Source organism: Dermacentor andersoni, chromosome 3 (assembly GCF_023375885.2).
Source record: "Dermacentor andersoni chromosome 3, qqDerAnde1_hic_scaffold, whole genome shotgun sequence".
NCBI classification, from domain to species: domain Eukaryota; kingdom Metazoa; phylum Arthropoda; class Arachnida; order Ixodida; family Ixodidae; genus Dermacentor; species Dermacentor andersoni.
The window spans coordinates 54,827,375-54,899,463 of record NC_092816.1 but is presented as its reverse complement, the minus strand read 5'-3'; the positions used below and the strand labels follow the sequence as shown (position 1 = coordinate 54,899,463).

Below are 72,089 nucleotides of genomic sequence, written 5' to 3'. Positions count from 1 at the left end.
CATTGTCCTCAATTTCAAGCACAAAGACAGTCTTTGTCCAACACATTGAGGAAACTAGACGATCGTTCACTGAGTGAACAGATAATATTAGAGCCCCGTCCCGACCGATCATCGGCTCAGAAGGCAGTGAAGGCACTTTTGTGTTTTCTCAGAACTTCTGGTTTGCTCGAGCGACTTTAACTGAAGTGCTGTCCGTACACGTACCTACACCTTCTCTCTCCCTTCTTTCTCTTCCCCTTCTCCCATCCCCCAGTGTAGGGTAGCCAACCAGACTATTGACTGGTTAACATCCCTGCCTTCCAGTATTCTTCTCTCTCTCTCTCTCTGCTCCACTACGCAAGTTCTCAAGCTTTATGTCTATACCACGCCCGCGAGGATGAAAATCTAGCGTACTTTTCTTCCAATATTATATTTATTTGGGTGCACTTGACATTCTGAAATATTCGGAATGTATTCGAAAAAATATTCACATTTACGAATAATGACTATTCGATTCGGAGACCAACTGGACAAGGACATTGTTCGGATTCCTTATTTGAAAGCTTCTAATATTCGCACACTCGATCCTATCCCTGGACAAGCATCACACATTGCCTTTGTATTCGTGACAATGCTGCGTATAGATGTGCTCGAGCTCTGCACCCGCCTGGTCTAGTGTTTGCATCACGGCACAGCTTGTGATCGATTCAGTGCATAAACATAAGAAGTGCATAAATTTCTTCGGTTGGGAAGCCTTTCCAACGACATGTGTGATAAAATACACACGTTTAGGCCGGTTTCGGCCGTCCAGTTTAAGGTTGTAACCTCTGCCGTGCATAAACAAACACGCTGCATGAACTTACACGTCGAACAGGATGAAAATAAGCAGAACTGAACACATCGTCGTTGCGTTAGGTGCGTGGCAACTAATTTAGCGCTTCGCTAAGGCTTAGCTTCACACCGATTCCGAAATGTACGTTAGATCTGCATAACTTTCGTTCCTACTCTCATTTACCACTTGTCAGAAGCATTCATGACTCAACGCAAAAAGCGGCTCCGTCTGAAATTACGACAAAGAATGCAACAAATAGAAGTTTAAAATTTCTGTCTCTTAGTTCCTTTGCCTTCATCGCATTTTTCGCCAAGCATTTGACAACACTTAAGATTACTACTCACTAGGGTTACTACTATGCTATAAAGGGTTACACCGACGGCGGCTTCCATTTGCTCGTCTCCGCAACCATCGCCTCCCTGCCCCAGCGAAGCGCTGTATTGATACCATTTGTGCGTGGCCCGCTTCTCGGGTGATGATGTTCCTCCCCTCCCTCATCTGTCTCTCTCTCTCTCTGCCAACTCCTTTCTCCATTCTTTTCCCGGCTGCTTTTTTTTTTCCACGCTCGGCCGCACGCGCTTTCAATTCGGCAAAGGCCTCGAAAAAGCGTCCGCTGCGCCTTGCCCAAAGACGCGTGCTCCGCCCGACCTGCTGCCCTCTCCCTCTCCCTCTCTCTCTCTCGCCCTTGTCGCCTTCGTTCTCGCATTCGGGCGTTAGTGTGTTTGCGCTGGGCGCCCCTGCCGCCCCGCTACCTCGAAACCGGACGCACAGCAGAGCTCTGAATGGACCGGGCAGGCATCATTCCCGTACACAGCCGCCGCCACCGCGCTTAATACACGACCGAATGCTGCGCCCGGGATGCAACCGCAGAGAGAGAGAGAGAGAGAGAAAAACGCACACGCGCGCGCTTCTTACAAACCGAACCAAAGCTCTAATCTTCCTTGTCTCTTTCTTTTCGTTCTTTCCCTCGCTCTCTTTCTCATTCTCTCTGCTCTTTTGTTAACATCCACGCAGGTCGGAGAGTAGCCGTAGCATCGTGCGCGCCCTTTAATAGAATAGAAACGGCGCGCCAACTCGTGAGGTGCCGAATCGCGGCGGTCCACACACTTACGCGGGAAACATGCGCGGTGCAAAAGGCGTGTGCCCGTATGTGTGGTGCGCTGGTACGCGGCAGATGCAAGGCCCATAGGAAAACGCGTTCGCTTTACATGTGCCAGCAAGGTGTATACTATACTACATATACCCCACGCGTCGCGCGATTTTTTTTTTTTTTTTCGTCGGCTTTCTGGAGGTTTGTGGGGTCGACAGAATTTCCTCGTGCGGAGCTATTAAAGGGCTCTGCGGAACAGTTTTGGCAAGGCCGGCCACGCGGCTTTGTATTGCCCACGCAGTATCACGTTGAACGCTACACGTCTGCCAGGTACATAGGGTAACGTTGTTGCGAAAGTTCTTCTGTACGACTCTTATCCTTGTGCTCGAAATCCTCTTCGTACAAGGCTGCGACTGAAAAGACTTGCAACAGCAAGGCTTTCGACCTTTACAACGTGACCTGGACGTACCGATGCGAAGAAGACAGTAAAAGCAGAACGGATATTTTAACGCCCTATGTGAAACAATGCCCCTTGCAATTAAGTCTCGATACTTCATGAAGCAGGTTACTCAAGGCGTATATCCACGTCGTGAGCTAACTATAATGATGAGGTGCTTCGTCAGCAGGCCGCCTATCTGTTCAACAGCCTGAAGGAGGAGCTTTAGTCGCAGAATAGATATTTTGAGTTTTCTTCGAAATGCCCCGTTGATAAACATGGCATACTCCAGTATACATGTATGTCATATGTAAAAAAAAAAAAAACATTTAGGCCCCGAACCACTTATTTTAGGCAGATAGTCGAGCTATGTATGTACTAGGTGTATTGTGTGCTTGAGCATGCATGCGCGCGCGAGCGCGCGTGTGTGTGTGTGTGTGCATGTGTGTTTGTGTGCTGGACAATTTAGCGCCTTTTCCCGCCTCTTATTGCTTTGTTTTGTTTTTCCGAGACTAGACTTATGACACACGAGTGGCTTCAGACAAGACGACACGTACCAGTGCAAGGAATAGTTATAACTTACTGTCGCGAGAACAATTATTCGTAATTACACATTCGGGATGCACAAATAACACATGAGGGGCTTCAGACGATCTCTCACGACCACGGTGTTACTCACGACGCATCGTAAATATTAAGCTGCTATCGCAAGTAAAAATAAATTCCGTCTGCCTGTAGATTTGTGATTGGCTCTTTTGACACTCCTGTTAGCTTGTGTACCTTACTTTGCGAAAAAAACTTCCGGGACTGATCTCTTTTTTCTCATTTCAAAGATTTTCGTGTAAACTAACGAGACAGAGTTGCCTGCCGTAACCCACTGAATGTGCTTGCTGGCGCATTTCGTTTCACGTTACACGAGTGATGCGATGGACACTTATTCTGAGCAGAGAGTTAACATTAAGCTATGCTAGTGAAAACCCCTCGTGAGACAAGCAACATGATTTAGCAAGTATACGGTGAGTAAGCATTCTAGAGGACCCACGTCACTGAATTGCAGCAAAAGGTTTCGGGAGGACAGAAGAGATTCGGCGCAAGACGATCCCAGAGCCGGACAATGTCACACATACCTTTGCCAAGGTGAAACGTGTGAAACAGTTAGGGCGCGAGAATCGCCGTTTTACTGCGCGCACGATAGGAGATGATCAGAAATTAAAAAGACATGTGTGTCACACGATCTCACACAACGATTTGGGAAAACAGAAACTGAATTCGAAAAAGCATGGCTCACACACACACACACAATGTCAGACAAACAAAAAGGAACCGGACGAGGGAACAAGAAGTGATCCCACATTTGTGTTAAGCATCACTGCCGGAGATGAAAGTCGGTGGTACCGGCATGGCCCTCAAGCGAAGCGACAGAATGCCGAATGATGAGGTCACCGTTAACTTCCCTCTAATAAAATGAGATCACGTACGTCAAAAACGAACACAATGCTGATGTAATTTTTCGGATGCTAGAGGCTTCCTGCGCCACAGCGAAGGTCAAGCAACAAACCGAAACTTCTACACTGGCGCGCTCAAAACATTTGCACCGTGCAGTTTGGTGGCACTGTCGTGATCCGTCCTCATTGCAACGGTTGTTCTTGTCGTCGCACGACAGCACGACTATGCCTACACTGTACTGTATCAGTCCAGGAATTCCTGGCCAGACACCATCTTCCGAACACATGCTCTAACACATTGCATACACCCTAACTGTCACTCTGTGATTTCTCTCTCTCTTTTTTCCTTTTTCTTTTCGTATGATATCGCCGCGGAAAGGGAAGCGTCATCAAGACGTGGCAGCAATCGAAACATGTTGTGACTAATGTGCAGAAAACCATTCGGCATGAAGTCTTCTCATGTTCGCTTCCACGAACTCCAGAAACGGTGCGAGCTATGCGTAGATAGCCTAGGGGTCTACACTTAGAAGACCTAGAGCCATTTGTTCGTAAGTTATTTTTTTTTTCTGCGAGCTCACTCCTGAAGTTTCTCTGGAAACACTTGTGCCTTAGATATAAATATCTATATCAGTTATTACCAACAAAGACGTTAACAATTCTATCTGCTTCCATGTAATTCGACGAGCACACACTTCTCTGGGGATATATATAGCCGACAAATAGTGTGCCGCAAGTCCAAAGGCTGTCTATAGGCACACAATAAATATTTTAACGTCCTTATGGGTGTATAAAAGGAGTCTGGTTCGTACCATGACTAACACCCTTATCATTAAGGAACAAGATTGAATATTTAATAGAGAGCAAATGAAGCTTTCTGTTTTTTGGCGACTTTTTGTGGCAAGTAAACATGACTACAGCTGCAACATGTCCCACGAAAACTGCATGAAATAACCTTTATTAGCTGCCACTGTCAAACTCTCTTGGGTGATATCTAAGTTAGCGCCACGGCAGAATTATTACACAGCTTTCAACTACGTCGCTTTGTCATCGTAGATCGAGTACAAATCTCGCTATCATGTACAATAAACGTATTGTAGTCATATATATATATATATATATATATATATATATATATATATATATATATACTATTAAAATAGTACTATATATAGAATATAGTACTATTTTGTATTCTGTGTAATATCGCCTGTTTACATGCTCATCACAGTCTACATCAGGGCCGCTTGTGAGTGTTTATGACTTTGTTTACAAACTCATTGTAGTGCGACTTGCCTTGGCCTTTTATATTTATATGTTCGTGGGCGTATAGGACTGTGTTCTGCGTATTTCTGGCCCTATGACGTGGTTTTGTTCGCATATTTTTCTTGCTATACACACACACACACACACACACACACACACACACACACACACACACACACACACACACACACACACACACACACACACACACACACACAACACACACACACACACACACACACACACACACATATATATATATATATATATATATATATATATATATATATATATATATTGTTTCTGCTATGCGAATAGGAGTACCCGTCACCATTATAGGGTGACTACATCTTTCTTTTATTTTCATTTGAATAAAGAAAAAAAAATATGTGTGCACTCCATCACCTCAACAAAGAAGATTAACTGCGTATACTTTCCGCAAACTGTCTTAAGTATATCTCTAGTGGGTCGACAGCATGGCTGCTGCAGGAGTCCAAGCTAGTCTGAATGTAATCGAATACGAATATTCGAGGAAAGCGACCTTCGCATATTGAATCGAATACTATATATTATCTCATTTCTAAGAAAGGTATAAAGACTGCCTGGAGGACTCTTGGTTTTAAAAAAAACATCGCTTATTTGCATATCTGTTTACCAGAATTTTCGGCGCAACAAAAGAAGAGGGACGATAAAAAGCAACCTAAACAGGCGCGTTTGTCTACGCTGCTTATGTCGTACCTAGTCATTTCTGCGCCACAGTTATGGTAAATAATCACGCACCGACTAGCCCAGTAAAGTGTTTCGTTGAAGTAATTTTCATCGTTTGATACATACATGTAATGCCAGTCACAACTAAGCGTTCAGTCAGCTTGCAAATGACGAACTGCTTTCAGCTTTCTGGTACAACATCGGCCTGCATCTAACAAGAGGATAGCACACCAACAGACGCACGCGAACTGTTGTGGTCATCGAAGAAGGTTGGCTTATAATACTACAGCACCGCCGATTGCTTAAACGGGATGAAAACACGGTGAGAATGGGAAAATAATTATTTGCTCTGCCTAAATTGAGACAGTAAGTCCTATAGGCTGCCTATAAGCCAGTCAATCTTATAGAATGTGCGGCGTACCTAAATTATTCGGTTGATGTTACCTGACTCGCTCATATGGGGAGGAGCTGCAGAGGCGAATTCACAAAGCTCTTCGTTCGTAATTGATCTTTGCTATCGGCTGGCAGCCTTCGCTAATAAAACGCCCAGCATTAAGGACTGTCTGGAATGCGCCGTTACGACAATTCTAGCGTGCGAAATTTCTGCGAATACGGGCTCTGGTGCATTTGTGCAGCAACCGCGGATCTCTTTAAGCAGAATTGCTCGAAACAGTCCCTACTTGCAACCACCTTTCTTCAACGATAGTACGGCGGCTAGCTGGGCGAGTCGGTAGATCTGCGTCACTATAACTTACAGCGCACACAGACAAGGACGAGAGGTGAGGCTCCAATAAAGCGCTCTTACGCCGCATATTCGAGCGGAAACGAATATTCGGCAATTTCGAACAGAGAGTTCTCGAATCATACACGAATCGAACAGTCACAACTATTCAATTCGTATTCGACATTTTGGATATCCCATAATTAATTTCAGTGCCGCTTCAGCGTTGCAATTCACCAACTGCTCACCTTTGTACGTATAAATTGCCAGCAGGATAAACTTGGTTAATACGAATTATCGGATAAACTGGACAATTCAGAGACGTCTACTTAACTATTACCGCTTTAGGGCGCAGTTCGCCAACTTCTCACCTTTGAACGCATACATTGCCTCTGTTAATACGAATAATTGGATAAACCGCACAGTCCAGAGAGGCTTACCTAATTCTTATCGCTTTAGCGAGCGTCCGTAAACATAAACTTCACACAGCATGAACAGATTTCCAAGACGCCTTCATGCTCGTTCTAAAGCGGATCTTGTATATTTAAGTTGTCCTATTTCCATATATTTCACCGCATTCGCAATGCCCAGATTCACCATTTTTTACATCAGTATTTTACCGCATTTTCCGCATCTTGTTACTCCGCTGTTGAAACTTCGTTTGGGCTGTGCTGAATCATTTGGAAACGCACACATATTTATCAGCGTGTTCCGACTGTGCCTACATAAATGAGTGTGAGAGAATAAAAGAATGTGATGGAGCTTGTCGAAAGGATGATAAAAAATATGCGTCATGAAAATTTTATTGAGAACGATGGCGCAATGCGCAGATTGAGAGGTAAATGTCAGATAAAGCAGACGACATCGCGGTAATAACCGCTCGCTTTTATTAGATTATCAAATCCACAGCTGGGATTTTAACGAAAGCAGTCAGAAGTTTCAGCGAAAAAGCAACATTTGCTGTGACTCACACGGATATTACTGTAGTCAGCGTTGCCAGCAACATCCTCTTCATAGCTAATGAACGTTCTATGTAAAAAGCCACTTAATTAGAAGGCTACATCTGTACGTTTGCTCGTGTTCTAGCACGCTTATTTCAACAGAATGATAGCGATGGTAACGTATATCTATTTCATTATAGCAGGCGAAACGTCCGAGTATAATATCTGAGGTCAGTTAAGTGGCATAAGCACTCAGATGTGGTCAAATATTTAGCATATGCTAGCACGTAATTTCTGTCACGTCGGGATTTTATACAGTATTCTGACAGACATCCGAATCAGAACACGAAAGGCTTGAAAGTGGGCGTCGGCTAGTATTTCTGTTTTTATACACGTCTTCCTTGTGCAACAAATTCTGGCGAGTCCAGAAGCCTTTACGCGCTGGAATTGCTCGCTACTTTCGCCTGTCTATCGCCTTGAAATTGCGCAGTTCGCTTTGGCGGTTGTTTACAAATATGTGTGCCATTTTACTGGTCAGTGTGCCCGCTTTAGCCAGAAAAGCTCTGAATATTTGTGCAAAACCGCCGCGGTCGCATGTGCTCTGTCGCCACCAACAAACAAATCGGAATTAACGCGCGCGGACGATTTATTAAGCCAGAACCCAAAGCATGACCGCGGAAATACTTGCAAAGCATGCGTAGATGGAATACGAATGTGGCGCTACTACTATACTCACCGTCAGCGGCCGAAACCGCCGGACACAGGTGTTACGGCCACGGCTCGACGACGTAGCACGCGTCGCGCGCTCCGGCAGCAGGTGAACAACATCCACGCCACGGGTAACGCATCACCACACACACGCACACACACACCTCTTTGCACCGCTCGCCGCCGCACCACCAGAGAGAAGCACAAAACGGGCCTCACGGGACGCGAAAAAATCGCGCACCGACCATACGCGCGACGAGCATCAGCACATGGATGGCCGGTGGCACGCACGCTGCACAAACACACACCGGCAACCGCAGTATGTACGCCGAGATCGCGTCACTCACTCGCTTACAGACGGACAGCCGCGCCGCCTCCCGAGCAACTCGGCATCTTCTCTGGTTAGAAAGCAACACAGTCGTCCCCGTGGTCTGTCAGAAGCCGGCCGAAGGTGGTTGGTGTTTCGATGTCGCGTACGTTCCGTCATGCGTTGCCACGGCGCGCACCGCGAGCAGAAGTCGTTTCTCGCTTCGCGAGAGCGACCAAGAGCCGCACCATAACAATAACCGCACGACCACGCGCTGTATATCGGCGGCTGGCCGAACAAGCAGACGCGGCAGCAGCTAGCAGCCGGCGGCGGCACGCTGTGCGTCGTCTGCACGGCCTGACCCGAGCGCGTCGTTGGCCGCCCATTGGTCACCGAACCGCTGAGGAGGAACGCGAGGAAGAGTAAGAGACGGAACCGGAGGAGTTAGAGGGTTTAGGAGAGGAGAGGCTGAGTTTCCAGCAGAAAGAAGAGTGCGCGAGGCAGAGAGTAGCAGAGAGCTTAAAGAGAATACGCGGTGGTTGCCAGACGGCGCATGTTCTCCCGCCGGTTTTGTTCTTACCTTTTCCGGACGCGCGCTATTTCGTTTCGCGTTGCCTGTTGCGAAGCGTTTTCGCGCCGCCTCGGCTCAGCAGCTGACAGGTTTCGAGGCGTTCGCTTGTCTGTTTCTTGCCAGCACCGTTCGCTGCTTTATCCCTTTGTTTTCGACGCGGAAGCGGAGAAAATTGCCCCAACGTATGATTCGCGAAAAGTAGCACGTACGCGCATCCGTGTGCGAAGGTAAGAGATTCGCGCCTCTAGTTCGGAACCCAATATTTGCTTCAACTAGCAAAACTGCGCTAATCCCCTCTCCTCTGGAGTCTACACACCACATCACTAATAGCACTGCAACGGGGACAACCAAGAACAGTCAACGTAAAGATGGCAGTTGCAAGGTCGTGAATTTGGCTCTCGACATGGGCGTATACTGTGTATACTGTTAGGGCACTGATTCTGGGTTCGTGGTTTGCGTCCCTCAGAGGGCCTCTTGCCGTTGCATTAAGCTGACTAAATGGACCCACGCCGTCGTCCGTATCTGTCGCCGAGTTGCTAGCTGGTCAGGAGACGAGGTCGGTAGGTTGAAGGAAACTGGTTTACTTCAAATATTTACGACTGCCTTCATGGTTATAGTAGCACACTATAACAGCAGTCTAGATACATGACTGAGTCGACGCGCACAACATGTCTGCGCACTTTACATATCGGAGCAAATTCGAGGCACACTGAAGTCTTTTTTTTTATGTGATTATTCTCCGTATATCCCTAGACGAGAGAAATCGATCAGCTTTTCCCGGCCAGTCAGAGGCGTCAACTGGTCAACACCTCGCCGGACTCCGCCCCTGATGTTGAGCCTTCACACCCGCATATGACGTCATCACGAGGCAATCGGGGGAGGAGGAGTCGACGTCGTTTTCGCGGACGTGGCCGAACATTCGCTCCTTGCAGCAATTAGCTGGCTCTACGTAACGGTCAGTTTGGGCTGCTAACAGCGATTGAAGTTTCACAGGAACATCGCCAGGTAACAGCCGCTTGGCAAACGTGTATAGCCTTCGGCAGGCGAGTCGCTGACAGCGACGTCGAGTTGCTTGGACAGAGGCTCTTGACGGCTTGGCAAAGCTCACGCACTGTCCAGTTGGAATGCTAAGCTTGCCAGCAGTCCCACGATCCCTGCGTCCCATCTAACAATACCAAGCTGGAGGTTAGATAAAGGCAGAAAAATTGACATCGGTTCGGTTGGTGTTGCCATCCGCTAGAACGTAGCCGGATGCAAAAAAATGGCACTTCCTGCTCTATAGGCACCGAAGCCTGGACCATGGCGCCTAACCAGTGCAGTTACTCGACCAACTGAGCTCAGTAGCCGTTGTCGACGTGATGTATAATTAGTTCAGAACTTCTGGTTCATCGTGCAGCTTCGTGCTACGTTCAGAAGGAAGCCCAACATTCCTTTATGCAATAGTGCACACGAGCACAGTGATAAATAGGTGTTCCGCGATACATTCGAACGCTTTTGTTAAAGTAGTGCTTGGGGCCTCGGAAATCGTTCGTGATACAGGTCACTTCGTTGTAAAGGCTGCGCACCACACAGCTCACGGTACAACCGGGACAGAATTACTATTTCGTTATGCAGGTCATTTCGTTGTAGAGGCATTCGTTGTAAAAGCGTTTGACTATGCAAGGTAGGATTAAGGTTAGAGCAAGAGGTGGCAGCGTTCTTCAGTAGAAGGAATAGGCATGGCGCGTGACGTGACACGTTTGTCTTGCACGTAAAAAAAGAAGGAAGCTGCGTCGCAATCCTTCCTCAATCGATTCCTGTTGATGGTTAAAAGCATCACGCAAGCCCCCTTTAATCGCCTTTAGCTGCCCATCGGCGTATATGCTTCTTCATACTTCTTCAAACCATGTGCCATGGCAGTTTCCTTTTTTCTTGTCTAAACGGGCCCGTTTTGCTATTCTAATATATGGCCGTCCCAATTTCTACCCCAAGCTGTCTAAGCATTCGCAACTCGCTAAAAACGAGAGCGTCGAGGGAGTGGTGGAGAAAGTTTCACGTTTACGCTCGCAGCATTCACGCTTGTCCGTTTCTGCGAAGTTTCGACGCGCTCAATATCGCGCGTTAATGAGCTCTTACTCCCACTTCATCCAGTAGAGCAGTGCCACTGCTCAACTGAAGTGGTGACTGAACATCATTAAAGCTCTTCTGCGATCCTTACGAAGAGGATCGCAGAGGATGTTTTGCGATCGAAGAGGATGTTTTGCGTGCAGTTTTGCACTGTGCTAAACCTCCCGTGAGGTGTTGCGAAAATGCCTGTGAACGTTAGAAGACTGTTTTCTACGGTTACAGTCCAGGCTATGCGGACAGTCACATATCTGTTCTTTTAAATGCGAATCATATTTTGGCCAGCATTTGCCACTTTGACAGTATCTACTATCTAGCCGCCTACGGCTTGCTGCTTTCATGGTCGTCTTCTTTATGTCGTTTCCGTTACTTGGTACGTACCAAAATTGGCCTAGTATGACAAAAGTGTATGACGAACATAAATGATCGGTCATGACATGAATATAATGACATGTGTGTCATGTAGTTCGTGAAACAGCCGCCTACGTCTTAGTGCCGTCATGGTCGTTTCGCTAACTTGGAATGTACCACAAATGGCACAGTATGACAAGAGTGTACGACTAACATTAATGATAGGCCATGACATGAATGTCATTACGTGTGTGTCATGCAGGTCATGAAAGGGCCGCCTACGTCTTGGTGCTTTCGGTAACTCGGTATGCGTACCAAAATTGGCATAATATGACAAGAGTGCATGACGAACAAAAATAATAAGTCATGACATGCGTGTCATGTAGGTCATGAAACAGCCGCCTACGTCTTGGTGCTCTCATGGTCGAAATTCGTTAACTTGGTAGGCTCCCCGCACACTGCTTCGCATAACATCGATCTCCACAAGGTGTGGCATCTGCCGGCTTTTTCTTACTTTTTCATTTTTAATTGCATTTTATTGCCGCGCGCTTGGTAGCGAAGAGCTAAATGGCTGAAAGGCCTCATTTCGCCTATCATCATCATACCAGTCAACAATGGGCAGAAACTGGTGACATACTGTATTTCTGCCTACTTCTCAAATAAATAAATAAATAAATAAATAACTAAATAAATAAATAAATAAATAAAAGAACCGCCGGTCAGCCAGGCGAAACACTAGGGTTTACGTACGGGCCAGTTTTGATTGCTCGCACGGCAAAACTTCCGCACCGAATTCGACCTCTCCCTTCTTCCGTACCCTGTAAGAAAACACCTTTACAATAACAAATAAATAAATAAATAAATAAATAAATAAATAAATAAATAAATAAATAAATAAATAACTCTGCACTTCTGTGGGCCTCAGAGTGGAAACTGGAATTGACTGATTGCGAAATTACGGCTTGCCAAGCGACTTAACGATCGACTCTCATACAACGTTGTCGATCTTTACGTCCATGAAAAATACAAACCGGCACTAAGTTTGCTATGACATCCACCTTCACAGAGTGAAATGGCTCATGATCAGTTTTGTAGTTGTTTCTGTGTTCATCGATTACATTTCGTTTTCCTGACAACTACAGCGTTGCTATGTGTGTTTCATTTATGTACTAATGTGTATAGAACATTCCGGCACGGCCTGCTGACCTTATGACTCTCCCCTACAATATATATATATATATATATATATATATATATATATATATATATATATATATATATAATGATTGCATTTTAATCGCTTTCATATTAAATAAAGTTGTGTAGGAACATTACTGCACAGTTGTAACTACTCTAGTCTAGACGCGTCATTGCCTTTAACGCAGAAGTACTTTCAGTAACGCTTTCGGAGAGGAGACAAATAGACATAATTTTTAACTAACACATAGTCCGCGTCGTTTCTGATGAAGGTTAGAGGTTGAAGTCGAGGCCCGTACACGAACGCGGACAGGGTTCATCCCTGTAAACAAGCGTGGTTCTGTGCAGCAACGAAAATGGCCTTCGATTGGTATACACTCTATTTCACTACTTTATACTACACTGTCGTCCAGTGACGCTCTGCAAATGGTCAAGTCATATCCTATTCCCCAAAGCTTGCTCCATCGAATAGCATCGCGTAGCCATTTCTTTATATTGCGTGAAACGACCACGTAGGTATAAGCAATAACCGCGCGCGCTCCAGCATAGCTCGATCAGCCGTCTCGCCAAGTTTCGCCAATACTCGCGCGCATATAGACAGAGACCGACAGGGTGATGCCAGAAGACCACGTGGTCACGCGTCTTGCCGTACACTGAGAGCCATTCAAAAATGTATAAAGTGTTCTACAGCTGAAGAGCATCGTTGGGTCATTTCACCCAACCTAGCAATCCCGCCTTCGCCACCTTCAGTCCCTTCACTGAACGTATCGCGCAAGCGAAACAAATAAAAGAAAGAAAATGGCGAACGAAAGTCGTAAGCAAATCGTCGGCGTGACTAACCACTTGAAACACAACCCCCACCAGCGGCTGCGATCAGTCTCCCATTCGAATCGCGATCGGCCAAGCAAGCCTCCACCTCGTCTCGACTCTCTTTGTTTGTACGAAAACCGGCTCTGTCCGAAACGACCGGGCGAAAGTTATACAAAAGCCACCGATTAAGATCAGAGATCAAAAATAAAAGAAGAAGAAGAAAGGGCAGGAACCGGTGGCTTATATAGAGCGAGAGACAGCACAAGATGCGCTCAGCAGAGCTCAAAACGAGTCCTTTGTCTTTCCGTTCCGCTGCTACGGTCCAGCACCCCGGGAGTCGACATTGACCCCTTATTCGCTTTGCGCAGTCGCCTTTGCTACGGAAACGTCAGAAGAGGTGAAAAAAAGAGACGCCCACATAATGGCTGTAATCCCGGAGGCCAGTCCCCATCCACCATCACACCATGTTCTTCCGTGGCAGAGCTGCCATCGCTCTTCAAATGGACAGCGCGAACAGTGGCGTGTAGTTACATTGGCTGCGTTCTCCCTTCGCTCCTAGATGCTTCAACTTCGACGAGAGATAAAAATAACGACGAGGCAGCGAAAGAATGATGCCTGGAGGACGGAAAAGGAGACCAGACTCGCAGAAGACAAACACACTTTGGGGTTTTCTCCTTTTTCTTTCTCTTTTTTTTGCTTTGAGCGTTCATCCAGGAGTTCGAAAAGACGTTCCATCCGTCGTGTATGTGTGTCTGTACGCTCATTTTTCGTCACAATGATTTGAAACGAGCGATATCGCAGCACGGTTCCGCTGCAGTCGCGAGCTATGAACGGCCGAAACGGGTGAGAGAATGTAACGTATTTCGGGCCTTTCGAATGGTCAGACGGGTTCACGAAAATGCAGCTTCCACAGTTTAGCCGTTTTCTGACCTCGACGGTTGATCCGAAATCAAATGCGCGTCTCCGGAGATCTTATTGCGACCTCTGCTATAGTTCACATTTCAGAACACGAGCTCTCAGGCGAAGCGCAAGGAAAAGAAGGGCGAACATAATAGCTCTGACTAACAACCGTACAAGCTTGTTGTTCCTTGCATTGAAATTTTAACAGCGTAGCTGTTCCAAGTCGAGCCTACGCCGTCCGTTGTCCAGTGTCACGCAAGGGGGCAGGGCGTGCGTCGGGGGAAGGAGAGGGGTATAGGAGCCGGGGTTTCGCCGGTGCGCGCCCTTTCGCTCCACGGATTCCGCTCGGCGCGACCGGCAGCGGGAGCTCGCAAGAGTGCGGCAGTGCCGAAGTCGCGTAAATCCCGAGCTTCGAGAGCGAGAAGCGCAAGCCAAGCGCCAGCAGAGGCAAGTTAACCCCCAACTTCGAAAGTAGGATGCCGTGCAGAGACGTCGACGCAGAGAGACTCCTCCCACATGGAGGGTGCCGACGGACGGTTCAAGAGAGAATTCCTCGACCGTGAGTGCGGCCACAGCTGCAAGGTGTGTGTCAGACTGTGGCTTGTTCACGACCTCACCCAACCGAAGAGCGTGCGCAACCCGGAACCGAAGCTCGGATCTAGCAAAACGACGAGACAACGAGACAAAAAGACTTTCATGAAAATCGCGCTAGACACGAGTTCAAGCTTGAGAAAACGACCACCAGCTTCGCTGTTTTGACAGCTTTACCTGCGTGGAACTGGCTTTACTTTTACTGCCGCAATAATTCGTTTTAAAAAAGCGAAGAAAGAGGAAAAAATGTTAAAGGGGATCGGAAACATGCGCACGGCAGAACTATCGCGACAGATACAAGATATATGTTATTGCGATAGCGATTATACGGACACTCCAGGCGAACTGTCACCGTCGGCGTCGCCGTGCGGCTCCCAATATACTTAGGTATATGCATGCCGTATGTTTATAGATGCCGCGTATATGGCGTGTATGAATGCTATATACTATTCAACCACCAAGTTTGCTCAAACCAGGTCTTCCGTTCTTGATTAGATTTTTCCTCCGAAATTTTTTTTGAAAATGACGGCCCGCGAAACAAAAGTCATGAAACATAACATTCACTGCGCACGGCCTGTTTCATAACTCTTATTTGACTATTAAATATTAAATGTGCAAAGCATTATCACGGCTCAAAATGACGGTGGTGTAACTTGGCTGGCGCGGCTCTTTACGGGCAGCGTAGTGGTGCCCGTGCGATGCCATTATAGGCCATACACGGGGTGGTAAAGCTTTGCCATTTGTTGGGCGTGTTGGTAAACTGACTTGGAAAGCATATTTAGCGCCACCGAAGAAGGGAGATGACAGCGATAGCACATTGTGGTGTCGTCTCCCTTCTGTCCTTGTTCGCTGGCGTTATATATGCTTTCCAAGTGGTAAAGCTTTTAATTGTGCCAGAACTGTTGGCGCAACCACGTATGTCGCGCCCTCGTTAGTTGAACCCCCGCATAGTTATAACACTGTCCGAGTAGTTCAATTAAGCGTGACGCTAAACCGTTGCTATCGCAGTCAGTGCTTCACGTTTCGCGTGAAGTTGCTAATTTTTTTTTTCACACGATGTAAATGTTTGATGCAGGCACAACCATTCGGCGCCAGTATAGCAGATGTTCTTTTGTTGTTTGATTTAGCTGCACAATTTTTTTTTAATCACCCAGTGCAGATAGCACGATTTTAACACTTCAAGTAACTTACAGCGAGGCGGACATTACTTCTGCGAGAAATCAAAATGCTTAATTAAATAGTTAATCCAGTTGCACTAATTACCATTCTAATTAAGTTCCGGCACATATTCCAACTTACGAATTGTAGCCGGTGAGCTCGCAGGGCGTATCCACTTCGAATGAATTCTCAGGAAACGGATCAGTTTCGAAATATTCATTTTCGATGTGTGCGACGGAATACCTTGGCGTTACAGGTTACAGGTACGTTTATGCTACAATGCATAAAAGCGCGTTTCTCTTTAAAAAGTAAGCGGAACGGCAGAAAATTTTTTAGCGCAAGTTTGACAGCTCATATCCGGAAAGTGGCGCCATCCTCTTAATTCGTTCCAAGTCGATATGACTCCCAAACTCACTCGCTACAATTCGTTAATTGCGATGTGTGCCCCAAGTTAATCAGTAAAAAGATATTTGATGAAATTTTGCTAATTAGTTAACTCGTGAAAGTCATGTCCGCCTCATCGAGTAATTTAGTTCAAGAGTTAGAATCGCGCTATCTGTAGGCGAATTTTAAAAATCTGGTGCCGCACAAAAAGAAAAAAAAAAAGGTCACCATATATAACTGTAATACGGTGGCTTTACATGAAAACTAGAGGAATGACATACGCTAAACATGGTGCAAGTTGTCATTATATATACGAGACACGTGGTGGAGCCCAATTTCACGGAGAGAGCTGGTGCACTACGTCGCGTTTAGGTGTCCCTATGTGCACGCCCACTTGACGTTGGAACGGCGCGCGACAGCACTATAGGTAGGAAAGGCGGAGGCACAGAGCTGCGTCTTCACTGTAAACTGTACTGCGTGCGCTACTTGAATTGAAATGTGAGCTTTTCTTTTTGTGTTCGCTCGGATTCAGTGATGCGTTCTGTACATCTAGGATTCGATTTCGTTTCAGCAGATTTCAAAGTCTACGTTGTGCACGGTGTGCTTCAATCTGTTGTCTTTCCTTTCTCCACGCTGCTTTTGCACAGCCCGCTTCCAGGCGATAGCTTTTGCGAATCCTGAAATACCGACTGAAAAAAAAAAAAAAGAAAGAAAACACTGGTAGAGCGCTCGATGAGTCGCACCAACATCGTTGACGTCGATCAGTGCTTCTGGAAGGACCACCATCGACCACCGCAGGGCACCCTGCGTCGCATTTCTACACAAGAGCGACTTGGCGTTGGCTATTAGAAGGTGCCAAAAAGTGAGACGACCTTTGGAATCCCGCGTGACAGAGTACGTGCACGAGGAAGTGAAGGAACTCGAGAACCGAGAAGCCAGCAGCTGGCAGAATATTTTATAACGATGTGCGAGGTTCGTTAACCCCAACAGCCAGAGCCACGTACGTACACGTTCTCCTTGGTAAATTTGCACTGCGTGCTAAATGTTACCGCTTGTAATGAACAATCGAAGCCTCGGTTTGCGAAGCCGCGTTTGGTACTCCAAAGAAATGAGAGGGCTTATGGGAAACGTTGCACCGGAAGAAACTGGATTAATTTTGCCGACCTGGAGTCGCTCCCAAAGCATCTCTACGATGACCTGTGGATCATGCGGCCCGCGCCGCAGGGCGGGCAGTATATACTGCAGGGTCAATTTCGAGTGGCACAAAATTAGTCCGCCATAGTTAGTCGATAAAAATCCAGTGTGTCAGAAAAGATTAGCCTCTGTCAAAAAAAATAAAAATAAAGTAAAGCCAGTTCCAGGCAGTGAAAGCTGTCAAAACAGCGAAGCTGGTGGTCGCTTTCCCAAGTTTGAACTCGTGTTTAGCGCGATTTTCATGAAAGTAATTTGTCTCGTTTTCGTCGTTTTGCCATATTCGAGCTTCGGTTCCGGATTGCGCACACTCTTCAGTTGCGTGAGGTCGTGATCCAACCCCAGTCTATCACACACCTCGCAGATGTGGCCGCACTCACGGTCGAGTATAATTCTCTCTTGAACCGTCCATCGGCACCCTCCGTGTGGGAGAGATCTCTCTGCGTCGACGTCTCAGATCTACTGGGCCTGCCACTCTCGAAGTTGTGGGTTAGCTTGCCTCTGCTGGCGGTTGGCTTGGGTTGCCTTCTCTTGAAACTGGAGAGTTGGCTTGCCTCCCCCCAGCGCTTGCACTTGCGTTTCCCGTTCTCGATCCTCGGCGGTAGCGGCTTCCCTGCGCTGGCACTTTGCTTGCGCTGCTCGCTCTCGAAGCTCGGGATTTGGGCGACGTCGGCCCTGCCGCTCTCGTGCGAGCTCTCGCTGTCGCTCGCGCCGAGCGGAATCCGTGGGGCGAAAAGGGCGCGCACCGGCGAAACACACGCTCCTATACCCCTCTCCTATCCCTTCTACCGGCGCCCGCTCAGCCTCCTGTCCCCCTACGTGACACCGAACAACGGACGGCGAAAGCTCGACTTGAACAGTTCCGCTGTTAGAAACGAGAGGGGGGGGGGGGGGGCGGCATTGGGAAGAATCAAGCCGTTACAGGGTCGTGCATCACAAGCAGCAGGCCGTCAGTGCGTATATCTCGTAATGACCGCCGTGTCTGCAACTTATCAAACAGCTGCACGGCGCGAAAACGGCTTAAATATAAAACGAAAGCCCGCACGCGTGCCTTTCCTCTCTAAATGAAGCCGCGTTTGCTGTCGGAGAATCAAGGTACCACAGATCCCTGTCATAAATTTCCGCACTGCCAATTATGGCGCCGGACTTCGTACATAAGCTAACGCTGAACGCCCAGGACTGCCACGTGGAAGTGCGCCTCGAAACCAAAAGAAAGAACGGAAGTAAAGAAAAAAAAAAGAAGTTAGAAGGAGGCGAGGCTCCTGACGCACACGTGACGGTGGGACAAAGCAGGAAAGGGAACGCCACTTGCGTGCGCGAATCCAAGCAAATGGAGGTCGATTTTGGAATTGAAGCTCACCTCCTGGCAGCATGCACGGAGACGATGCGACCCTGCGATTCCGCCTTTCACCTCTAATAGTGAACCCATTCGAAAAGAAATTCTCGCGATAGCACGCTCTCTATAACTTCCAGTGTACTTCCGCTGGGACATGGTAGGCGACCTCTAACTTAGACAGAAAAACAAAAAACAAAAAAACAAGGAGCTCTTCAAACGGGTCACAAGGGAAGAACCACTCACACACTTGTGTCCCGTCTTCAAGCGGTGTCCTTTTTTTTCTGTGATAATGAACCCCTCAGTCAATCATTTCATATAGAGCGCTGCTGTGGACCATGTGCCGCACAGGTATGTGAAGGGCTTGTATGGCGAGAGTGATTAGTTTGTCTCCCCGCCAAGTGCTTTCGAAAAAGTGCAGAAGAGTATGGGGGACGCAGGAGCAACCCAGATGTGAACTAAGGCGGTGCTCGCTCCATGTGCCTTGTTTTAACAAATACCGTATCCTTCAGCAAGACCGCACTTGATGGCTAAGAGGGACGCGAGATTTCAGGAACGATCGCTTGACCGGTTATTGAGCTGCTTTGGCGTTAACCTGCAGCAGCAGCAGCAGTAGCGGTCAAACCAAAAACAAGCCCTTCCTTACTTCCTGTAGTATCGCCACCTCGTGCCGACGCCAAGTGGGCTGCACTTTAGAACAGCTACGTGAACAAGCACACCAGATATCTCCTGGAAATAAGGCTTCACCGTGTACCTCCTACTGACTACTTGTGCCAAACTTAGCGTAGTACCTCACTGCTCCGTCAATCACCGGAGCTCCGTTTCACCGCGCGTATATGAGAGAAAGCTTTATCCGTGTTTCACTACCGTGCGCTCAACTTTTCTGAAACGGGGCAGGCGATAAGGCAGTAGATCGCAATACTACCGCATACTGCGCGTACAAAAACGTGACACGGCGCCCGCTTGAACACCCTAATAAGCGATCATTAATTCCCTCCATGCGCAAAGCCAGGGAAGAGGTGCGGGGGGATGCTATATATCACCGAACTGTCGCGTGCATGTACAGACTATCTCGCATACGATCGCCTAATGCGTTCCGCAGCATAGCGGCTGCGGCGCGCGCGCACCAGCTTCGCGGAGCGAAGTCGTCCGTGTCGATGCACTTAGCGTACTACATAACTTGCATTCAAGGCGGTTGCGTTTATTTCTCGGAACCGCGAATACCGGGGCAGGCGCCGCGGCCCGCTCGCAGTGTGGAGTGGCGCCAGGGTGCCTCGATGTCAGCGCCGCCTATCGAGACGCCCTGCGGAGCGCGTCTTTTGAGCGTGCAACGCGGCGGAGGCGAAAAGAGCCAAGAGAGTGCGAGCGTGGCGGCGGGAACGCTAATACCGGTTGCGCAAGCCGGCAGGGCATAAACGACCCGGACAGGGGCCATGCATATAAGGAAGGCGGTATACGCAAGGCGCCGCCGCAGTTGCGAGGGGAAGAGGTGAAACGGTCGTCGGTGGGCAGGGCAGAGGGGGCACCCTGCCCGTAGGCCACAACACGCCAAACACTCTACCTCGCCCCCCCCCCCCCCCCCTCCCACCTTCATCCAACCTTCACGGACACCCCTCCACAAGCCTCGTCGTCCTGTCCAGACTACGCGGCAGACAACCCGCTGTGCAGAATTCTCACAGGTGACCCCCAACTCCCTCCGTCCGGCTTGGCCGCGAAAGCAGAGGTCGCCGCAACGAGACACCACTCCTGTATAGCTGGTGAACACTTCTTAAAAGGTTCGCGGGATGCAGATCAATGGTTGCTGTCGTTTTCCTTCTTCTTTGTCTCTCTCTCTCGCTTTCTCACGGGCATTTCGCTAAAGCGGAATTCGGATGACGCGACAGCACACCGTCGACGTCTCACACTGTGCGTTCGATCTGCTATGAGACGTCGAAGTGTGACGCGAACTGTATGCGTGACAGGTTTCGGCACATCTATCGTGAACGGTGTTGTCCGTAAACTTAAACATTGCGTGACATATAAAGTTGTGGCCTGTGTGGCGCACAAACGTAAACGTTGCACGAGATCACACGTCGCGTGGAGTGACAAGAAAAAGCAGTTGCACGCATCGCGTTTAGTTTTGTAACATTTTTATTGACCGCTTCAGGAAAGCTTCGATTTACGTAAAATCGAAAACGTGCGAGGGACCTGCAGTTCTTGTTTTTTTTTTTTTTTTTACGCAGTTCATCCCTATATAAAGCAGATTTTTTTTTATGGCGGGCAAGAGTTTCTGCCCTAATACCAACGGCACACAAATCAAATCACCTTGCTCTAATTTATTTCTTACTTACCAGGATCTGAATTTTTATGCAAGTTTCATACCACGCAAGTATGCTCCAGAAGCGTCTAGACAGGTGATCTGTAAGTGGGTATTTTTGTGTTTAAATGAGCTCTGCGACATTCCCGCTGCAAATTCCGAGCTAAATGCTTGTTTACCGAGGATTATCTCTTCTAAAAAATACAAATAAAATCTGCAATATGCAGCGTTCCTGAGGAATTTAATGCAGTTCCCTCATGTTTGCCGCTTGACGTCAGACCGCTCTAGTATGCGTACATTCCTGCATGTCTTTCTGCTTCATGCCTTGCGTTGACTTCATGTGCTAGTCAGCAGTCAACTAGTTGTTTCTTTGTTTCTGGTTAAGCAGCAAGCCTTCGCTGAAAAGGGGATTCCTGCATCGTCAGCAAGTGTGGCTGGCAGCAGGGACTGTGATCAGAGACGAGTACACGAGAGCGGAGTAATTAAGCTCGTAGGCGTCGACCGTAGCCAACAAGTGCACTTCAGGAAGCGCACACCTGTTGCTATGAACCGAGTTTTTCAAAGGCCAGTTATGTTGTCGGCCACGATTAAGGTTGAAGTAACTGAACACAACGTTCTGCACCGCCAGAATGGCATTTCTACTTCTTTTTTAGTACAACTTCTGTAGGGGCGAGTTGGTGCATGTCCAGTAGAAGAGAATAGCGCGAACCAGGACGGCCACAAAATTTGAGGGACACACACAGAAGCGCTTCTCTGTGTGTCCCTCACATTTTGTGGTCGTCCTTGTTCGCGCTATTCTCTTCTACTGCTTCTTTTTTTTTTGAAACAGCGATACTGAACTCTTTTCCTCTAGAGATATTTTGTGTGTATGTAATTTTACCACGTGTTCTTCTCTCATTTCTTTTTCGTTCTTACGTTGTTCTGCGCCTTCTGAACTGTTTGTAGTGTAGTTATTTATTTATTTTGTGCTACAATTGTTCGCGAATGTCGGTGCGGCATGGCGCAGCTGGCAGCATTCTGTTATTACATTTACGTCCACACCTGCTGCGGACTCCTTTATTCAACGCGGCAGTCAAAAGTAGTTGCAGTATGGGCGATCGAAGGATGAGTCGAAAAATTGTGAAATCAATCTCGCAAACATAGCACGAACGACTGTGCGCGACCGCATGTCGGCCATACTCGAGCGGCATCACGCCGGCGTGCATCTTACTGTCATTACCTCGCGCCTTAATTAGGCCCGATATCCAATTAAGCCCAATTAGGCCCGTCTTACGCGTGCAAATTTCCTAATAAGGTGGAAACTTGGGCGAATTTGTGATTCAATATCGACACGTTTTGGCTGTGATGCAATAGGGGTTCATGTGAGACTTAATGCAAAAGTTCTTCTTTCATTACTTTTGCTCATGTATATAGTCCCGGTGATTTCGCAAATAAAGATCAGTTGAAAGCGCCTGTGTTGTGTTCTTCCTTCAGTCCTCGTCTTTTGCGCTGTGCAAACATGTGAAATTTCCTAGTTTCATCGGCACGCCCTAATCTCAGACAACACCCCCTGCTGCGATTTCCTGTGTTCCTATTATGCATTCAGTTATTAGATAATATGCGAAATTCTGTAAGCTGGCTGTCCCACGCATCCATTGGCCCATGTAGATAGATAGATAGATAGATAGATAGATAGATAGATAGATAGATAGATAGATAGATAGATAGATAGATAGATAGATAGATAGATAGATAGATAGATAGATAGATAGATAGATAGATAGATAGACAGATAGATAGACAGATAGATAGACAGATAGATAGATAGATAGATAGATAGATAGATAGATAGATAGATAGATAGATAGATAGATAGATAGATAGATAGATAGATAGATAGATAGATAGATAGATAGATAGATAGATAGATAGATAGATAGATAGATAGATAGATAGATAGATAGATAGATAGATAGATAGATAGATAGATAGATAGATAGATAGATAGATAGCATAAGAACATCCCTGGATGCACCTACACAGTTCCATTTGACATCTTTGTAACATTCTTTTATACTTTTTCGCCTTCCTCTATGGTAGCCCCAAAGACAGCCAAACGGATATATAAATATTAGTTAACCTTGCCGTCTTTCATCTCCTTTCTCTCTCTCCCTCCCTCAGACGTCCCCATTTCTCTAATGCATTCGCACTTGATCTGCAGTACGAAACCCGCCCTTTGAACAAAACGCTGCAGGCTAACCCGCACGCGACGCGACTTTGCCTGACAAAAGCATATGATTAGCCGAAGGTCACCGTTATTTCGGGTGCGACACAAAACAAGAAAATCATTTCGTTGCCTAGCGCAAGAGCGCCGTCACCATTAGCCGGAGGGATCATTTGCACGAGGCAACGTGACCGGTGCTTTGTGCGGACGCCATTGTTGGCAATGCGCGCGGACCAGGAGCTCGCCTCACTGGTAGCAATTTACTTGCGCTTTCCTCAAACAAGTTGCACCGCGCAATTAAAACAATTGTAGCACCGCGTTGCAATCTTCTTTTTTCTGGTGTTCGCACGCTGCTCCATGGAGCAGACGACGCTGCTCGAAACAAACGTTGCAACATAGCCATTATCAATGCGTTCTCGAAATACTGACCCCCCCCCCCCCCCCCATCTTCAACATCGAGCCCCATGTTCATTGATTAGAAAAGTTATAGTCATTGTTCTTTCGAGATTGTTTTGCAGAGTTTGCATTCATTATCAGCGTCCAGGCTACTCCAAAACGTCGTTGAAACGGCAGGGAAAAAACATAGAATAGAAATATTTCGCTTTCCCAAACCTAAAGTAGCCTACACGTGAAATTAATCACGTTTCAGACGTCCTTGACCCCGGCCCAGTATACAGAAATACAAATTTGGTGTCAACTGTGGATGACACGTCAGAATGCCCTCGGCGTAATGATTAAGTCTTGCTGATTCAAACGTGTGGAGAACTAAATATTGTGTATCCTTCAGTATAGCGACATTTGTGAAGCACCGCGCAGTGTTCAAATGAGGAGTGCTGTACGGTACGAACACGTCGGGGCGCACGCGGTGCGGTACGGACATTGCAGCGCAAAGAATCCTGCGCCTTTGCGTGCGACGTGAGTGATGTGCCGCCCATTGAGCAATGTGCAAACAGTCTGGCACACCGTATACGTATATACCGGGGCACAATCTGCTCGATCAGCTAATGTCATACGACGGTCACGTTCACCCTGACGCCGCAGAAGAACCAACGTATACTTCCGCTCCACGGGCGCACACAACTCCTGCATGCGTACCTTCATATTCTGTCAGTCAAACGTGACCGACTCGCTGCTATAGCATCCTGTTTCTTTTCTTGCGGCTGTCGGAGAGGCGATCAGCCGTAAGAAGCCACTCGATACGACGGCAACTGCACAAGCGCAGAGCTAGTGCGCCGTGATATCTCCTTCACGACGCGCGCACGGCACCGTATAGGAAGGACGACGAGAAATGCGTGAGGGCCAATCTTACGATTTGTCGGCGGCGGCTGCCGCAGGCTGCGAACTTGTCCGAGATGGAAGAGCAGAAGACAGCTTCGATTGGCTCGACGATTGGCTTCGGGCTGGCGCGTACCAGAAGGCCAACCATGGTCGTCTGCTTGAGTTTACACGCGCACACACTTCACACACACACGTACACCTCACACACACCGTGTCGTCTGCTCGAAGACGTCGCCGTCGTCTGCTGGTAAGCACCGTAGGCACCGCGTCGTCTGCTGCACTCGCGACCGGTCAACGGACTGGCGAGCTGCGGCACCGGCGTTGGGGGGGGACCGGCGCCACCGGTGTGTGCGTTTGTTCGTGCGCGCTCTCGTATGCCGCTTGCCGAGCTGCCACCGCTTTTGATGCTGCTGTTCTCTCGACCGCCTTGCCTATCGCTTGTTATTTTTTTTTATCGCAGCTCGCTTTCGGTTCCCGCTGGACACGGCCTCCTTCAAGTGACGCGGAACGGTGAGCAAATACGCGCACGCGCGCGCGATGCCGCTCAAAGAGCGCGGCTTAAACGGAGTGTAGCGGAGCGCACGCACTGGCAACGGCGAGGCGTTCACGAAGTCTGGCCGCAGATTGAATTACCTTCAGCCGTTCTGCCACGGCACGTAAGTAACTGAAGAGAGAGAGAGAGAGAGAATCTGTTCCGTCTAATAGGCTCTGACGTCAGTTAAACGATATTTTGTTTCGTTTTATTCTTCTATTTTTCAGATACGTTACGCGCCCCCTCCGTAAAACACCTGTTGTTAGGGTTTTACAGCTACATTGGAACGTACAGGCACATGGCAAATAGTTTGGTATGCCGCACTTGTCGCGAGCTCGAAAATTCCAGTTGAGAATTCTGCTAGCTAGCAGAATACTGAGCTTCAGCAGTGTATGACCAGTCATACACTGCTGATGCATGAATACCAGGTCAGTTAACTCAAATATACACAAAATGCATGTCACGTCCTAGCCCGTCCACGTGTGTGGAATAGAAAACAAAATACGCGCAAATTAAAGTAAGTGCCAAATTGGAGGGGGGGGGGGGTTGTGTAACTATGCAACAGCTAATCCAGATTTTGTAGCCCTAGCAACCTTGTCAGAACATCCTTAAGCGGATAATGTTGAAGTTGTGCCAGCAGTTTGAGTGGCCTTGCCCGAATACAGTAATTAAATGAGTTCTTGTTTTCCTATTCTTCCTTCATTCGTGCTCGATTCTTTACTACGACAGCAGTTGAGAGCTCGAAACGGGGTTTGCTTTGCCAATCCGCCCGTCTATTCGATTACTCTGGCGACGACTGTTGTCATGGACAACACACAACGAAGGTATTTTGTCGTCGCCAAGCACCCTCGTCATCTCCAGCATCGTCATTGTCACAGTGTGAAAGAAAAATAAGAACTTCGCCACGACCAGCTCCACTGAAATTTGAACCCACGCCAGTACAACGCAATACGCACTTGTGAGCCGAGCGCGCTAACCACAGAGCTATCACCCAATACTTTTTTCATCTTCTTTATTACATATGAGCAGAACTCTCCTAAAAGCAAAGCACTAAAGAAATTTAAGGTGACTGAAAACACATTCGAAATCCAGGCAAGCACGTGAAAGCGTTCGATAAGGACATATAAGGATAAGGACGATAAGGATAAGAATAAGGTTTCTTGTGCACCGAACACACTTCAAGAGTGAGCAGCAGGTTCTTGGGGAAACAAAAAACGAATGTTTCGCGGTGGTACAGCATGCCCGTCACACAATCTACTGCGCCAAAGGCTATGCAGGCCAAGTAACATGAACATGTCATATGGTGGGTGAGAGAGATTCCTAAAAAGTAGGGAACAAGTTATGTATATATGATACCTAATATTTGTACAAGTGTTCTTCGGAGAATGTTTCGGACTAACACGGCATCCCTACGGTCTACAAAATAGTGATCAATCGTTTCAGCATGCGCATAGAGTTTCCTACAATAATTATTGCATGAAATTCTATGAGCATGCGGACACAAAAGGCAGTTTGTCGACCACGGCACGAAACAGCCCCTTTTCTCTAACCAAGTTTTGATTGGAAGGGTTGCCGAATGTAACTTCAAGAAAAAACGTTTTGATCCCTGGGAGAATGATCATTCGACGGGCAGGCTTAGGTGCGTCTAGGTAATAGCGCTCCGAATAGGGTGCTATCACCCAACCACGCTACTGAGCAATTAAGGCATAGTCCTGCTCTGCACACAGGGTACGAGAGAAGTGGAATCTGTTCATGTTTGTATTTCGGGGGCTATAACGAGCACTACTGTACTAGACGTGGATTACATAATGTTCATCGCATTATTGAAAAGGTTACTTCGCGCATTTATGTTAATTATTAAATAAGCATTTTGATTCCTCGTAGAAGTAATGGCTCCCTCAACGTGTAATTTAGCTGAAGGGTTGGAAATGTGCTTGCCACAGGCAATTTTTTTTTTAATTTGGTGCAGCTAAAAAGAAAACACCCTATGTGGTACTACTGCAAATGTGCAGAGAAAATGAAATCGCTCAAATCTTGTAGGTGGCGCTGCGTCATCTTGCTCGGGACCTGAGTTGTAGGGGCTTTGCCCACGGAGTCTACTTGAAAGTTCCGGAAGGGGCGTTTCAAACGGGTTTGGAAGTCTAAGCACGTCTGTGCTTAAGACTTCCAAAATGCGTTGCAAATGCTGTGTTGTACTGGAAGCGAGAATTCCACCCATTTTATGTCGATTTCACCTTCTGACCGTTCAGACTTTCTTATGACTATATCAATCACCATTAAGCCATCCTCAAACAATTTTCATCTCCGATCCAGAATTACTTTTTTCCCGTTCACTGGCACACGTTTCATATACCACAGGTTATATTTGCGCGAACGTTACTTGGTTCACTCAATGCACAAGTTCGCGATGTGATTACCAGTAATACGCATTCAAATTCTCCAGAAATTAGGTTCGATGACACTTTCCCAAACCACGCGAAGCTGCTTCCTTACCGCACCTTAAACGGCATATTACAAGATCATCTGAGCACCCAAGCAACAAACATTATCATAGCGACAGACACATCGCAGTGCGAGCAGAAAAAGCTAGCATTGGAATATTTTGCCTTACAGTAGACTGGTCTTTCTCTTTAAGGTTTCCTGATTTCGTGCCTCTTTTTCTGGCTGAGTTTATAGCAATAATTCTTGCTTGACGTAAATTAAACTAAACGACTTCAACGGCTGCTATTATTACTGACTCACTATCTCTGTGCTCTTCCCTTACCGCTCCTGGTGATTATGCCATGCTAAAACTATTTCACTTGCTAGTTCCTGCACGTATGCAATGGGTTCATTTGATTTGGCCACTCATTCATAAAGATTTGTTTCTTTTGAAACTGCCGATTCACTGGCAAAGACGTCACATTTAGGCCTAGTCCTTCCTGTTCTAGCAATGACAGCACATATCACGGCGGCTAGATTTCGGATTGGATCAATTACGAAAGCCTTATCAAACCCAGTTCTGACTGCTTCTCCAGATTATAAGCACCTGGAATTTCTCTGGCGTAGTGAATCCTGTAACACAAAGATACTTTAGGTCTCTCACAAAATTACGTTGCCGCATTCCCTCCCTGAGTTTCTACTTACACAGGTCGATTTTTGTTCTCTCCTCTCCCTCTCTGCTCGTTTTGTAATGAGGAAGAGACAATCCATCACTTCCGTCAATCTTGTCGCCGCTTTGCTGCGGCAAGAAAAATAACATTGGAAATACATTTTCGAAGACTTGGCCTGGTCTTAACAGAACCTGTTACTCTTTCGTTTGTGGCCTCCGGTTTGGTATTGTTACGTTTCGCCTATACGGCGCGCGGTATAGCCGGCGCGGATGCAACGGACGCCGGGGCTTCGTTCAAAGCGGCGGACATTTTGGCCCGTTCGGAGCTGCCGCAAAGCCTCCCCGCCAAGCGCGTCCAGGCGTGTTTCAGTGCCACGTGTCTTCGTGTGTGCGTGTGTGTGTGTGTGCCCACGCTTGTCAAAGCGCGGCAGCCGGGGAGAGGAGCTCCCCAAGTGTGAAGCGAGGAGGTCTGATCGGCGCCGGCTCGGCGATGCGTCACTACACTCGTCTCAACATGTCTCTCAGCCTGTCCGGGCCCAGAGTCACGTGGTCTCATCCCGAGACGTTCCTTCTTGCCCTCAACTCCGAGAGTATAACAGCAGCTGCCCCCGGACGCCGAGAGAGAGGCTCCGATTTCTTCTGTTGAGTTACGTGCTCTCCCGTCTCTCACTTCGGTCGACCTGACCGCCCGCTCTTTTGCGATGTTAGAATAAACAAGTTGTTCTGTTACCAGTCGACTCATGCTTTGCCGGGACCTTCGGATGCTTCCAGTTGTGCCCCAGGCCGCCAGGCCAACGCTACCCTTGGGGCTTGCGACCCATTTGCAATAACGGGCGTCAGCACTGAGGTTCCAACAGCTGGTTGCCAGCGGTGAGATCGCGACAACGGAGGCCAGCAGCGAAGAGATGCGGTTGACTGTATGCTGAGCAGCACAACGACCATCCGGGAGCAGTGCAACGAGCCCTGTGTGATGACTGGTTGCCTGCAGCGGAACGACTGCGCTGAATTCTTGGCTGCGAGGTTTGGTGAGTGCGGGACTTTCTTCTTCTGAGTTTTGCCAGGCTTTTGTTAGTGTCAGAAACAGAGCTGGTAATTGTGGTTGTCGTTGCTGCCGGGTTAGTTTGCGGCAAGACAATAGTAGGCAGTAGAGAAAGCAGCATTCAGAGCAGCCATGGATTTGAAGTCGTTGCGCAAACCGAAATTGCTGGAGCTTGCAAGAGAGTTGGGTCTGGATGTCTCAGACAAACTCAGAAAACCAGAACTGCTGAGGGCTATTCTTGAGTTAGAAGCTGAGGATGACGAGCTGTCGGAATGCCTTGAGACCATTGAGGAGAGGGAGACGGCAAAAAGACAGGAGCGCGAACTTCAAGAGCAAAAAGAGAAACAGGAGCGCGAACTTAAAGAACAGCAACAGGAGCGCGAACGAAAAGAGCAGAAAGAAAAAGAAGAGCGCGAACACGCTTTGGTAATGAAGCGTCTCGAGGTAGAGATGGAACGCGCTCGTAATGGAAGTCAGGCACACGGTGCAGGAGAACGAGTATTGTTCAAAATGACTGACCTGATGCGGCCGTTTAAGCTTGGAGAGGACATTGGTTTGTTCCTGGTTAACTTTGAGCGAACGTGCGAGAAGCAGGGGTTCTCTCGGGAAACGTGGCCACAGCGCTTGCTCACTTTGTTACCCGGCGAGGCGGCCGACGTAGTCGCTCGCTTGAAGAGAGAGGAGGCAGAGGATTTCGAGAAAGTGAAATCGAGTCTGCTAAAAAAGCACAGGCTGTCCGCGGAGGCGTTCCGTCGGAAGTTTCGGGAAAATGAGAAAGGCAAAAGTGAGTCATATACAGAGTTTGCCTACAGGCTTATGTCAAACATGCAGGAGTGGCTCAAAGAAGAGAAAGCGTTTGGTGACCACGAGAAAGTTCTGCAGTGTTTCGGGCTGGAACAGTTTTATAGTCGGTTACCTGAGAACGTGCGGTACTGGGTCTTGGATAGGCCAGACGTTAGTACGGTGGCTAGAGCCGCTGAGCTAGCCGAGGAGTTTGTGACGCGTCGGGCTCGCGGAGCTAAGGACGGTCAAAAGGGTGAATTTGGCTCCAAGTTTGAGAGGCCGAAGTTCACGCCCATGAGAGCAAAGGGGGACACACGTAGTGCGGATGCGAGTGAAAGCAGTCCGACCGAACGTAAGGAGACGGCGGCAGCCGAAGCCGAACGCAGAAAACGGTTCGAGATGAGGCAAGCGCGCTTGTGTTATACGTGTCAGAAGCCGGGTCACTTTTCGGCGCAGTGTCCAGAAACAAAAACAAAAGTCGTGTTTTTGTCGTTATGCAGCACTGACGAGAACATGAAGCTTCTCGAGCCTTACATGCAAGACCTCCTCGTGAACGGGAAAGAGTGCCGAGTGCTTCGCGATTCCGCAGCTACAATGGATGTAGTTCACCCCTCTTACGTAGAACCCGATATGTTCACGGGCGAGTGCGCATGGATCAAGCAAGCCGTGGAAGCTCATAGCCTGTGTCTGCCCGTAGCAAAAGTGCTTATTGAAGGACCTTTCGGAGCGCTTGAGACGGAGGCCGCAGTGTCATCTATGCTGCCCCCCCAGTACCCGTACCTATTTTCGAACAGGTCCGATCACCTCCTGCGCGAGAAGGGGCTTTTGTTTGGTGAGGCTAGCGTTCAGGCCTTAACCAGATCGAAGGTTCGGGAGCTCGCTGCAAAGGCGGTAGTTGCGGGGCCGACGTTGTCGATTGATGAGAAAGGGTCAGAGGCGCAGCAAGCTGATATTCAGAGCACGCCCGAACTGAATAAAATTGAGCCTGTAGCGTTAAAGGCACCAGATACTGGAGAGGAAATTCCCGATGCGGGAAAGTTAGAAGAGCTATCTGCAGATTTGCTCATCGCGCCTACGTCAGACGGACTTAATAGGTTGCTAAAAGTCAGCCGGTCGGCTTTGATAGCCGAGCAAAAGAAGGATGGCAGCCTAGAAAACATACGCTGCATTGTCAAGGAAGGTATCGCCAAGAAAAATTCTCGCTTTGTGGAAAGAGGTGGGGTCCTGCACCGGAAGTATCTAGACCGCAGGGGAGTGGAGTTCGATCAGCTGATCGTGCCTCAGTGCTACCGTCAGGATCTGTTGCGCTTGTCGCATGGGGGTTCGTGGTCCGGACACCTAGGAGTTAAGAAAACTAAGGACCGTCTCTTGCAAGAGTACTATTGGCCAGGGTGTTTTCGGGACGCAGACCACTTTGTGAAGACATGTGACACCTGTCAGCGGGTGGGCAAACCAGGGGACAAATCGAGGGCGCCGTTGAAGTTGGTACCTATCATTACGGAGCCTTTTAGACGGCTCGTTATTGATACAGTGGGACCTCTGCCGGTAACAACCACAGGGTACAGACACATTTTGACTGTGATCTGCCCAGCGACAAAGTTCCCTGAAGCAGTACCGCTTAAGGAACTCAGCTCAGTTGAGATAGTCAATGCACTACTGTCCATATTTGCGCAAGTTGGTTTTCCTGCGGAAATCCAATCAGATCAGGGCACAGTGTTTACTAGCGCTTTGACGACAGCCTTTCTCGAAAGGTGCGGGGTAAAGCTGTTACACAGCTCAGTGCACCACCCCCAGTCGAATTCCGTTGAGAAGCTCCACTCCGTCATGAAGCGCGTGTTGAGAGCATTGTGTTTTGAACATCAAACTGACTGGGAGCTGTGTCTGCCTGGGGTTATGTTTGCATTACGGACCGCGCCGCATGCGGCTACGGGGTTTTCGCCAGCTGAGCTGGTGTACGGTCGCTCGCTGCGATCTCCGCTTCGCATGCTTCGAGAATCGTGGGAAGGCAGGGGCGACGACCCAGTCGTGGTGGAGTACGTGCTTAGGCTCCTCGAACGCTTAAGAAGGGCACAGGAGTTGTCAGGTGAAGCAATGGCAAAGGCCCAGCAGAGGGCCAAGGTTTATTATGATCGGACAGCCAGGGCCCGTCGTTTTGAGGTGGGCGATGAGGTCATGATATTGCGCACGTCGCTAAAGAACAAACTCGACGTGCAGTGGGAGGGCCCAGCACGGATTGTTCAAAAACTGTCGGACGTTAACTACGTGGTGAGTCTGCCAGGAAAGCGGAAAGCACAGCAAGTTTACCACTGCAATCTGCTCAAACCCTATAAACAACGGGAAGCAGTGGTGTGCATGATGGTAAACGTTCCCGAAGAGCTTCCGGTCGAGCTTCCGGGACTAGGCTCAGTGACGAACAGGAAAGACACCGATCAAGTCATTAGTGACTTAATCAGTAAAGCATCGCTGTCGCCTGAGCAGAAAACCGAACTACACCAGCTCTTACAAGAGTTTCAAGGTCTGTTCTCTGAGAGGCCTGGTAGGACTTCTGTCCTTACTCATGACATAGAACTTACCTCCCCAGAGCCAGTACGATCCAAGGCGTACCGGGTGTCACCCCGCCAGAGCGATATTATGGAGGCTGAGGTAAAGAAAATGCTACAGCTCGGTGTTATTGAGGCGGGTGAGAGTGATTATACCTCCCCTTTGATTTTAGTTGAGGTACCGGGCAAGGAACCTCGTCCTTGCGTCGACTACCGCAGGCTTATTTCCATCACTAAGGATCAAATTTATCCGATCCCTAACATCGAGGAGCGCCTTGAGAGAGTGAGTAGCGCTCAGTTTATTTCCACCCTAGATCTTGTCAGGGGTTATTGGCAGGTTCCACTCACAGAAGAGGCTAGTAGGTATGCGGCGTTCATTTCACCAATGGGGACATTCCGTCCTAAAGTTTTGAGTTTTGGTTTGAAGAACGCGCCATACTGCTTTTCAAGCCTCATGGATAAAGTGTTGCGGGGACAGCAAGAATTCGCTTTACCGTATCTAGACGACGTAGCGATACTCTCCGCATCCTGGCCTGAGCATATGGCCCACTTGCGGGCAGTGCTAACCCTCCTGCGCGAAGCGGGCTTGACAAGGCTCCCAAGTGCCAGTTAGCACAGGCCGAGGTTGTCTACCTCGGTCACGTGATTGGTCGGGGTCGTCGCCGCCCCTCTGAAATAAAGGTGGCCGCTGTGCGAGACTTCCCGCAACCGCGCACGAAGACCGATATTCGGTCGTTCTTAGGTGTCGCCGGCTACTATCAGAGGTACATCCCCAGGTACTCTGATATCGCGGCTCCCTTGACGGATGCTCTAAGAAAGACAGAGTCGCAAACAGGCGTCTGGGACGAGACAAAGGAAAGAGCTTTTAGCGCCCTAAAGAGCGCCCTAACAAGCCAGCCTGTGCTACGATCGCCCGACTACACAAAAGGGTTCGTTGTTCAGTGCGATGCTAGTGAGCGAGGCATGGGCGTTGTACTGTGCCAACGGGAAAATGGAGAAGTAGAACACCCCGTCCTGTATGCTAGTCGTAAGCTGACCAGTCGTGAGCAGGCGTACAGCGCCACCGAGAAAGAGTGTGCGTGTATCGTGTGGGCCGTTCAGAAATTGTCATGCTACCTAGCCGGCTCGAGGTTTATCATTGAGACGGATCACTGCCCTCTCCAATGGCTGCAGACCATCTCTCCCAAAAATGGCCGCCTCCTGCGCTGGAGCCTCGCTTTGCAACAATATTCCTTTGAGGTGCGTTACAAAAAGGGGAGTCTCAACGGTAACGCCGATGGCTTAAGTCGAAGCCCCTAACGTAAGAATCAGCCTCAAAGTTATTTGTTACTGATGTTTTTCTTCCTGAGGCAGGATCTTTAACATATTGCCTTTGTGTAGTGTTTCAAAGTGATGACGTGCTTTCTAGTGCAATTTTTCAATTTGTGGATGTGTTCTGAGTGCTGCAAAACTACTGTAAGGAACTAGGCAGTAGTATAAAAGGGGAAAGAGCCTGGCAGGGCTTAGTGAGGGTTGTGCCGTGCTTGCTGACTGAGCGGTTGAGTTTCGGCGTAGTTCTAACGCTTGCCGGGAACGAGAACAAAAATGTCAACTCTCCCGAAGTCACTTTGCAGTGTCCTGTGTGAACCTGAACGAGAGAACGAGGCCTTCTCTGTGCGCTGCGCTCAAGAAACGCCGAAGGACGACCGACTTCGGTTATGAGCATCATCAAGCGACATCCCTCCGGACAGCGGATGCAGTCCCCTGACCATCGGGATCTCCTTCCCCCGGCGGGGCGGTCTGTTACGTTTCGCCTACGGCGCGCGGTATAGCCGGCGCGGATGCAACGGACGCCGGGGCTTCGTTCAAAGCGGCGGACATTTTGGCCCGTTCGGAGCTGCCGCAAAGCCTCCCCGCCAAGCGCGTCCAGGCGTGTTTCAGTGCCACGTGTCTTCGTGTGTGCGTGTGTGTGTGTGTGCCCACGCTTGTCAAAGCGCGGCAGCCGGGGAGAGGAGCTCCCCAAGTGTGAAGCGAGGAGGTCTGATCGGCGCCGGCTCGGCGATGCGTCACTACACTCGTCTCAACATGTCTCTCAGCCTGTCCGGGCCCAGAGTCACGTGGTCTCATCCCGAGACGTTCCTTCTTGCCCTCAACTCCGAGAGTATAACAGCAGCTGCCCCCGGACGCCGAGAGAGAGGCTCCGATTTCTTCTGTTGAGTTACGTGCTCTCCCGTCTCTCACTTCGGTCGACCTGACCGCCCGCTCTTTTGCGATGTTAGAATAAACAAGTTGTTCTGTTACCAGTCGACTCATGCTTTGCCGGGACCTTCGGATGCTTCCAGTTGTGCCCCAGGCCGCCAGGCCAACGCTACCCTTGGGGCTTGCGACCCATTTGCAACAACGGGCGTCAGCACTGAGGTTCCAACAGTATTCAGATGTATACAGGGACGCTAGTTTTACTAGCCAAAAATTTCTCACAGAATCCAACCGAATGCCATGCTAAATTCTATCTCTCTCCTTTTTTGCGTACTTTTAAGTTAGCTGCTATTCATTAGATCTGACTTTACTGATGTTGTTTTAACAGATAATCCTACGTTATACAGCGCTAAGTCCATAGATATATTCTGAAGTTTATTAACTATAAATTGAAATAATCCATCCATTTCTTGAAAAATCCCCCATAGTGGGTAGGAGCCACTTACGTGACAGGAGGAAGAAGAAGAAGAAGAAGATGTGCAGCATGAAGACAGCTCATGCCGGCTGGTGGAGGTAAGCACCGTTATGATACTCGCCGTTTCTGCTTCGGTAAAAAGTCACGCGATGTGCTCGGCTTGTTCTCGTGCGCTCGGAGGGCTGCGTTCGCCGACCAAGTGTCGGCACAACTTCGAACACACACTCGGACACTCACGTGGTGCAAAGTTGTGTCCGCACAGATAGGACCGCTTATTGCGAAGGAGAAAAGCTCAAGATTGCGTTCAACACGGCAAAACATTGCCAACAACCACGCATGCACAATTACACGCTGTACAAGAGAGAAATGAAGAACAACCAAGGAAACCTAACGGCCTCCTTAATTCTGCAGCGAAGCGGACAAAGAGTCTCGAGAGATCGGCTTAGAGTATAAATTGCGCGACACAAACAAGCACCAATGCCCAATTTCACCCGCATCTTCTTGAATATCTATTACATTGCAAACATGATGCGCGTGATCACGTGTTGTTTGTTCTGGACACTAACCTACCTTAAAAAAAAAAGAAATACCAAAAGACCATGTAGCAAACGCTTTTTTTAATAGTGGCACCTGTCACACTTTCGGGCTTGCACATGGTTACCATAGCAACAAAGTGGGATCGCTCTGCAAATCATGTACCAATGCGGCGGACTAGCACCTGCTGATGTTGCAGAATGCAGCAGCTTTCCTTTGCACTATGTGAGCTGGTTTACTGGGCGGGCTGGTGCATAGTGACGGTATGAAAGTTCCAACGTGAAAAGCACAAACAGAAGGACGAACGCGGGACTTGCATCTAAGCCTTACTTCGATAGACAATCCCGCAGATCGTGGACGTGCATGTGCAAAGAGAAAGAAAAACAAGCAAAGAAATTCAACTATAACGAGCACTGATAAAGCGTGAGTTCATAAACTAGACACTAAAGCTGCCACGCTGAGCGCGAGAGGAACCTTTACGCCTTCACTTTACAAAAGTTGAATCTTTTCCTACTGTTTTGTTTAACCAAAGTTCTCCATGACCAGCTTTCTATTTTCAGCGATCAACCACTGGAATTGTATATGGATTGCGATTCGGGCGTGTTTCAACTTATACATAATAGTACCCTACACGAACGTACCTATGTGTGTGCACACACACACACACACACACACACACACACACACACACACACACACACACACACACACACACACACACACACACACACACACACACACACACACACACACACACACACACACACACACACACACACACACACACACACACACACACACACACACACACACACACACACACACACACACACACACACACACACACACACACACACACACACACACACACACACACACACACACACACACACACACACACACACACACACACACACACACACACACACACACACACACACACACACACACACACACACACACACACACACACACACACACACACACACACACACACACACACACACACACACACACACACACACACACACACACACACACACACACACACACACACACACACACACACACACACACACACACACACACACACACACACACACACACACACACACACACACACACACACACACACACACACACACACACACACACACACACACACACACACACACACACACACACACACACACACACACACACACACACACACACACACACACACACACACACACACACACACACACACACACACACACACACACACACACACACACACACACACACACACACACACACACACACACACACACACACACACACACACACACACACACACACACACACACACACACACACACACACACACACACACACACACACACACACACACACACACACACACACACACACACACACACACACACACACACACACACACACACACACACACACACACACACACACACACACACACACACACACACACACACACACACACACACACACACACACACACACACACACACACACACACACACACACACACACACACACACACACACACACACACACACACACACACACACACACACACACACACACACACACACACACACACACACACACACACACACACACACACACACACACACACACACACACACACACACACACACACACACACACACACACACACACACACACACACACACACACACACACACACACACACACACACACACACACACACACACACACACACACACACACACACACACACACACACACACACACACACACACACACACACACACACACACACACACACACACACACACACACACACACACACACACACACACACACACACACACACACACACACACACACACTACCATTGTGTTGAGGGCGGGATGGGGGCATGTGAGTGTGTGTGCGCGGGTGCGCGATGCATAGTTATTATGGTAGCAGTGACCGTCAAGAACCCAGCAGGGTGATTCCACGAGTGATCAACACGGGTCAAAAATTCATATTTTAGATTTCTTTGAATATTTTATATTTTATGCGCATATCACTCGGTAGCACTAAAGTAAATGTGGCTCCTTTTTTAAATTAATATTTTAGGAGGAAAAAAATAAGCAGATCCTTCAGTGTGGAGGTGCCTATTTTATGCCCAAGGCATTTTCACAAATTCCCAACGATGTGAAATACAATATGTTACAGCTACGAAGAATACATTCTTGTGTGTAAAATGTAGACGTAAAGAAGGGTCAGCTAGCACTGTTTGAGGCTTTCGTGCAAAACGGAAGTGTTTCAGAAAAATTCCTTAATTTGGTACAATCTTCAAAAGTTGCTATATTTACGATTTTTTATCAACTAAACCAATCCACGTAGCCGTTTGAAATTCGCCGGACTGTGAGACCTTAACTTACTCAATAATTGTGCTGAATGTTCTTGCTGTATCACGAATTGCCATTTCTAGAATTCGCCTCAAATTTGAAGTTTTGACAAAAATGAGCGCTATTTAAAAATCAAAATAAAAAAAACCCCATCGTAAATTTTTCTCAAAATCTCGTAAACAAGTGTTCACAGGCACATGGAAAAGAATATTGAAAAACATGTTGCATTATTTTGTTTGTAATCACAATACAGCTGGTAGAAATGAGAGCTTTGCCAGAATGCAGCAAGGGGCTAAGAAAAAGGGACATCGGGGTAAAAAGAGCGTGCCGAAGGCTCTGACTTGCCTAAACTTGACCGTGATTGCGACGTAAAGGCAGTTTCGACCTCATAATTAATACTCCTGCATAAAAGTGCGTTTAGTACACTAGATATTTGCTTGAATGGGAATAAAGAAGCATCAACATAAGTATTACGTGGCTTATTTTATTTAACAGCAAGTGTCTTCTCCTTGCAGCGTAGATAATTTGTACCTTCTGTAAATGTAGGTTTGTATTTATTTGTGTGCTACAGAATTAACTGTTAACTCGCTATGAATGTACACAGGTAACAGAATGTACAGCAGGTAAATGCCTCTGAAAACGTCGTACTGGTCATTACATGAACGTCATTTTACAACCTAAGAGGCGGTGGTGGGAGTAGCGATAGCGTTAGTTAAGGCAGGGTTAGTTGGCAGATAGTGCCAGCGATTGCTTATTTTACCGCCTCTGAAGAAAAAGAAAAAAGGAACTGTTAGATTGCTATATAATGAAAAGTTCACAGTCCCTAAGGATCGCCACTTGTCGGAAAGTTCACAGTTTCTTAGAAAAGCTGGAAAGAAGCACGACACTTCCTCTTTCAGATACTTGGGTCTTTTGGGAAACATACCTGTTCCGCGCACTCATAAGCAAATTGCCTTCTGTGCAAAACCTCAAGTAGAGCATTTATTTCTTCATTGAAGTATTGGCAGGACCAGATGAACTCTCGGCCAAACTTGCTGGTATACAATGCATGGGATAGTTGCAGAAGCACCACTGACGAATGCTAAACGATGATAGCGTGCTGAGAACACGTCCTAAGTTTACGAAACGCTGCAGTACTGGCAGCTATTTCGACATTTTTCTATAGGACCAACTGATCCAGAGGGCCAAATCACGCAGTTCTAAGGAAGCGAATCCAATACGCAGTGGCACAGTTGCTTGCTTGTTGACTTACTGACCCGTCAGTGTACACTTGTTGATGATCCGCATATGCCTCATTGAAGTGCTCTAACATGGAGGCAGGTAGAGGGCACAAGGAACTTCGAGCATAGCCGATGTATAGTCTCAGAAAGGCTTGATCCTTTTCCAATTACCTGCAGCAGTGCGAGACACTAATACAACGCGATCGAAGTTGCTGGCGTCAGGCTCGCTTAACCAAATGTGCCAAGACCGTATGCCTGGAACACGTGGCAAAGATTTCCACTGGTTCTTTTTGAGGCGGCGAAAGTTGTCTACTTCGTCCGCATCTGCATAGAGCAGTTTTACGTTTTTCAGCATTGTCGTCATTTGCGCCACCATTTCTGAGGCTGACCTAATGACTGTAGTGCTGCTTGCTCTGAGATTGTAGAGCGAGGCTTGGTGCTTTACTAAGCCACCAACACCATCGCAAGCGTTTTTCCCATGTCCTGTGGCCGAAAAAAGCCACTTCGTTGACGCGTGCTCCTTCTGTGACAGCTCGTAAAGCTGATACTTGTTCTTGAAATGGCTACTGGCGCCGTCAGACACGTATGTAACATGTTTGTCAAGCTGAAGTTCTTCCTTCATGCACTCGTAGATTTTTTCCAGTGCAAAGCAAGCGTGTGCAGCATCATGACATACGTCATCACTGATGACAGCAAAACATTGAGTGGATCCTCTACTCGTGACGACACACGTAAATAGCGAGACCTGTTTTTTGTGCCAATGGTATGATTGTACCTCGTTCGGTACAACAGCTGTCCAATTCTCTGCAAAGTCAAAGTGAAAGACACGGGATCCGTGCTGTTGATTCCGTTTGGCGTCGTGTATTGCTGATGCTTGAATTCCCCTTATGTAATCATGGGTGATCCACTTGACAAGCCATACTCCAAGCTCCTGCAGAAAGGTGGTAGCCTGTGCTGTCTTTTTGACGAGGTCGCCATTTTGCCATACCGCATAGTTTACCTCTGTCTCTTCAGGGATTCCCAAAGTTGTAGTAGTTAAAGCATCCTCATTTGCACAATAATCACAATCGCCCAGGAAACAATCAGTCGTGGGCGAGGTGCAAAGACATAGCTCTTTGAGGTGGGTAATTGTGTAGGCACCTTCAGTGAGCTCTTCTAGCGCGGAAACACACTGTGTGGCATTGGCACAATATATACAAAGGCACACGTCTTGTTGTGGAGCAAGGAGGACCCATTTTGGCCGGAGAGAATAAAACTTTGAGAGCCCAATAGATGTATCTGGATTAGCTTCCTTAAAGAGACGATATGTCTCCCGTACTGAGCGGGTCATGAACCTCTTGGCAGCATACTGTTTGTTCCCATCAATCGAAACAGATACTACATCCTTTTTGTTGGGACTCTGCCGAGAACATCCATGCTCGTCTTTGGTATAATATTCCACAGCGGTCTGGACGTCTGTTGGGTTCAACCGTGATCTCTCAGGTGCGTCTGGTGCTGACCATATTCCACGCTTCTCGCGCCAACGTCGGGATTTGTATATCATGTAGGCTGACAAATTTGGAATGAGAGCTTGAACTTTTCGGCGCTCCAGTTGGCTTGGCAGCAGAGTCAACAAGCGCATTCGCTCTTCATACGAAGAGCACATGTCATAGGCTTTTTTAAAGTTGGTGAACCATTCGGTGCACACGCCGCATTTCGTACCTGAGCGGTCCAAATGGCGCTGGCACTCTACGAAGTGAGATTATGACCTTGCAGTGCCACCGAGTTGAATTTGCTTTAGCACCGGGCGAAAGTTCCTTAGTCGCGAATCCGACTTCTGCTGATGAACGTGAGGCAAAGTTTCAAGTGGATGTAGGCACTCCTTTCTACCTCCCAGTTCGTCTTCTTCCGGTAAGAATTCATCAGCTGTTTCAGCAGGGGAAGCATCGGAAAAATAGAGCATTTCTTTTAGTCGCCGGAAGCAATTTTGGCATACCTGGTCGTCATCCTGTGCATGGCGGGCAGCTCGCGGCAAGAGTTTTTGCAGTGCAGATACACCAATGTCTCCAACCTTGCGGAAATTTCTTTGAAGCGGTATTTTCTTTTTGTGCACCTTCAAGTAATCTGCACAAAAGACCCTATCACCGCTGTAACAGTGAGCCATCGCACCTCTACTCAAACCTCAAAACTACTGCAACTGATGACGACTGTGGGATGTGCGCAGAACCCTCAGCACAAAACTGGCCTGCCGTCTGTTTCGAGGTCGTTCACGCCTAATACAAGCAGACGTAAAAATAAGAGCTCCTACCTGAACGAAGTGGAGGTGAAAATTAAGGTGTACTAGATCGATTCCGTAGCTAATCCAATTTCCTTTTTTTTTATAATATGTAAGATAACTGTGCCATCACCTATAGGTGGTGTTCAAGGGATGGTACCTACGACATATTACTGGCTTCCCGATTGCTTCCGGCGGTTGCAATCAGCAAGAGCAGGACGTTCGAGATTAGCTTGTGTTACCCAAAGAGCGCCATCGCTGGAGCAATAATTTGGACGCCAACTATACCTGAAAAACCATAAACTAAATCATTGCTTCCGAAACAGGGAACACGGTGTCTAATATCGGAGTTGTCGAGCAGAAGGCAGCTCTTCAGTAGAGGGCAGACGACAGCGCATCCGAAACAACGGGAGTGTTCATAGCTTATTCTGGTTAAGGCGGCGGCTGTACTGCCAAAAAATTTCAACGTATTTACTTCACTTGATCCTTCTGCCACCGCCTCCCGTGGATTCACTACCTATTCTGCTACACTCTACCAACACGATCAAAAGAGGCGATTTTTACAGCCGCCGCATCTGAAAGCATGAACTAAGTATATATGCGCCAATGATGGCGGAGGAGAAGCATAACTCCACGAATTTATGTCGGAAATTTAGACATTTTAGAACGGCGTGGTTGAAATAATAATTCTAGTTTACCAAAACTGCCTTTACGTCGCAATCACGGTCAAGTTTAGGCAAGTCAGAGCCTTCGGCACGCTCTTTTTACCCCGATGTCCCTTTTTCTTAGCCCCTTGCTGCATTCTGGCAAAACTCTCATTTCTTTCTACCAGCTGTATTGTGATTACAAACAAAATAATGCAACATGTTTTTCAATATTCTTTTCCATGTGCCTGTGAACACTTGTTTACGAGATTTTGAGAAAAATTTACGATGGGGTTTTTTTTATTTTGATTTTTAAATAGCGCTCATTTTTGTCAAAACTTCAAATTTGAGGCGAATTCTAGAAATGGCAATTCGTGATACAGCAAGAACATTCAGCACAATTATTGAGTAAGTTAAGGTCTCACAGTCCGGCGAATTTCAAACGGCTACGTGGATTGGTTTAGTTGATAAAAAATCGTAAATATAGCAACTTTTGAAGATTGTACCAAATTAAGGAATTTTTCTGAAACACTTCCGTTTTGCACGAAAGCCTCAAACAGTGCTAGCTGACCCTTCTTTACGTCTACATTTTACACACAAGAATGTATTCTTCGTAGCTGTAACATATTGTATTTCACATCGTTGGGAATTTGTGAAAATGCCTTGGGAATAAAATAGGCACCTCCACACTGAAGGATCTGCTTATTTTTTTCCTCCTAAAATATTAATTTAAAAAAGGAGCCACATTTACTTTAGTGCTACCGAGTGATATGCGCATAAAATATAAAATATTCAAAGAAATCTAAAATATGAATTTTTGACCCGTGTTGATCTCTCGTGGAATCACCCAGTAGCAAAACTGCGAGTAAGGAAAGTGACTTTTTATTGCGCGAATTGGGCCCACAAAAGCGACTTACACTCAAAGCACTGCGCTAGCGGCGAACACAGTCAGCGATCATCGGAATCTGATCAGCTGATCAAATGCGCCGTCTTTTATGCATCCCTCGTCGGTTCTAGTGTAATCGCTGGTGCCCGCGTGGTTTCCAGAAACTGCTGCACACTTCGTGTCGCACATGCGATCTGATAATACGTGGTTCGGTGAGAACGTACACAACAGATCGAATAAACGATAACGTTCGCGGAAGTTCTAAATCATGCAGGCGCACCTTACGCTGAGCTATAACGCTTAACATTCGCTAGCCGGTGAAAAGCGGTCACGGAAGAAACATAAATAAGCACACGTGTCAATGCCCCCTATTAAAGAGCATCGTCCCGATGCTACAAACAGGAGCGCGAAAAAGCACACTTAGGAAAGAAAACGTATACCAAAGAAACAAACAAGTACACGTGTCAATATAAACCGCTGAAATATGCTGTTTAGGTCACCGCTAGTGTATAGTTCAGCGATTGTTCTCATTTACTTTGGGAAATACGGAGTGGCGTCTTGAAGGTTCCCGTCGCGCTTGTGACATCCTAGTCGTCCGTCTATACTTTAGTTGTGATGATCATATGACCCTACACCACTACTTTCTTCGTAATTTTTTCATCGCTCTGTCCAGAGCACAGCAGTGCTGACACCGGAAGCCGCAGCGTTCTGGCTATGCACCGGCGCTGACGCGCTCTAAATTGCTCGGCGTGGGTGTTCGCAGAAGCCCCATCGCCATGGACAGAAGACGGCTCGCCTTCGTCCTGCTCTGGCAAATTGTTGGTACGCCTCAAGGCTTGTAAATGCACTGCTGATTTAAAGGAAATTTCCATAGAAAATCAACTGTCCGTCCGTCCGTCCGTCCGTCCGTCCGTCCGTCCGTCTGTCTGTCTGTCTGTCTGTCTGTCTGTCTGTCTGTCTGTCTGTCTGTCTGTCTGTCTGTCTGTCTGTCTGTCTGTCCGTCCGTCTGTCTGTCTGTCTGTCTGTCTGTCTGTCTGTCTGTCTGTCTGTCCGTCCGTCCGTCCGGCCGTCCGTCCGTCCGTCCGTCCGTCCGTCCGTCCGTCCGTCTGTCTGTCTGTCTGTCTGTCTGTCTGTCTGTCTGTCTGTCTGTCTGTCTGTCTGTCTGTCTGTCTGTCTGTCCGCCCGCCCGCCCGTCCGTCCGTCCGTCCGTCCGTCCGTCCGTCTGTCTGTCTGTCTGTCTGTCTGTCTGTCTGTCTGTCTGTCTGTCTGTCTGTCTGTCTGTCTGTCTGTCTGTCTGTCGGTCGGTCGGTCGGTCGGTCGGTCGATCCGTCCGTCCGTCCGCTTACTGTAAAACGCCTATAGACCACCGCCAACATGTCACCTAGCTTAGCAACTGCTCGAAATTATATTTTAAAAGTTCTGGCGTGCCTTGATTAAAGAGGAAGTAGTTTGTAGAAGGTGATGCGGAAACTCCTGCTATAGTGCTTTCAGCCAGACCGTCCAGAATCTAGATGGTCAATCAAACAGCCCGGAATGGGGAAACGGTAGGGCAAGGTAGCCTCTCCAGGCCGTGTCATTTAATAGATGCACCAGTTGTCGTTGGAAGGCCGTTGCTAAGCAGCCTTTGCCTTGGTCACTCTTTTGGAGGGAGGATATATCCGGGGTACGCGGGGTAACACCGGTTCCTATTCATCCAATGAATGATAAAAGTGCACGCCATGATAGAGAGACCAGCTACGTGTCTCTCTCGGTGCTTTATAAACTCTCTCAAGATGATCTCCACCCCCTGTTCCACCTCCCCTCTTCCCTTGCCCTCCAAGCTTCCACAGTCGGACGAGACTACTCGTGTAAGGACAATTCAATTGGCTCTGCCCGTCGAGAAATTAGTTCAAGCCACTTCAGTGTCAGTTCTTGCTCGTGCAGAACTGTCACGGTCTCGTCTTCCCGAAACAAGCGCTACAACGCTCTGTTACCTTTGTTAATTGCGTTTTACCATGAATCTACTTCCGACCCGACGATATGTCGTCCAATTATTGATTTCATATACCGCTTTGATGAGTGCAGGGAGCGCCGTCAACTCGATCTGCACGAAGCCTGCATAACGCGAAACGAACGCTGTCGTGCCTATTCCCACGTGTTGAACTAGTGAAACGACTAAGACGTGTGGTGGTGGTGGTGGTGATAAACTTTATTGAAAGGGGGAAGGGTAAAGAGGGACGTGGCTGAGGGTTTGGGCTCAAGTAACGCCCTGGGCCTGCTTGGCCTTTTCCGCCCAGTCCACCAGTTCAAGGACGTCGACCGACAACTTGAACTAAGACGCGTACGCGAATCGAATCCGCCTACAGTTTTGACCGCCGCTACGGGCGGGATAAATACACCCAGTGATGACGGTATGCTGATCGCGACAACGAAAACTATGAAGATGATGATCGTCATTATTGTGACCATCTGACTTACGTGATGCCATGTGCGCTGACAATACAGACGGTGAATGCCGGCCCAACGATCTAATTTATCTTGCTGTCATTTACCATGCCACTGACCGACGCATTTTCTTTTTCGTGCTTTCTTTGAAGCGGTGCAGGGCGTGGTGCGCGAGCGGTGGCACTACTACGTCCCAAAGTGCCACGTCCCGGGGCCCCAGCCAATCAGTGAGTACCCACGTGCGCGCTTGCTGTGGCCCTCAACGTTCGCGTGCGCTGTCGTGCTGCTGTATGCCGATGCTGCGCAACGTCTTCTGTTTCATTTTTGCGTCTTTTAAAACTATTTTCTGTTTACTCTTCCTCTCGTTGCAACCACGTCTTGACGATTTACGTCGGTCGACCAGTGTTATTGCATCGCGTTCCATGTGTGCCAATCTCGTTCAGCAACTTTTTTTTTTTTGTTTTTGCTGAACCCTTAATTTTTTTTTTTCGTTATCTACATGCTTTCCCATGTCTCCCTTCCAGTTTTTTAGTGTGTATATAACATTTATCTTTCTTACTTTCTTTATTTATTCTTCTTCTTTTGCCTATATATCGGGATCATCGTGGGAACGTAAATAAAGCACCGATTGAATAATTCCGCGCGCAAATTTGTCCCTTTACTGTCTGAATGACCGATTAGTTGACTCATTCGGTGACCAACTGTGCGAGAAATTGATTGATTGATTCAGTTATTGATTGATTGATTGATTGATTGATTGATTCAATCATTAACTGACGGATTGACTGACTGACACATCACTTGATATAATAATTGATCGACCGACTAATTGGCTAATTGTTGACTGTCGTACTGTTGACTCCGAGGCTAATTAACGAACAAATTGATTGATTGATTGATTGATTGATTGATTGATTGATTGATTGATTGATTGATTGATTGATTGATTGATTGATTGATTGATTGATTGATTGATTGATTGATTGATTGATTGCGCTCACAGTTCCCCGCGAGTGGGGCCAGGAGTGGAGCAGCTGCAACGGCGCCAAGCAGTCGCCCGTGCTGCTGCTGCCGCACAAGTCGATCGGCGTCGCGGTGCCGCCGCTGCGCTTCAAGCACTTCTCCACGCCGCTGGCCAACCCGGTCGTCCACAACACTGGCAGGACGCGTGCGTATCTGGCGCCGAAGGATGCCTATGCTGGCCTCCGAGATTGCAACGGTGCGTGCACCAGTGCGATCTCGGAGGCCACAATGCTTGCTACGCAGTACCGCTTTCCTCCGCGCGAACACACGCACACGCAAACTGCATTTTCTAATATACAGGGTGTCCCAACTATCATGCACCAAGATTTAAAGATGTGCAAATGCCACGTATCTGGAGAGAACCAAGGTAATGTTGTTTGCCGTTGCTTGGAGATAGATATGCCGCCTAATTACATAATTTTTAACTAGTCAATCAACTTCTCATATATTATAGCTAGATGAAAACTGTCAATGATAAAATTGTACAGTAACATAAAATCTCCCTACACAGCTTTCTGTTTCTCAGTACGTGCTACATAAAAGTTTTTCCGAGCGTGAAAGAAGCCCGCGAATACAGACAAAGTGCCTCGAGCGGCCAGTTGCGCGGCAATATTGAGATGTCTACCGCGAGGTGTCTACTGCGTGTCGGAAGCGAACCGATCCTGGAGACAGCAAAATAGTAAACTGGGCCGCTGTCATGTCATGTTATGTTATGTTATGTTATGTTATGTTATGCTGGAGATAGCAAAATAGTAAACTGGGCCGCTGTCATGTCATGTTATGTTATGTTATGTTATGTTATGTTATGTTATGTTATGTTATGTTATGCTGGAGATAGCAAAATAGTAAACTGGGCCGCTGTCATGTCATGTCATGTTATGTTATGTTATGTTATGTTATGTTATGTTATGTTATGGTATGTAATGTTATGTTATGCTGGAGATAGCAAAATAGTAAACTGGGCCGCTGTCACGTTACGCTATGATGAGCCCAGTAAGCGCTCAACAAGTGATGAAGAAGATAAACAGCTTTCTATCGTTTAAATACCCGCACCACGAAAGCGTTCGCTTCACGTAGATTCAGCGTGTGTGACGAATCTGACGTAATTGCACTTATACAAAAAAATATCAATTTCTCGAACCACTTATCATGATATCGTTTACTTTCACGATTAACTCTGTAGCTAAACTGCGCCCGAATTTTTTTTGTCATAAGGTTTTGCTCCTGTCTGCCCGAGGATATCGCAAATGCATAGAGGTGTGCGAATATTTGAAATTTCGAATACGAATTGAACAGTCCCTGCTATTCGATTCACCCTTCTAAGCTGTGGTTTGTTATGTTTAATATTTCTTTCTTTCAGATAAATAAAAGACAAAAACGCTTTTTAGAGTTTCGGGCGAGACAGAACAACGGATGTGAGGGCTCTTGCGAATGATTCTGTTGCAGGGTAGCTGCGATTTTTTGCTCATGGGCATCAGTTCCCGAGCGAGCGCGTGGGTCAGATCATTACTCTTTAGAAATTTCCGGCCATTCGGTAAGAATCGCCCCCTTTTACCAACTTATAAACGAATTTGTTCAGATTTATTATTTGCATTTTCTTTTAGCGAACGTGCAGTGCTGCAGTTTCAAATTTCTCTCCTTCGGCGAGCGCAATTGTACACGTAACTTGCCGTGTCGTTACTGTGATCCCACTGTTGGCCCGGTTAATTTAAACCAGTTTACCATTTACGAGCTCCGCGGTTGTCCGGACGTGTAATCGTATTTGTAATCGTATTGTAATCGTATGTATTCCATATTTCACAATTATCGTTGCTTGAGAAACGAGAAAGTAGTCGTTATTCGATTCGATATACGGTGGTCGTTTTTATCGAATATTGCTTTTCGATTCGAGTAGAATTTTTTTCTATGCGAGGGCCACGTAGAAAAGAAAGGGGAGGTCATTTTTAAGTTTATTGAATTTTTTTTTTTACATATCGCCTGTTGAAGACACCGTAATTCTAGTCTTTGAGCTGGTTTATTCAGAGAGGCGGACGTCAGCTGCCCATTAAGTCGAGACACATATTCAACTAATTAGCAAAATTTTACTAATTAACTTCCTAGTTAATTACATTATGGCCCATATTGGAATTAACGAATTGTAGCCGGTGGGTCTGCGAGGCGTGTTCATTTGGAATGAAGTCCCAGAATGACATCAGTTTGGCGATATGCGCCATCAAACTCTCCGTAAACACGCATTGTTGTTCCACTTACTTTCTTTAAGTAAACGCTCTTTTATGCATTGAAGCTGCAAAGTAACCGGAACGCCCGTGTATTTTGTCCCACACTTTGGGAAATAATTTTTCGAAACTGGTGTCATTCTGGAATATCGTTCCAAATGAATACACCTGGCAAACCCACCGGCCAGAAATCATAAATTCCAATATGTGCCGTACTGTAATTAATGAAGAAGTTAATCAGTGAATAGACTGAATGCTTGCAGGATAACTGACATTTATACTTGAGCTAGTCAATGGAATGATCGAATGCCAGGAGCAGCAGTGCCAGTTATGCTTGAGCTATGTAAGTGTGCGGAATGCCCGGAGGAGTACTGACACTGCTACACTCGAGCTAGTAAATGGACTGAATGCTCCAAGTACTGGCACAGTTAATTTAGACTGAATGCTCAGAGTAGTAACGACATAGCTATTTTTGAATTAGTGAATTGACTGAGTGCTCGGAGGAGTTGTGACACAGACTTACACCTGGAGGGTATTCTGTAAGAGTACACCTAGTGGACTGTCCATTTCAGCCGCTGCTGATTGGATGCAGCTGTACGAGAGAGGAGGAGACGAGCGGCCCTAGCCAATCAGCAGCGGCTGAAGATATATAGATAAACTTTATTAAAAGAATAATCAGAAAAAGCGCTAATGGTCGGGGCCCCTAGTCCAGAGCTCCGCTGGCTCTTGCCATCTTCTCAGCTCTCTGTATCAGCTTGAGCTGGTCGTCGAGGGCCGAGCTGGACAGCAGTGCCTCCCATTGCTCCCTCGTGGTGTTCGTGTTGGGGTGTTCTACGTTGTGTACACTCCCACGTAACTACGTACACTCCCACGTAATGTGGTATAGAGTTGGTGTGGCCCCACACCGCGGGCATTCGTCCCTGTAGGCTGTGAGGTGTATGCGATGTAATATGTGTAGGCTCGTGTAAGTGCCTGTCTGGAGCCTACGCCAGGCAGCGGCATCCTCTAGCGTCGTTAGATTTCGATGGAGTGGTGGATAATGCAAGCGACGCCCTCTGTGGTAGTTCACGATGGCTGAATACTCGAGGTCGACAGGGTCCAGGTCTTCTGCAGCCGGCGTGTTGAGTGCTCGGTTATGTACGAATCCTCGAGCTGCTCTGTCGGCCTGCGGGTTGCCCGTGATGCCAGTGTGGCCCGGTATCCAGATGACATGGACAGTCCACTAGGTGGACTCTTACAGAATACCCCCCCCCCCCCCCCATGAGCTAATATTACTTGAGCTGGCGCCCATGGCAGGCGCACAGAGGTCTCGCTGAACCGGAGCGAGCCAATGTGTCATGACGTCATGACGCATCCCCCTTGCGGGTACCGAAATCGAAGCTTGTGTGCTAGGAATAAATATTATAATAAATGTTTAGGGCTCTCTGACACTTGGAAATATTTTTTTTTTATTTGGTTCGGTAGATATTGACCTTTATTTAACGCTGAAAGCACTTAGCACTGCTTTAAAAACTGGAGGAGTTTCTGACAGCTTGGGTGGTTGAGAACGTTTTCAAGCAAGGTCATGGGTGCGCGACTGTGCTCACGCACAGCCTGCATAACTATTGCGAGTCGCAAACAGTAGCACGCGGCAAACGTCCGACTGTAAATTATTTTCTCGCGCAATTTATCCTGTCTTGCTCCTTTTCATGCAATCTTGTTTCCCTTCGCTCTCGGCTGTGTATTTAACGTGATGTCTTCGAATGAAGTGAGGTGCTACTATAGTGCTTTCGTTAGGGAAACCGAGAAGTGGCAGCTGGGAGGAGCTGGTTTTTTTTGCATTGCACTGAATAACAATTGATTCCTCATTTTTTTAGTAACGTGTAGTAGTAACATTCCGTCCATTTAGTAGTATAGTAGTAGTAGTAGTAACATTTAGTAACATTCCGCCGTGTAGATGCCCGCAGTGTCTCTCTCGCTGATCGCTGCTTGACCCATTGCAGTGCGTGTGCGGGCGTCTATGCCGAAGCCGATCGTGACGGGCGGTCTCCTGGCCGAGGAGTACGTGTTTGACCAGGCTGAGTTCCACTGGGGCCGCGACGACCACAGCGGGAGCGAGCACATCGTCGACGCACTCAGCTACGCCGTCGAGGTGCAGGGGCGTAGCCAGGGGGGGTGCTTATGGGGCTTCAGCCCCCCCCGAAATATTTTCGTGCTGTCCATGCACCGCCGACCAAAGCAACCCCCGGCGCCGAAAATCGTTCTGGATTTTGTCTAGAATGTCTTTTTCACGCTCGAAAAGACATTTCACTGCTAACATTGCGAACTCAGGCTAGATTTTGTGCCAAGGCCCATGTACCGGAAGTCACATAATTAATTAACATCGCGGTTATCGGCTCTTGTGTGCGAAACGGATGCCCAAGATCTTGAACCACCGCCAGAAGGCGGAGCAGTTCGGCGCTGCCTTGACTCATCTGACCCCGTAATACAACGAGGGTGACGACTTCTTGTCTGCAATTGTGATTGGGGACGAATCATGGTGCCACTACTACGAGCCTGAAGCACAACGGCAAAACTTACAGTGGAAACATTCGAATTTACCGCGCCCAAAGAAAGCAAAGGCCGTCATTTCCGCCGGGAAGGTGTTGTTGACTTTTTTTTTCCGATCGTCAGGGACCATTACTGATAGAATTTGCTAAATATTGAGAGGCTATCAAATGTATCAAAGGCCGGAACGGCTGCGTGTCGCAATCAAGAACAAACGACGTGAAAAATTGACGAAGGAGGTCATCTTGCTCCTCGACAATGGCCGTCCCCACGTCGCTGATATGGTTAATACAAAAGTGGCAAAGTTCAAGTGGGAAACGCTGCATCATCCGCCATACAGCTCACACCTTGTCGCCTCGCGACTTCCACATAATGGCCCAACCGAAAAAAAACAGCTAAAGGGAACCAAATTCGTGTCGGACGATGACGTGAAAGAGTCGGTTGCAGACTTTTTGAAGCAGCAACCCAACACGTTTTGTGAGACAGGAATCACGCGACTCGCTAGTCAATGGGACAATTGTCTAAATGCTCATGGAGACTACTTTTAAATGAAGTACCCCGCTTGTCATATATTCGCATTGGCTCACTTTCATTTGACTCGCCCTCGCTTATTTTGCAGAACTCCTGTTTTTTATACGTGCTCTCTGTTGCGACTATAATTTCGGTGCAATTACTCACGATACTCGACCGGTGACAGCTAATCCTGCGTAATACATTGGAAAAATGACGTCATTGAGATTTTTCACTGGTCGTTGCATATGTACAAGAACGTAAACACGCGGTTCTTGAACGACAGTTTCATTAACATATTTGTCCTCAACTTGTTCATTTCATGGCCTTTACATGTTTCATATCAGCTACATGCACTGCTTTGCTGGTTTCGAACTGATATAGTTCTAAAGTTCGTGTGATATTTTCTTTACTTATTAAATAGACAAAAAACATGGAGCATTGATATCAGTTATTTTGGGCACAATTTTTGGCACATACGAGTATATTCTTTTATGAAAAAATACATATTTTACTTTTTTGACATTGCGTAGCGTTCAAGAATTCGTTTGCAGCATTTTTGGCAATGGCAGTGCAGTTATTCATGTATTTGATCCCTTGACAAATTGTTGACAAAGAGCAAGCTTTAGCTCGGGCCCAAGTCCGACGCGGCCTATTCAAATAAATGAAAAAAGCATGAATGCTTTTCTGTGATAACCCCTGTATCGCTTTTAATTAAATTTGTTGCATTTGAGAAAGTTAAATTCTAGTGTCTCTTGGAAGCGGAATTGCGATTTACCGCCTGAATCTTGTTTAACATATGTTGAAAAAATCGAAAGTTAGAAAATATAGAAGCACGATGTTTACAAACTAATAGCTCTGCATCAAGAACAGATATCGCGGCTCTGTAAACGGCATATATTATAACAGTCAAAGCGGACAAACTTGGCTTGTAAATTTGTATCTTACATCAATTGGTTACGTTGTGTACAAGTGTTCTGCAAAAGCCGCATTTCCATATTACTTATCTCTTTTTGAGATTCAAGTTTAACAAATCAATTTTGTCCGCTGTAGATGTACTATTAGGTGCTATTCACAAAATTTTGATATCATTTTTCATTGTTGAGTTAGAGTTTTAAACTTGCTAGTTTCGTTTCCGAAAAATGTGCGATTTTGGTCAATTTTCAATAAAGAATTGACAACCTAAATGAAAAATTCGGAACCAGCCGTCACTAGAACTAAAGTTTTCTTTAAAATGCAACAAACCTCGTCAAATTTGGTGCAGTGGTTGCCGAGAAAAAGGAATTCCACTTTTATATGTATTTAGATACGAGCACCCGCGCTAAAGCTTCCGCTTAAGAGGAAGCTTTAGCTCCTCTTAAGGAGCTAAAGGTTATCTGGGAGCTAAAGGTTGTTATTAAGGAGATAAAGGTTGTCCAGGGGTTATCTCAGAAAAACGTGTTTTTCTGAGATAACCCCTGGACAGATTTTAATCAAATTTGTTGGATTTGAGAGAGAAAGTTAAGTTGTAGCGACTGCTGGAAGCGGAATTTCGAGTTAGGGCCTGAATTTTGTTAAAAAGATTTTCAAATATACGACCCTTTAAAAAAAATAGAAGTACGAAGTTTACAAATTCATAGCTTTGCATCAACAATAGATATCGCGGTTCTGTAAACGGCATCCATGAGATAATTCAAAGCGGACAAATTCGATAAGTCATTTTGCATGTTACGTGAATTTGTTACGTTGGGTACAAGGGTTCTGCAAAAGCTGTATTGCCATATTATTAATTTTTTTTATATTCATGTGTAACATATCAATTTTGTCCGCTTTAGATGTACTATCAGATGCAATTTAGAGAATTGAATTAACCTTTTTCGTTGTTGAGTTAGAGAGTTGTAAACTTGATAGTTTCGTTTCTTGAAAATTTTCGATTTTGCCAATTGTTGATAAAAAATTGACGACCTAACTCAAAAATTCGAAACCAACAGTCACTAGATTTTAAGTTTTTCTTTTAAATGCAACAAAATTCGTCAAATTTGGTGCTGTGGTTGTCGAGAAAAACGAATTTTCCTTTTACATGTATTTAGATAGGAGCACTCGAGCTAATGCTTCCTCATGAGGAGGAGGCCGAGCTGCAACTTGAGCCCCCCCCGAACGAAATTTCTGGCTACGCCACTGTCGAGGTGGGTGTGCCCATCATTGACCAGGTCGGATTCAGGTGAAGACGCGGATAGCCCTCTCAAAGCGATACAAGATAAGCTGCGTGGTTTAGTCCGAGTATATTTCAAAACTAGCCGAATGTGTCGTGCAAAGAATCAATTTAAGGGATAACTGCATAGGGGACGCTTGCGAGTTGTGATTTTCTTGCGTTTGAACCCTCTACACTTTAGAAGTGATACTGGCAGTCGCCGATGTGCCCTAAATAATTTACTATAATAGCTGCTTCTACGAAGCAGTCCAAGGAGGTGGACGCGTCATGAGGTCACGATGCACTTGCCTGCTCCATTCCTGTGCGGCGGCCACACGCGATAGCAACCAGAAAAATAACGCGCGCAGGACCTTAAATTGCTTATTTTTAATGTGATCAGCGTTCTTTGGGAACTTCACCGAGTTTGCTGTGTGTATGTTTGTCTGTATCTAACCTCTTTCGTGCCAACTTGGGTCAGTGGGTAAAAATTTGGGACACAGATTCTGGAAAATTTCTCCGTTTCTGGGCGAAATCGAATCCGCGTCATGCGTATTCAGGCAACAATCTTGTCTGAATACATATTCACGTACGCGCTACGGGCGGACCTCTCGGCGCCGTCGCTAGATGGCGCTGCGAGCCCAGAGTGAATAGAGTTACTGTATGTGCTACCGCAGGTAGCATATACAGCATATACGGTAGCATATACGGTAGCATATACAGCATATACAGCATATACGGTAGCATATACAGTAACTCTAAGAGTGAACAGGGTGCCTCGATAGCAGCGCTGCCCCAAGAGGGAAGCGCAAGAGAAGTACCCGGCTGCAGTAAATTGTAAGCTATTTCCAACCTTCATTCGATCGCTAAGTGTCATCCTCTTGCGGGCGCGCAGTGTACGGGTAGAGTTTCTATACAACAACGAAAATATGTAGTGTACTCCTTTGAAGGGATGGTAAATGTAAGTTAAGCCGGATTGTTATAGATACGAGGAACGCACACTTTTGGTAAGTCAGCAAAAAAACGAAAGGTGGGCTTGAAACTCTCTCGTTGGCGTAGCGAGATTCGCACGCCGGCTCGTTCGTGGCCGTAGTTAATAGTTCATTCACCCCCCCCCCCAATGCTTACGCCTGCACTCTAAAGGAACAAAGACTTGACTCAGTGAGTATTGAGACTGTTTTCGGAACAGAAACGGCTCGATCACTGGAAAACACATCGCCATCCGGGACGTTATAGTGTCGTAAACCGGCGCTCTGGTTCGGGTGCGAAATTCAATAAGGGAAACTGCGCCCTTCGTTTAACATGTAATCGCTTTTCCAGCAAAATAAAGGTAACTTCATTGAGCCTTTAGGTTCGATCAAGTTGCACACTGCATCAGAACATTATTAGACCAACGCTTCATTATCAAATTAACTAGGCGTTGGTCCTTATAGTGTCCATTCAGAAACCAAGTTCGTTTACCCAGCCAAGTCGTCAGAGCACTCCCTACTGAAAACTTGTGACAGGCATCAGGGTTCAAGCTTAAAGCTTTAGCAAATGCGGACGGATTCATACTTTCATAACTTCCTCTTTACTGGTGATACTGCAGGCTGCCCAGGCAGTGTTGTCAGGAATCCTATGGCATAGATATATAAGGCGTCTCATCTTCATTGTTAATGCGTATACCAACTAGCTTACCAGTCAGCCATTGTAAGGACACATTCCATTTTTCCCCCTATAAGGTAGGGATCTAGTTAGCATGTGACGTCACGGTCACCTCTCCCTGAATGCATCCTACCTCCGCGCCATTTTTCGCCCCCGCGACCTAATGCAACGGCGCAGGTCCAAATGACGTTTCGGCTGCGGACGCCGTCGGCACGGGTGGACTGCAAGGAGTGCCCTCCCGCCTACGTCGGCCTGGCCACTCAGCTCAAGGTATCTCCGTTCACGCGACCGCCTTATTCTATTTTATTCCCTTGAGATGAGAAACAAAAAAGCTCGTTTCTCGAGAGACGATACATCACCCGTTTTTCCTGTATACAGTCAAGAACAGTGTTCCTTTAATAAATGATTCGAATAGCCCGGCGTACTCTTCCCTGCGTCACCACTTCTGGAGAACGTTATAGGTGATATATGACCCTTGGTTGCACAGATGCAGCCATCCCCTGCCACGCAGAACGATCTCGGCATACCAGCCAGCATGTGACTTGCTTTTCATATTAGTCTGTGTTTTCTCCCCTACATTCGGTAGGTTTTCATGAGTGGAGCCTGGCCTTGCCTTGCCTTACCTCACGAGCCTGCCTCTTACTTAACCCAGAAGCCAACCCTCACAGGGTGTCGTCTGCTCGCGCTGGTCGCAGACGGTTCGCCAGCGCAACCCTCTTCTGCGCACGCTCATCGCCTCTCTGAGCTCGGTGACGTACGCGTTGGAGCGGACCGACCTTCCCCTCCCGCTGCGGCTGATCGCCTTCCTGCCCAACGACACGCGCAACTACTACATGTACGAGGGCTCCCGGACGGTGCCGCCATGCACCGAGAACGTGCTGTGGATCGTCTTCCGGGAGCCCACGTTCATCGGCCGGGAACAGGTAGGTGCGCGCGCACGAACGCGAGCCCCGGCCACAGCCCGAGTAACTGCGATTGAATGGAAGGTTTTATCTTGTCCGTATGCCACTTATTGGCGCATTTTTTTTTTTCTTTATGCAACGCCGGAACATCGGAGATCTGGGACTGCAAATCGGACACTGGTCAAACTCATCTCTCTTGTACGATTTCGCCGTCGTGCCGTTTTGAGCCAATCAAATAAGGGACGTGGCTGCCCTGGGAGCCAATCGGAGCAGTCAAGATGGCCGATTCGACAATGTGGCTGAATTTGACGGCGTCCGAATCAGCACCGGGGACGGAAGACGAACACCTGATGAGCGGTATAGGTCAGTGCCGCAATCACGAGCACGCACTGAGGCAGGCGCGAGAGGATGAAAGAGCGTGATTGCGACCCTGAAACACGGTATAAAATGACATAGTTTCGCTCTCTGCGCTCGCGCTACTGCACGACGTGGGAACAAGCAGTCGAAACTGAAGTACACCTCTTATGCCACGGTGCGAAGTAAAACAATAGCACGCAGGCATTCGGTTTGTGTGTTTTATTATTTCTCTAAACTGTAATTCGTCTACTGAAGCAACAGATTAAACAAATAACTGATGCTGCCTGTAATAATTCTTAAAGTCACGTGTCACTATAAGTGATGCCACAGCATGGCCATGTGCGCAGGCGCACTTGCGCGATTGACGTCGACTCTCCGGCTGGGAAGAGAAGCGCGAACGGCGTTTGGTTTGAAATTTAAGCTCTTTCCGCAGCGCGTAGGGATGTAATACTTAGCATACACGATCGTTAGCGCGCACTGTATGTACCGCGCTTGTCAGCTCAAAATGGCCAGACCTGGTGAGGGGCCTTTTAACGAAGAGGTTATAGAGATGCCGGGGGAAGCAATTCAACAGGAAGTCATACCCATAGTCAAGAAACACAAATAAGAGGGCGCATACACAAACGAAGGAAATACCTACCCAAGCGTCCATCGAGATAGTAAAAAAAGTGTAAGGGAAGCGGAATGCAGCAATAATGAAACATAGAGCACTCTGGGGCTACACTGAGTACGAAGTGGTACGAGAAATTTAGAAAAGGAACATGAATGGAAAGAAACGACCGGCTAGAGTGCACAAATATCTGTACCTCAAAAGCGCGGGCACGTAGTGGAGGAAGGGGTCAAGAAAGTACAGGCTAATTGCAAGTGTACCATAGGCAACCACGGAGTCATAAAAAAGGAAGTGAGAAACAGCAGCGACAGTAAACTGGATGCAAAGGACGGAAACAACAGCAACAACAAAAAAAGACCACGGAGAATCACAAAGACGGCAAGAAAACAAAATTCAGTAAGGGGAAATCGTCAGCCTCACGGGTCGCGGTGTCCGCAGGTAAAGATGCTCCGACAACTGTACGCCTTCCCGGAGGTGTTTTCCTGCAACAGACACTTGGTGGCCAACCTGAGGCCCCTGCAGGAGATTGGGCGTACGAGGATGCTCTACCGAACATTCAGGTGAACTGCGTATTTAGCCTACCCTTCTAACTGTCCAGGTGAAGAGGGCGCGTGTGCAAATTAAGTTTGCTTCTCGGCGCAGCGCAATAATTCCGTACCCGCCCGCCGTGGTAGTCTAGTTATTACGGCGCTCGGCTGCTACTGCGCACGAGGTCACGCGTTCGAGTCCCTGCGGTCGCATTCCAACGAAGGATAGACAGATTGAAATGACACTCGTGTACTACATTTAGATGCATGTCATAAAGAACCCCATTTGGTGGAAATTCATTCCAGAGCCCCCCTCACTAAGCTGTCCCGTCGTTGCCGAAGTGCTGCTTTTGTTACGACAAACCTCGCGTGTTTATTTGACTTGATAACTATTCCCCGTAAATTGTCAAGTTGGCTTCCTTGCACGGCGATATCTTGCGTAAAGTATTGGAGTCTGCTTGCTGCAACTCTCCCTCAAACGGGGGGGCAACGCATTTTTTCTGGGTAGACTCCATTTATAGCGGACGTTACCTCCACGTGGAGTGAATGCGCCATACTGTACACCGGCACCTCTGTTGGTTTCGCTAAATACTGGTTCTCACTAAACAAGAAAACCCTCGGCTTCCTTAATTATACGCCATGTATAACCACGCAATGGCGTACACCCTTATCTTCAGCAGCTACTTGCAAGCTGGCTTTTTCACATAACTTCCTACACTGTCGTGAAACCAGCTTTCAGGTCAAGTGGCTCTGCATATATGAGCGCACAGGTTTACTTTCACTTTTCATTTTTCTTTTCTTTTTTTCGGTGCCTGTTTCTTGCGCAAAGCGTCATGTACAGTCACCGTCAGAAGCTTACGGGGCACGAATTCCATGTAAGGGCTCAATTTCTAATCAATTCACGCATGTAACCTCTATGTGAATGTATACCGCCTTCCGCGTCGGTCTCGCACTATACTGCGACACACTGTGCAAGTGATACGACGCTATGGTTCCAAACTTCGGGGCGATTAAGCTTTCTCGAGCATCCAGCATTGAGTAAGTTGTTGACTGTAGCTGTACACGCAGTGCTGGCTCATGTCTGCTCTCTTCGTTTGTTTTTTGTTGAATTTTTCTTTTCGTTTTTTTTTTTTTCGCTTGCTTTTTCTTTTTCAGTTCTGCCCCTTCGAGGTTGCGGCTGAGCTTCACCACGACCCTGGCGTTCACCCTGTTATCCTGCAGGAACATAATTTGGCGCCTAAAAGGATGTCATTAAATAATGTTGCGCTCAATTAAATTCACCACATCTGCTCGCGAGTTCACGAATCTACAGCAAGTTTCTAAGCGCTAATTAAATGTCATGAAAAGACGGGTCGGAATTAAACGACGCCACCGGTACAGCGCCGTGGACGGCACAGCCTACACAGCCTACCAGTCAATCACCTGGGAGCAAGGCGTCAGTAGTTTTGGATGTCTCGCTTACCAGCTTCCAGTGACGTCATGGACTTTGACAGCGTCCTTTAGGAACTAGTTCATTGTTTATGAATAAAGAGCGATTACGTCGCATTCAAAAGTAAGTGGATTCAGTCAACCTGGGAGCCTATCGGGCACATCGCCAGTTCAAAAACTAGCCGAAGCACGCAAAAATGCCGCGAAACTCGTGACGTCACCTTTACTTCATCGAGACGAGAAGTTCAATACGGAGACTTGGCATTCGTTTTCTCGGCTAAAAATAAAATTGTGCTATTAACGCTGCGAAACTGTAAACTTTATTTCAGAGAGAGGCACTCAATTCCTTTTTCGTCGTGGCGTTCCCTGTTCTATAAAACCTGCAACTCATCCGACCACATATTTGATGCGGTCAATTACATCGACTGTTACACCAGCCGTGCCCATGAAAATTGATCATGGGTTCTTCTCGTACTCCTCTGGCCACAGCATAACTATGGGATAAGCTACCAAACAGCAATAAATATTTTATACAGAGGTGAATTTGATTCGAAGTAATGTTTAGACCCTTAGTGAATTTGTGCACGTCGTTTTACAACTTAATGAGTGATTGAGAACTTCTGTTCATACTCTTTTTCGTTACCTTTCTCGAGACTTTTCATACTATATCGTATTTTCTATGCACTTCTCTGTTTCTTACTTCTGTAGACAACTAATTCCCCGCAACGCGTAGAAGTATATTTAGCCTGCAGACGCTCACAAAACTTTCAGCAGCAGAGTTCATAAGTTCTGTCTTTAAGAAATTTGTTTGAAATGAACGAATTAGCTGTTTATTTTGTCAGGATTATCATTCAATCATTGATGGCTTGACTGAACAAAATCCGAACAGAATCGGCAGCCTCAACTGAAGTGCCCTCAAGAGCTTCCCCGCAGAGCTTTCTCTCTCTCTCTTTTTTTTTTTTTTGTTATCTTATGGCCTGGCCTGTTTTATGGCCGCAATTGCCAGATACATAGAACCTTTACGTAATGACGTTACTTAGGACAAGAACTGCAGCTTCGAAAATTGCTCTCTAGAAATTGGGTGTTTTGACGGGTGTATCTTTTTGCAGCGCTGTAGTTCATGGTCACAAGTGCGCATAATCAAAGCGCGCGCCACGTATCAGCCAAGCCAGCGAAGAACAAGAGGAAAGGGGGTTAACCGAGGGGCCAAATTTTTATGAATCATATCATAAGAAGCCAACAAACAAGGACACCGAAGACAACATAGGGGAAATTTCTTGTACTTACAAATTGAATTAAATGATAAATTAATGGCGATGAAAGTGGATGAAGAAACAACTTGCCGCAGGTGGGGAACGATCACACGTCTTCGCATTACGCGTGCGATGCTCTCAGGTGCGATGCTCTCTCATGTATTCGCACGGCACGCGTAATGCGAAGACGTGTGATTGTTTCCCACCTGCGGCAAGTTGCTTTTTCATCCTCTTTCATCGCCATTAATTTATCATTTCTCTAACCCAAGCCAGCAAAGGAGCACGTCGGCCCCGCGACAGCTTCGACAGAGGAAGAGAGCGCGTACGCCACAGACAACCGACGCGATCAACGGAAACTCGAAGCTTCGACAACGTACGCGAAGGTTACGGTATCGAGAGAGAGATGAGAGAGAGGGCGCGCGCGGAAACACCCTCTCGGACCCCGACATACGGCGAGCAGAGGGAGAGGATAAGGGGGACAGCTCGAGCGTGCGCCTACGGATGAATCACCATCCTCCTCGAAGGCGTTTAAGCGGCCGCGGCCGAGAACCCGAAAAATGCCTAGAAGATTCCCAGGCTTTGTTCATGCTATGGGAACACGACTCAGGCAGAAAGTTCGAGAAATGCCGGTGAAGGCGATAAAAGCGCCGTGCAGGAATCAGTGTAGGTAATCAGACCGCGCCGGTGAAGAGATTTGACGCGTAGACCGACCGTCTTCAGAAGAAAGGGATTCCCCGGCAAGCTAGCCGACGAGTTACTCGAGCGTCTGCATTTCCGGAGCAAGTCCCTTCATCGAGACTTGCCTTGAGTTTCGCCGAGGACGCCTGGCTCAGTACCAGCACGGGTGAATTCGAGCGGACACTTGGTATTCCTATTCATTCTGTACCGTACGTGTTGAACTCTTGGTGCTTGTCGATCATTATTTTCGAGAATTTTGTTAACACCTGTCTGAATTACATTGTGATGTGCCTCGCCGAAGTGTGCATGTGTGTATGAACCCGCCTTATTTGAAGAATATATTTTGTTCAGTTTCGACAACTCTGGGCTCTGACTCAGTCTTTGGACCACAACCGGCGTTCGCTGGCGCACCAGCAGGCCTCTTATAAGTGTCTGTGCTTTAGTGGGGTTATTTTCGGAAGCTGATAAAACGGCTTTGGAAGTTGGCCCGGCGCTAGCGCCTCGTTCACGAGGTGTGTGACATTAATATATATATCATCATCATCAGCCTGGTTATGCCCACTGCAGGGCAAAGGCCTCTCCCATACTTCTCCAACTACCCCGGTCATGTACTAATTGTGGCCATGTTGTTCCGGCAAACTTCTTAATCTCATCCGCCCACCTAGCTTTCTGCCGCCCTCTGCTGCGCTTTCCTTGCCTTGGAATCCATTCCGTAACTCTTAATGACCATCGCTTATCTTCCCTTCTCATTACGTGTCCTGCCCATGCCCATTTCTTTTTCTTGATTTCAACTAAGATATCATTAACTCGCATTTGTTCCCTCACCCAATCTGCTCTTTTCTTATCCCTTAACGTTACACCTATCATTCTTCTTTCCATAGCTCGTTGCGTCGTCCTCAATTTAAGTAGAACCCTTTTCGTAAGCCTCCAGGTTTCTGCCTCGTACGTGAGTACTGGTAAGACACAGCTGTTATAAACTTTTCTCTTGAGGGATAATGGCAACCTGCTGTTCAGGATCTGAGAATGCTTGCCAAACGCACCCCAGCCCATTCTTATTCTTCTGATAATTTCAGTCTCAATATATATATATATATATATATATATATATATATATATATATATATATATGTGTGTGTGTGTGTGTGTGTGTGTGTGTGTGTGTGTGTGTGTGTGTGTGTGTGTGTGTGTGTGTGTGTGTGTGTTTAGATGAGATTAAGAAGTTTGCAGGGACGACATGGCCACAATTAGTACATGACCGGGTAGTTGGAGAAGTATGGGAGAGGCCTTTGCCCTGCAGTGGGCGTAACCAGGCTGATGATGATGATGATGGTGATGATTATGATATTTAGACTATACAGACATTTTTATAAGAAGGCAATGAGTGTAGCGAACGTGGCGTTCTTTGAGAAAAGCTTCTAGGTGAAGCGGACATATTTTGCCTCTAATAACGTGGATTTCAGAACACTAATTAACAGAATTTGTCAACTAACGTTTAGTTAGAGCCTCGGGGACAGTTGCTTATATTCTACGGAAGCCGCTTTATTCTGAAACCTTTCAGAGAGAAAAAAACGACGCACCCAATGGTGATGTTACGTATCTATGAAGAACACAGTCATAAACATTGCTCACACTAATTTCCCCATAAGCCCGAGGTCGCAGGATCATATCCCGACCGCGGCGACTGCATTTCGATGGAGCCGAAATGCGAAGGTTTGGCACAACCCATCTCACGACGACTGTCGACGATTACGCGTTTAGCAATTGAACCTATATAGCGACGCGACGTATTGCCACCATCGAAACGAGTTATTTACGAGGCGTGTGCTGGAGCGGGGCTTCTCTTTCGCGCTTCCCTAAGAACACTCGGCGCCATCTAGCCACGCCACCGCGAAGCATGCGCGTGTCCTCCGAAATGCATGGCGCGCCGTCGCTTGCGAACGCTGAGAAATGCGGCATGCGGCAACCGGGCTCCCCTCTCGCGCTTCTTTCTGGACACGCTGCGCCATCTAGTGGCGCTTTCGAGAAATCCACACATGGCCTCCGAGACGAGAGGGCAACGTGAGAAGGCGAGGAAATGTTCGCTAATACTAGGCACGACAGTGGTTGCGGACAGTCTGGACAAATTTGAGTTCAAGGTACGGTATGGTACGCTTCCGCTATTTCTGAAAAAATATAATAAACACTGTGAAATGTTGTGACGCGGACAACTGACGCACGGCGTGCAGAGGCAAAGCCATATAAAAAGCACCGTATAGCGTTTAGGAGACACTACGGAACCGTTTCCACGTCAAATCAGCGCTTCTGTGCCCGCCGAGGTAGGTTTGCGGCTATAGCGTTGCTCGAGGTAGCGGGTTCGATGCCGACCGTGGCAGCCGCATATCGACGGGGCCGAAATAAAAAAAAAAAAACGTTCGTATACTTGGACATAGGTGCACGTTAAAGAGCCCCAGGGGGTCAAAATTAATCCGGAGTCCGCCACTACGGCGTGCCTGATAATCCGATTGTGGTTTTGACACGTGCAGCCCCATAATTCAATTAAAGTTTAACACTTCTGCCACGATCCGATGTGCCGTGTGAGGCAATGGCAAATGCTAACCTTCTCGGAGGTTATGAATAATGACGCACAACAACGCTTCAGGCAAACACGTCTCGCTGTGTGTTCTGTGTACTACGCAGACAAACAGCAGTGGTGCACGTAAGGTATCACGTTTAGCATCCACTCACCACTCTCGTATTGGACTAAACGCTGAAGAAATTAAACATTCCCCGCCAACATCACCGTTAATTATCGTCAATTAAAGCAAACACCACAGAAAGCTTCGCTTACATCAATTCCCATATGCAGCTGTTTACTATACTACCACCACAGTGCGTGGCAAGCGCATGATTTCTACTTTTTTCTTTTTTGAAGTTAACCCTATTTTCCCGTCAAGACGAAAGCGAACCAGCCTGGACACTTGCCAAAGCATGCCGAGTGAACAGTCTCAAACTTTGAGTGAACAGTTTCAAGTGAACACTTTCTGTTCCGCGACAGTGTCCTGTAGCACAGAGAGGAGAAATAAGAGATTGATGAAGACGAAGGTGAGCACAGTTATGAACAGTGCTCACGGTACTAGCCATTTTTGAGGTAACAACACCAACTATGGCTGATTTGGAGGCAGTTAAGTTTCAGTACAACCTCCTGCTTTACTTCTGATTCCTGTTAAGATCGCATCTAATTTGAGATATTCATAATCTAATTTCGAAGCTCAATGCAGGCACTATCGAAACCAAATACGCCCGGCTGCTACATCAGCCGGAAGCACCCTGTGACGCAGTGTGCGACGAAGATTTGATGATTTTCCATGTCGCGGCAAATGCTGATACGGCTTGTCACGTCAGGTGATGGCCTTGGGCACAACGCACCGCATCAGCATCTGCCGCGACGTTCAGTTTCAAACTATAGGTCGCGCTTCTCGCCACGATGCGTTTCCGCCTGATATGATTGCGGGGCGGCATTTCTTGCACTCCCGGCGTGAACGGTTTCGATGGTGCCTGGATTGAGCGCTGAAATTCGATTATGAAGATCTCGAATTAGATGTGCTTTTCAAGATTTCTTCCTTTCTTTTGTATTTAAATCCTCTATCAATTAAAGGGAGTAGCCGGCGCCGTCTAACAAGCACCAACATCTTGCATACAGTTTAAAAATATATATATTGCATAGTAGAGGACTTATTGGTGAGCCCTCAGGAGTTCCAATTGGAGGCGCAATTTACGCCTCGCTTGCGCTAAATGTGGAAACGATAGTTCGGCGTTTGAAGAAATATTTTTTTAACTGATGGCAAGCGTTTTGGGAACAGTTATGAGGTCTCAAAAACTTCAATACTGGAAGATGCAAAACGATGCCGAAGGTACTTTTGAAATCAAGAGATATCAGTAAAGCGTGCAGCTTTTTACCTTTAATTTCACCAAGTGTTTTACGGAAAGCGTATAAGGCGAGAAGCGCACTCTTCCCATGTCCAAAACCAAATAGTTTAGGATGGAATAAATTATCGGAGCGTAAAAAAAATATCTGCGGGAATTTAAAGGTCGTTCTAAAATTTTGCCAGAGATGGAATTCATTATATTAGGTGGGTATGATAAGAGTGATTTGGTTGGTCGGTTAGACTTTGCTACAAAAATAACGCTACATTTTCGCTGACAAATAGGGGAGTGCATTACAGATTCGAACAAGAATAATTAAATATGAAAAAAAAGAAATGTCGATTGCTTACGAAAAATAATCTTCAACGAGTGAAGAGTGAGCTTCTGAGCAGAGTGGATGTTACGCAAGGCTGTTCGATATCCCCAATGGTGAAAGCCGCGTCGTTGGTCGAATTGTGGTCCGCCATTAATTGCCAGAGCGAGTGCAATAATCATCACCAGTGGATCTACATAAGTTAGTGCGGTTAACAATTCAGCAGAGTGTAAAAAAAAAAAAAAACACTTGTTATGAAACCACCGTTCGAAAGTGGAGCGATGGACGATGAGGTTGCATGGCGTCCTGTTTTCCGAAATGAGATTTGTAATGGGAGGCCGAATGTATTTCGCTGGCTTCGCGGTGTGTAAAGCCGCTTCGAGGACGACGTTTTAGCAAGATCAATGTGCACATCATAACTGGCAAAGGTATCGTAGTATTGAGATGTGTGAAAGTCTCCGAGTTGGGTTTCCGTTGCTTTTAGAAAACGCCTATGCATTGACCTGTTGCGTTCGCGTTCATTCGTTAAATGTGGCGTCCTCTAGGAACTGCTTTCGCCTGGTCGCGGAACAATTGATCGAAAATTAGCTTTACGCAAGCGTTCGGAATTCGTAAAGAATTCGTAAAGAATTTTTTTAATAAAAGAAATCTGGAGCTTCTTTTGGCTGAAGGGAAACTTTTTAAAAACTAATTGGAAACAATTAGAATTGTAGGGCAATTTACAAAGCTTATCTGTGTGATCCCAATTTTGCAAGGAATTTTAGTTGAGGCTTGTTTTGACATAGAAGAGATAATTGAAATGCATGATGGTGATCGTCAGAGTTTCGGAATCGCTAACGAGAGCAAGAGATGCGAATGTGTCATCCATCTAGCTGGGAGCAACCTGCAATTGAAAGGTAGGTTAGGATGGAGGGATTATTGAGAACTACGAGATCATTGGCGGAGATAAATCGTGATAACTATGAACCACGCATGTCTCCGTCAACCGGGACCCAAAGTTAATGTTTCGCATTGAAGTCGCCAGCGATGTTTACAAATGAGTACATAACGTGAGCGATGCAAACTCGGGATTTCGTCGAGCAATGGCTCAAGTGGAGCATATGAGGCGGTGCATAAACTGCGAAGGTGACAAAACGTTAAACTGGGAGTCACGAACTTCGCTGCTACTACCAGTTAATTCTGAGGTGCGAAATATAAATATGTCGCACCCATTAACGGGTGCTAACCAGCCAGTGACATTGCGCGCAGTGAGCGTTACTAGATTCTAGTAGCAACCTATTCTAGTAACGTTGACGTATAGTTGAGTCAGCCAATGAGGTCACTGTGGCGAGCAATATGGCTGTTACAGAGGTTCCGGTAGTATACATGCTCGGTGCAATGAATTGACACAAAAGACGTCGTCTACTTTCATCAGCACAGCGGCCCTGCACGATCGTAGAATTTTAGCAAATATGACCCTGGGCTGAACCTGCCATCCAACCGGTTCGGAACGGTTCATCCAGGAAGTTCCAGTTCGGTTCCAAGATGGCGGAAGACGTATCGACTCCGTTCCGTTTCGGCTGAAAATAACGACTCAATTCCGGTTCGGTTCGACACCCACACACGACACGAATCCACGTACGCACACGCACACACACGCAAAAACAAACAAAAGTCCAAACAAACAAACAAACAAACAAACAAACAAACAAACAATATGACTGCTTGTTACTAGACTCATTCCACCCCGTGCAATCGGAAGCACGTGCAAATGACAGCCTCGACTTACTAAGCCGCACTAAGAATGTCAACGCGAACGAAAGCCCGGTATCTTGGCGCTAAGCCCCGATAGACGTGCAACTGCGGTAGTGCATTCGTATATACGCTGTTCTGAGATGGGGCAAAAATCAATTCGTCCGTTGCCTGCTGAAGAAAGACCGACATCTATTTGTAAAAAAAAAGAAAAAAGAAAAAAAACGAGGTGCAGTTAGTTTGACATCATCGGAGCAGCGTTGGTGTACTTTACAAAAAGAAAGAGAAGAAAGAGAGAAAAAAAAAAGAATAGGACTCGAGCAGTACAGTCTGGCAAGGTCACATGTTACACTCACAGAAAATGACAACGCGCCGAGTGCGGCCGATTTCAGAAAGTACAGGAGTGTGCACGGAACTGTCGAGCGCGTAGTAACATTTTTCTTGAGGGGAACCAATCTCGTGCCGCCAGGTGGAGGGCGCTTCCCAAGTGCTTTCATAGTGTTTTGCTGCTTACTACATACGCCAGTGGGAGGCACTGCTCGCAAGCGAGGATCGGGGGAGCCAATTGGCCCTCCTGGACCAAACTCAGCGAGAGGCAAGAGCCAGTGGAGCACTGGATTCAGGGCCCCACGCAGACCTGCCATAACTCCGATTAACTGCTCAATAAAGTTTTTTTTTCTCTCTCTACGCGAGGAGGCGCTTGTCATTTTATAAAGCGCTTAGCAAGCTTTGTGTACTAACCGCGATTTCTTGTGGCTCACCATTTTTGCGGGCCGGTCCCAAGATAGCATAGCCTAACAAAGCCGTAAAAACTGCACGGCGGAATAAGGAACGTTCTCGAATTTTTCCCTCGTGACAGCGTTTGTCCTTGAGACGCCGCGCCTCTGGTCGAAGACGCCGACGCTGTCACTTGAGATGTTGCAACGTTGCTTCTACACAAGATACTGTGGCAAACGTCATATGTGTGTGTGTCAACTTTATTTAATATCCTGGAAATTGAATGGCCTGGGTCTAGGAGGCGCCGGGGGCAGCAGAGAGACCTTGTCTGTCGGTAGCTTCCTGGGCTTGCTGGATGGCCCAAGGTTGTTCCTGAAGATCTGAGCTAGTCAGTGTGGCTTTCCACTGTGCCCCTATAGTTCGTCCGGGGCACTGCAGTTCTCATCTGAACGATTTCGCAATCTAAAAGTATATGCTCTTGGGTGGCTCCTCTATGATCACATGATTTACATCTGGCATCAGGGCATAACTCCGGAAACATGCGGTTAACGTGTACTGGGTTCGTGCAAGTTCTTGTTTGAAGGCGCCTCCAGTCAACCGCCTGGAACCTGTCCAATTTTCGGCTAGGAGGTGAATATATACACCTCGACTTTCCATAGAATTGGGTAATGTCACTGAATGCGAAAAGTCTATCCCTATCCTTCCGTTCCATCTCGTCCACTGCCAGAGCACCCTCTAATCGGACGCGGTTAACGAGTCCTCGTGCAACACAATGGGCAGACTCGTTAAGGTTGGGCTTGGCGGCGGATTCGCACTTTGTATGGGCTGGGAACCAGATGATTGCCTTGTCATAAAATTCCTCAGATGATACGACTTTGGCTTTACTGTTCAGAATTCTCACAGCTTCAACTGACATCCGTCCTGCGGCCGTAATTTCGTACAGCCGATTGAGAGTCGCCAATAACGTATTTGGGGGAAGCGATAGCCAGAGCGATGGCAACCTCCTCCGCAACTTCAGATGCACTGGTTTTGATTGAGCACGTGTGTACGCTTTCTCGTATTGTATTAATCGCTACTGCTGTAAATGCTTGGTGATTTGAATACTTCGCGGCGCACACGAATAGCGCTTCCTCGTCATTGCCATAGTGTTTGAGTACAGCTTGAGCTCTGCTTGTTCACCTACCCTGATTGAATTCCGGGTGCATATTTTGGGGGAAATTTGGGATTTCAATTCTGCTCCTGAACTCTCTGGCCAACGTAGCCTCGGGTCCTTGCTGGTTATGGTCATTTATTCGTAATTTATCGAGTATACTTCTGCCAGTCCGTGTGCTGGCTAGCCTTTCCAACTGAGCTCTGCTGAGCTTCAATAAATTCTTCTAAAGTGTTATGCATGACCAGCTGCAATAATCTCTCACTACTGGTGGTTTCGGGCAAGCCTATGGCCTGCTTAAAAGCGTTCCTTATGAGCGCATTGATTTTGTCCTTTTCTGCCTTGTACCAGTTAAGGTAAGCAGCTACGTCAACGATGTGGCTTATAGCAAAAAAATGAACGAGCCTAACAATGCTAGCCTCCTTCAGTCCCTCCTGATCAGCCTAATGGCGTTAGTGACCTTGGTCACGACCTTTCTGAGAGTTTCGCCATTAGTTCCCTTCGACTCAATGCTGAGTCCCAGGACTGTAATTTTCTTTAACGATGGGGCCCATTTCGGTGCCCACGAGGTGGATGCCTCATGGCGTCATGCTTATGCCATTACTGCGGCTGCCGTGTGCGGACGCAGCCATATATAAGAAACGCGCACAGCACTCTTCTTTAGTTTCATTCTTCTTTTTTATAAGCAGCGTCATTATAGATAGAGAGATAATAAATATCTTTATTATGTGCATGCAGCTTTGGAGAGGCGTCGTCATTCCAGAATGCCTTGAGCTCGGGCCGCGTCCTGCAGGGCCCTCGATCACAATGAGCCGCTGCTGATCCTCGAGGTCGGAGCTGGCCAAGGCTCTCTCCCAAAGCTCGTTGGCGTGGCAAGAGTTCGGAGGATTTAGTGGTGCCGGTCTGCGATCGTGCCTAAGGAACCCGGGTTCTCCGCAGAAGCGGCATTGCGGGGAAATTTGCGCAGCGGCTGTGAGGTGATTTCTGTTCGGGTGGGCCGGGGATGTATCGGCTTGAAGAGCTCGGAGGAATCTCTCCTACTCTCTAGGTAGTGACTTGTGTGGGGGAGGGTATGTTCAGCGGGTTAGCTTGTAATGTTGTGTAATGTATTGGTACGACACTAGAAGATGCATGAGCTCAGACTTGGATTCCTCCGGGTCGGCTCGGCGGGTCAAATCTTGTGCTTGGTGATCTTATGCCTTATTGCCACACGACGCCAGCATATTTTGCTACCTGTGATGGCATCCTGAAGATGTTATTAATGACGCCAGGTTCGACATCTCGAGACCAACTTTAGTGCGAAATTAAAATGCCCAATATTCCTACTTGCTAAGCGTCTCGCAAGAGAATGAATGAATAAATAAATAAATTAAATAAATAAATAGAGAAAAGGTGCAGGTATTGTGATCCTATCGACAGCGGCAGAATAACTGTGCTCTGCCGATGAAGTAAAACCACAACCATTTTCGATAGTTCTTATCCCCTCCACAAAGCAGTACGTTGACTGATTGAGCCCAAGCCGAGAAAAGCGCAGTACCAGTTGTCTTCTGCTTCTGCGGGCAAGTGCTAAGGATGAAAAACAAAGAAAGAATGTCTCAATCTTTAATGATAAGCTGCGAGTAAATGGGAAGCTTTTCATGTGGGCCGAAGACGCTCAAACCAGAATGAAGGTTCCTTTCTTTCATGGAACTTCTGAAATGAACTGACCTGTATACGATCCTCTAGTAATCGACTTAAAATTATTAACATAAATGCGCGTAGTAACGTTAACATATCAACAAAACTAGAAGCCATACTCTTAGATTACGATCCCCATGTTGTCGTTATCACGGAGACCTGGCTTCATGACGCCACTGATGACGTTGTTTTTCCGCCCTCATATCAGGTTTTTCACAGTGACCGTCTCACGGAGGCGGCGGCGTTGCTGTGTTGATAAAATACGCCATTCGAACATCACTGCTAGGTCAGCTAGATGATCACGAAAGTGTTACTTTGAAATTGTTCTGTTCAGGGCGCACTTTATTGTTGTCTGTTGACAGAACACCGAATGCACCACCCCGATTTCTGAAGAATTACGCGATCATTTAGGGTCATTTTCTTGTAAAGAAGTAATCATTGTTGGCGGTATTAATTTACCATCTGTCGACTGGCACTATCCATCTTCAAATACAGATCTGTGTTCAGCTGTTGTATCCTTGCTTGATATGCTTAATCTGAATGTGCAACAAGTAGCAACAGAGCCTACACGAGTTCGTGGTGCATCCTCTTCAATCCTCGATCTTGTTTTTGTTACTCGAACAATTGAAGAATATACAATCTCTGTGAATCCCAGTATTTCTGATCATGCAATGGTGTTGTTATCGTGAAGCCTTGAAAAAAAGATTGTATCAATTGCTCCTTCTGAAATAGTTTCTGTAAAGAAGTTTTCTCGTGCCAGGGATGAGAGCGTCCTGGATTACCTTGAAATAAATTCAGCCGCTTTCAAGGTTCGGATGTTAATGTACTTTGGAATCAATTTAAAGAGATATGCACTTACTGTCTCGATAACTTCGTACCAAAGAAAACTAAGAAAATAAAATCTAATCCCTGGATAACATGAGAGGTCTTACATCAGAAAAGAAAACTTAAGCGCCCTAAAA

The 72,089-nt window shown here is 47.1% G+C and overlaps 2 protein-coding genes across 5 annotated transcripts in view; one reads left to right on the top strand and one right to left on the bottom strand.

Moving 5' to 3' along the window:
• Positions 1-8,777, bottom strand: part of Rbp (RIM-binding protein) — a 410,709-nt gene extending 401,932 nt beyond the window's left edge. For 2 of the 4 annotated variants that reach the window (XM_055063294.2, XM_055063288.1), the window contains exon 1: positions 8,152-8,777. The gene's annotated coding sequence lies outside the window, so the exon portion shown is untranslated. The remainder of the gene's footprint in view (positions 1-8,151) is intronic. The other 2 variants (XM_055063302.2, XM_050169575.3) reach the window with 2 other exon arrangements.
• A 26,698-nt stretch (positions 8,778-35,475) lies between these two features.
• LOC126520660 (carbonic anhydrase 1-like) lies at positions 35,476-59,954 on the top strand. Its single transcript, XM_050169452.3, has 9 exons — positions 35,476-35,529; positions 44,045-44,193; positions 45,948-46,022; positions 46,799-46,963; positions 51,017-51,165; positions 56,059-56,151; positions 56,577-56,804; positions 58,189-58,310; positions 59,433-59,954. Exons 2-9 carry the CDS (start codon positions 44,148-44,150, stop codon positions 59,530-59,532), a joined length of 978 nt encoding a protein of 325 aa, XP_050025409.1. The 5' UTR covers positions 35,476-35,529; positions 44,045-44,147; the 3' UTR covers positions 59,533-59,954.
• Positions 59,955-72,089: the final 12,135 nt, after the last annotated feature.

What these genes read in the sequence shown, in the direction of transcription:
- LOC126520660 (XM_050169452.3), top strand. Translation starts at nt 44,148, where the DNA reads ATGGACAGAAGACGGCTCGCCTTCGTCCTGCTCTGGCAAATTGTTG. An exon ending in CCTGCTCTGGCAAATTGTTG is followed by an intron (nt 44,194 to 45,947) that starts GTACGCCTCAAG and finishes CTTTCTTTGAAG; the next exon opens with CGGTGCAGGGCGTGGTGCGC. An exon ending in CGTTCATCGGCCGGGAACAG is followed by an intron (nt 56,805 to 58,188) that starts GTAGGTGCGCGC and finishes CGGTGTCCGCAG; the next exon opens with GTAAAGATGCTCCGACAACT.